Source organism: Lynx rufus, unplaced genomic scaffold (genome assembly GCF_022079265.1).
Source record: "Lynx rufus isolate CCGP_SWC_20201006 ecotype Redwood Valley unplaced genomic scaffold, mLynRuf1.p SCAF_14, whole genome shotgun sequence".
NCBI classification, from domain to species: domain Eukaryota; kingdom Metazoa; phylum Chordata; class Mammalia; order Carnivora; family Felidae; genus Lynx; species Lynx rufus.
Genome location: NW_025814828.1, coordinates 19711613 through 19778867, shown reverse-complemented (window position 1 = coordinate 19778867; position 67255 = coordinate 19711613). Strand labels below are relative to the sequence as shown.

Genomic DNA, 67255 nt, shown 5'->3' with positions numbered 1-67255 from the left:
CCATGCATGCAATAAGGCCCCGAGGATATAAAGATTCTGGGATATGGTCCCTTCTCCCGGAATGTTAACAGTCAAGGAGGTAAACGTTTCTGTTCACACTGTTATGTCAAAAGCATAAAGAAATAAGTAAATCTGAGGCCAAAGAGTGTGGTCAAGTGCTCAGAGAAGGGGCAAGCGTGTGGTAGAGAAGGCACATGCGTGCGGAGTGTGGAGCCACAAACCTGGTTGACAGCCCAGACCTGCACGCCCAGAGTGAATCCAACTTGCTCAACCTCTGTCAGCCTCCGTTTCCTCATCTTTAAAGTGGGCCTGATTCAGTGGTGTGCCGAAGCAGGCTCGAACTCGCTTGGGAGAGCCTCTTGTTAAATATTCAGGAATTTTGCAAGCCAGTTAAAACCATTGGTAGCTTCAAATCAGTCTCGGTGGAAGTATTTACACCATGTTAATCAGCCACTTCTACAAATCAAGGCCCCCACCCCCACCCCCAGCGGGGTTACTAGCACAGGTCTGGAATATGTAGGGGAGTCAAAACTTGATCCTCACGGGGTCTTTGGCTGGGCTTGAGAATTTCATTAACGTAAAACAGATTAACAGGAGAAAAGCATATACATTTATTTAATCTAAATTTTATGTGACATGGGAGCCCTTGTAAGGAAATGAAGATCCAAAGAAATGGTAAAACCCAAGTGCTTTTACACTAGATTGAACGAAGAGAGTTCCAATTGTGGAAGAGTAACTAAAATATCCGGGGAGGCCAAAGGAAGAGAAGGATTATTTTGACGAACTCTGTTTGTACAGAATCCTGGCTTTGACTCCCTAAGGAAGCATGTTTCTTTTCTCCTGGTACGGGTGGGCATCTTTGCACATGGGAGTTTCATCTCCTGTTGTCAGAAAGAAGAGGAGAGATAAGACCGCCCTTCTTGGCATCTGCTGTTTTTCAAGCGCCTTTAGCTCAAAGTAATCCTTATGCCAAAGTGGCATATTTTGGGGTGGCGTATCCTGCCACCCTTCAAATATGCTACACTGATGTCATGAAGATTAATGAAGTCACAGAATCACGGCATCTGGCCCATAGTAAACGCTCCACATAGGTTACGATAAGTCGATCACATAGGATATATTAATAATATACATCCTGCAGTCCATATTCTTAATCTCATTTATGAATAGCAACTGATATGAAGAAAAGCCAGGATCTGATTCAGTTGCCTTTGACTCCAAAGGAGTGTTCTCTGCACCAGACCCAAACTGCCTCTGAAATCACTTTTGTTGTTGTTATCGATTGACTGGATGAAAGAAAGCAGCGTAAGCAACGGGGTGGAAGAAGACAGCCCTGTCCACAGCTGGCAAAAGTCTCTCTGAGCTAAGCCGGAAGTGAATGCCTCCATCCTCAGCCCCTCTTTAAAAGGCTCCCCCTGCTGTGCCCCTGTCACTACCGAAACAGCAGAGAACACACTTGCTCCCAATAAATGTCGCTTCTCTAGGAACCCCTGACGCTCAGAATTTCCTAGCTGTTGATGTCACATCTGGCGCAGAAAATGTACAAGATGCACCTGGGACATCTCAAAAGCGAGGACACTAACAAAACCTTCTGAGGTCATGTCCAAAGGAGCACGAAGCCAACTTGAAGAAGCTCTCCCTGGACAATCAGGGCAATGTGAGCTTCAATATGAAAAAATAAGAACAATGAATTAAGACACAGGAAATGTTTAAAGCCCGTGAGTTAATAATGATACTTGGCGGGGGTGGAGGAGAGCCTAAGTGGAAGATGATGGGGAAGCCAATTCATTGTTTTGAAAAGTAGTAAATAAATGGGAAGAATCCAATATTTATCCCGCCTCTGTTGGGTGAACTGTATTCCATGGCAATGAACTGCAAGATGGGAGAGCGTTCTTCTTATAGAAATATTTTAGCTAATAACTGAAGAAATAGAATATCACCAACAACTAACGAATCAGTGGACCTAGCAGGTGTTGATATTCATGGCTGCCAGCATGACAGAAAGCAACGGCTAGACATTATATGTGTCTTGATGGGAGAAAAAAGTCATCTATGAAATTTTCTTGCCAAAAACTCAAACCTGAATCTGCTCCAGTTGGGGCCCAGTTGGTAAAGTTTTATTTCTGACACCTTTGGCTCTCTTGTTTTTTAGCTGCACAGAGGCAGGCAGTTTTGTATTAAGGTTATGGCAGTGTTTCTCAAGCTTCATACAGACCCCTTTTAGAGGAAAGCATTCTCACAAACCCCCAGTGGTGACTGAAATTACTTATCTTACTTACTATAGACATATAACTAGATGTGAATACTTCATATTCACAGCCCCTATACAACTGTAAAACCAATATACATTTACAAATAAAATCTAAACAAAATGACCAAACAAATAAAATTCAAATGAATGACACTGAATTAATATGAGGGAAGATGTTTTGCTCAAATCGAGTTGTTGCTTGCAAAGGGACACAGTACTGATGGCTGGGGTGGATGTTTTTGGTTTCAGCACTGTATGCACTTGGGTGACACAATTGTGTGGTGATGTCTCTCTAATAACTCTCTAGAAGGCTCTCCTTTATGCTGTGTGCTGGGACTTGGTCTTTGTTAATGACATGGTGTGAAAAGTGAGCAACATGAACACAAACCGAAATGGCTGCACTCACACCGCAACTAGGATTCAGTTACAAGGTGATTGATTATCTAGACCAGTGGCTCTCAGCCCGGGCTTCCCTTTGAAATGCACATGCAAATACAATTAAATTAGGAGTTTTTCAGGGTGGGGCATTAGTATTTCTTAAAAGCTTTCTAGGCCATTCTAAGGTGCAGCCAATACTGAGAACTACTGATTTTGATGCTCTAGAAAATGCTTATACTGATTAATCTTTATAGTCCAAAAGAAACACCAAATTCAATCATTCTTAGAGTATGAGCTGGTTTGAGAGTATGGCGGTGAACCCCCAGGGGTTTGAGAAATTTGGTCTCCGGAGTTTGATCTCCAGGCCTACTTGGGTGGCCTTAGGCAACTTAGCCTCTCAGAGGTTTGGTTTCTCATTAGTAGAAGAAACTATTAATGGTACTTCCCTCTGCAATGTGTTTGTGAGGATTAGATGTACACAGAGTGCTACATGTAATGCCTGGTTCCTGGTGAGTACTTAACTAAAGGTTAGCTCTTATTAACTGATGAGGGAGCAGAAGGCAGGCTGACAGGCCACAAACACCCCCACCCCCAGGTGGGATAAGTGTGATATTCTGGGGCACTCCTGGCTGCCCAAGAACAAAGGAAAGGGGAAAAACAAATGGTTAACTGATGGAGATCATAGTCCTGTGGGACCTGAGTCTCCATCACCCTTCCAAAGTGCTGCGGGGAAACAAAGGCAGAAGGAAATGGCAGATAGAACTAAATTTCCTTATAACCTGCAGCCCATTGACAAATGCTTGAGGCTGGCAGGGTAAAACGTTTCTCCAGGAACTCCCTCCTGTCTTAATGCTAATGCTTTGCTAGAGGGAAAAACAACCTTAGCTTGACAATAGCTAGGCCTCCAGTATCCCGTGAGTCTTTAGCATGTGAAAATCTCACTGGAAACTTCCCCTGGACTTTACCACCCCCAACTCCGTAGTATATAACCAGTGTCTCTTTCTGCCCACGGGTCCTGTCCCCGTGCTTTAATAAAATCACCTTTTTGCATCAAAGACGTCTTCAAGAATTCTTTCTTGGCCGTTGGCTCCGGACCCCACGAACTCCACAATCACCCCAAAAACCTCCTCGTTAATTATGATGTTGATAACCCTCTGGAAACTACTAAAACATTTCTTGGGCAGGTGCAAGCCACAAGAAAGAGGGGATGGGAGAATGGGGTGCTGGGCGAACATTATGAGGAAGGGCATTTGGTGGCGTTAGGTGGGGCAACAAACGCAGTGAGGACGGATGGGATGTTCAGTAAGGGTGTGGGACTGTCAGTGTGAGCTGGGTAACAGCTGATTGGCGTGAAGCCTAGATGGGCAGTACACGGAAAAGGGATGAGAATAATGCACAGGGTCACCCAGAGGTGACAATGCCCAGGAAGAGATGATAAAACAAGAAAACGAAGATGCAGCCAGTGGAGCAAACAACTCTAGGAGCAGACACGGCCACCTGCAGACTCTGAATGGGAGGCCAAGGCTGCCGTAGTCAGGGAGAAAGCCGCTGCTCCCAGCGGGAGACGGTGGCTGCTTTCTCAGAGCTGGGCCAGCCCCATTGGTGGCTGCTGAGCGTTCGCTTGCCTCCAAGAACAGTGGTGTCATCCATTCTAGGCCTCGCAGGAGACCCAGTGGAAAGGAGACTCACAGGATGGGGTAGACTGGGCATAAGGCATTAATGAGTCATTCGGCCTCTTCTGAATTGTTGCTTCTGCCTTTTTGTGGAAAGGACTACTTCCTTTCCCTAGAAAGGCTATTCCCTGGAAGCTAGGCAGCTGATGATCTTGGGCTGTGGTTTGGATAATGACGGACCATGGCTCTACTCTACTTGGGTCAGTAGCAGGATGTCATAAGCCTATAGACGGACAAACCCAGCTACTTCCGCTTTTAATCGTATCAGAAATTTTGATTTTATACGTTTTTAAGGAATGTAATACACTTAGCGCATAGCAGGTTTTTTTTTAATTTTTTTTTAACGTTTATTTATTTTTGAGACAGAGAGAGACAGAGCATGAACGGGGGAGGGTCAGAGAGAGGGAGGCAGGCACAGAATCTGAAACAGGCTCCAGGCTCTGAGCTGTCAGCACAGATCCTGACGCGGGGCTCGAACTCACGGACCGCGAGATCATGAGTTGTTCGCTCAACCGACTGAGCCACCCAGGCGCCCCCTTAGCAGTTGTTTTAAAAAAAAAAACCAACCACACAGAAAAACCCTGAAATATCCTATGTAATATAGTAATTGGCAAGTCCTTAGTCCGAAATACTATTCTCCTCAAGGGATTATGTCAGGCAGAGTGTTTTAGTAAAATAGTAATGTTAAAGTTATCTTTACAGAAAGCTGTCTTTCTCCCCATTTTCCAGGTTTATCATTGTTTATTATTTCCTTTAATAAAATTTCCCAGAACATGTTTTCTTACCTGCCTGGTGATTTCAAATTTTACAGATTGGTTTTAAAGTTTAGTTTTTAAAGAGGTGCCTTTGTAATCGAGTTAAACATTCAGTGGGCTGATGCTGTGGTGTTTCAGCTTTTAATTTTTCTTTAGTTTTATTTTAGCGAGAGAGAGAGGGAGCGTGAGTGGGGGGGAGAGGGACAGAGGGAGACAGAGAGAGAATCCCAAGCAGGCTCTGTGCTGTCCGTGCAGAGCCTGGTAGGGTGCTTGAGTCCAGGAGCCGTGGAGATCATGACACTCAACCAACTGAGCCACCCAGGTGCCCCTCAGCTTCTAAATTTTAAACTTAAGGGATTTCTTTAGAGTGGACACAACCTTCATCAAAGCTTTCGGGTGACAGCGCTGTATTTTTAGGGCTAAACTCTAAGAAGAATGAGAAAACAAAGAGTTATATTGTAACTCGCTTGGTTAATCTAATTTATTCACATATTTAACCACGGTCAGCATGTAGTTGTTTTCCTCAAAGAGGCCCACTTTCCAAAACACTTTTCAAAATGTCTTCTTTTCCCACAAGGCTCTTTGTGTTTAGTTAACCCTTTTTATGCTTGCGAGCTTCTCTCTGCCAGTTAGCATCCTAGCAGGACCCTGGCTGAGAGTGGACTCTGTAAACTTGCTTTCATAGCAAGCTGTCTGCGCCACCAGTAAATCCCGGAGCTCTCCTGTGTTCGGTATAGTGCAGGATCCCATTGTTTATATGGCTGCCTCTTAATTTAGAAGCCAGAACAGACTTAAAACGGGGTGCAGGGCAAAACCCCCCTTTGACTGAGGAGCCCGGGATTTCTTTCCTGGAGCACCCAGAAAGAAGATACAGAGCATTGTTTTTCAGGTTATCGGAGGACTTGGAAAACGTTCATCTTGGAAATCAGCACAGTGGTTCTTATCAACTACCATCTCCATTATTAGGGGACTTGCTGGGTTTAGTTTAGTTCCATGTAATGAGTAATAAAAGGGGGTACTATTTATCTAAGACTGTCTCTTCCTCATGGTTCTTAGTAGTTTCATTTTCATTCCTGGAGAAAGCTTTTGTTTACCACTCCCCCCCTCCAACCACCACCTGTGGTTTTAAGCAAATTGTCCACAAAAAAGCCCTTTGTTCCCACAGTATCATAGACTGGCCCTCCAGATAATTTCCCTGGTTGGTACCTGCATCCACCTCCAGCCTTTTTGTTTGCAGTCCCTGTAAAATTGTTGGTTCCCTCCTGATTAGCAAAGTGATCCCTTTTCCCCTCAGAGTAGCATTTTGTGTGGGAGGAGGTTGCTGCGGGCAATGTGCACGTGTCCCCCTACGCTCCCAGTCCCATCTCCACCTTTCATTTGGGTAACAAAAGGGCTTGCTTGTTGTGGGCTCGCTTTCTAACCTGGTTTCTCAGCTCTTGAAAAATCTGTCAGGTCAAGTGTAGTGTTACCAGTGTAAAGTCATTTTACATGCTGCTGCCTATAAAACCATGAAATTCAACTGGCTTCCTTCCAGACTCTGAGAACAGCTTGTGACCATTTTAAATTGGGTTAAAAACTGTTTTTAAACAACTGTAAAGTTAGGTTTCTTGGCCATTTTTATTTTGCATTCAACAGCAAGAAAAACGTCAAGAGAAAGATTCGTAAAAATGCTTATACCGATTAAATCAAAGGGTAGTTTATTATAAAAGAATCAAAACAGAAACTCTAAGTACCAGTGTGTACATTGTACACATTTAAATGACTCACAAGAATGAAGTTTTTTTCATATACATTAAGATCACACCACCTTGCTGTTTATCAAAAGATGTTCAAGGAGAAATCTGACTCCAAACCACATACAAGACTGCCATCTTAAACAGACCGCATTTCAAACATGCAACAACGCCACTGGTAATAAAGCTTTGGAATGGGTGTTCATTCTATTATTCGACTACAAACAGGACAGAAAGCAAGATCAGTTGAGAATTTAATCTAAAATAGAATGGAAGCTGTCATTTTTCTGCACCAGCACTCCTCACTCCTCTGCTGCCATCTTTAGCAAATACTCCTTGTCGATCTTGAAGAGTCTCCATCCCTCTTCGCTGGACAGATCAGAAGCACCTCTTCTTTTGTAGAAGTTGATAGATGGTTCATTCCATTCGGCTACCAAGAAGTGCATGCTGCTGCAGCGACATTTCATGGCAACCTGTTACAAGAGACAGCAAAACAAACTCAAGTGACATTTCACCTGCTTGCCAAGACCCGAATCGGAATCAGTCCTTAAAAGAATTCAGTAACCCTTACGGACTCAGAAACCAAAACCAACACATACCTGGCTTAGGTTCTTCAGAATTTCTGATCCTATGCCAAAGCCTAAAAGAAAGAGAAGTACCGTTTACAAAGTCATCTTTAGGACGTGAAGCCCTGATTTCTCTTTAGAGTGCCCCCCTCTTAACCGAGCCATACCTCTATAGTCACTCATTACGAAGAAGTCCTCAAGATACAACAGTTTGCCAATCCACGGGTCATAGGTAAAGTAGTACATGGCGAAACCAACAACACTGTGTCCTGTAATAAGAGGATCACATGAGATGTGGACAAAAAGCAACTCATAAAAGCTGTAGCTGCAAAATCAGAAGCCTATCATAGGTTTTTAAAAATATACATGCATGTATTATAGAAATAAGTAGCCACTGAACTGGACTGTTTCCTGATTTTTATGCTAGTGCAGTCCAGGCCACTGTTGGATGATCTCACTGTTCTGAGAACATGTATTTGCAAAAAGCACACATTAGAGCTAGCTGAAGCGAGGCTAAAATCGTGGACTGGCCACTCTGCAATCTGCTGGATCTCACACTCAGGAAGTGAGAATGCTTTCATTACTTGCCAGAGCAACACTGCTATAGTCTTAAAACTAAACACACACATTATTCACATCCTATCGATATATTGGTATGTTGACTTGGGAATAAGTCAGGTTTACACGGCAGTTCAGAATAATAAATATTTGTAGTTTAGAAACTCTGCTTCCTTAAGGTCAGGACATCAGGCCAAAAGCGTAACGTTTAATTTCAGAACTTGCCTTCCAATTCGCACATCTTCAATTTGCTCTCCCCAGTTTTAAGCCAGAAGAAGCAGAGGTACCCAGAAACAGGTATTACGTAACATCCACATACCTCTGAAAAGTACCTCATCCCGTATGTTTTCCGTTCGTTTCTTCTAGCTTGGGGAAGAGACTTCAGAAAAAAACGAAGCACCCACCCAAACAACTTCCCTTTTTAGCTCTGTCTTCTGACCAGTCAACAGGGACCAGCAAAACAAAACAAAACAAAACAAAACAATCTGACTCCCTCTTATAGGGTGTCTGTAATTTCAAATGGAGGCAAAGGTTTCAAATTAAACTTTCTAGCCGTTTTATAGTCCTGAGCAAACACAGGAAGCGAGTACACTGGAGTTTCTGATCTACCGTGTTTTAAGTGTGTGATAATAGGACCTTACCTCATTTATCATGATCATCTACTTTATTGTGTAAAGGATCTTTTAGTTACCTCCCCGCCCATCCATGTACACGGAAGGGCCATGTACATGGCGAAGCTAGAGACTGTAACCTGAAGATTGGGACAAATTAAAGAAAAAAATGTGATTTAACACAATTACAAAAAAAGGTTACGTTAGGGTCAAACAAGAACCATTTATGAAACTGAATTACAACAAACGACATTATACCTAACTCTTCCGGGTCTCCACAGCACTCTGATACTTACTTAGTAACAGCTCAAACTCTTCAGGGTCTCCACAGCACTGATACTTACTTAAACAGCTCTTTCAACCTGCCCTATTATGTGCAGCACATCTACTTTTTTTTCTCAGTAGTTTGGACACTCGCTATTATTTCTGGCCAATTGCTCAGTAAGTATCTTTGGCCTGTGTTGTCAGTGGTTCTACACAACAGACACTATGTTTTTATACAACACTCGGTGTTTGGCTTCTGGAAGGGAAGGGTGGTTACCTTCCGGAGACCGGTGCTCCTTGGGCACTTCTGCAACCAGGCAGTGGTAGAAAGGGTGCTCTCCGAAACCATCCTCTAGTAGATCTGCAAGAAGGGGCAGCAGGGACAGACAGTGATGGCCTTGGTGAAGATGACAAGCACCGGACGCCCTTCCCCCGCCCTGCCACAGTTGCGTTACCTTTTTCAGTTAACATTACTTGCTCTTCCATATATTCGTATTTGGCCAGTTCCTGGGGCGATGCACATAGGAGAAAGGGAGAAGAGAAGAAGAAAACTTTAAGTGAGGCCCCGGCCTAACCAGCTCAGAGGGAACAGGGTGGGCGGGGCGGGGTGGAGATTCACTCCCAGAATCCTGCCCGGAGCAGCCGGGCCAAGGCTGGAAGTGGCTGGCGGACAAAGGGGGACCTGCCTGAGCCGCTCCCCACCTCCCGCCCCTCGCCCCAGGAGGGGCCCGGGCCTCCCGCTACCTTGATTAGCCGCAGGATGTCACTGCAGTCGGCAGCGGTGGCCGGGCGGATCACGAATTTAGCCATTTTCGTCTTTTGCTTTTCTTCCCTTTGCGGACCAGGCCCCTGTACTTGAACAGCAGGAGGAGGTGGTTCCTCATTCGTCTCCCGGGAGCGTCCTTTTCTCAGTCAGGCTGGCACCATGACCCGGCGAACCTTTGCAAGCGACGGAAAAGCTTCCCCGACTGCGACTAGCGCTGCACACTCGAGAGTCCGCTGGGCTCCGCTTTTTAGCGCGGAGAAGCCCCGCCTCCGGCCGTGAGGCGGAGGCCCCTCGTCCAATGAGGCTCCGACCGCCCCCCTCTTCCGGACACCGCCCTCCCTTCCGGACACCGCCCTCTCTTCCGGGCCTCCGTGTGAATCCGGCGGGCGCGGGCGCGGGCGCGGGCGCGGGCGCGGGCGCGGGCGCGGGCGCGGGCGCGGGCGCGGGCGCGGGCGCGGGCGCGGGCGCGGGCGCGGGCGCGGGCGCGGGCGCGGGCGCGGGCGCGGGCAGCGAGGCAAGCCACGGGGTTCTCTAGGGGCGCCCTCTACCGACGCCTCTCGAAACCTTCCCGGAAGCCCGAAATGGGAACTTGCGTGTCCCCCACGCACCTTCGCAAAAGGAAAAGAGGAGATCTTCTTGTGGTCCCTAGCTAGTGACTTTCCAGTTTCTTCCTTCACTGGTCAGGAAAGGAAACTCAGGAGACCCAGCCTTGGGCAACTTGAGGATTAGAGCAGCAGTTCTCAAAGTGTGGTCCTGGGGAACCTGTGGGTTCCAAGATCCCGTCAGAGAGTGTGTCAAAATTGGTTTCATAATAATAGTAAGACGTCATTGGTCTGTTTCATTCTTGTTGAAAATTTCCAGAGGCGACGTGATGTGTGTGTGATGAAGTCACTGCTCTGATGACTAATGGAATGTGTGCTTGTATATTCTATTTTTTATGTTTATTTATTTATTTTTTGAGAGAGAGAGAGAGAGGGAGGCTGAGAATCCCAAGCGGGCTCAGCACTGTCGGCGCAGAGCCAGATGCGAGGCTCGAACTCACGAAACCAGGAGACTGTCACCTGAGCTGAAATCAAGAGTCAGACTGAGCCACCCAGGTGCCCCATGCTTGTATATTCTTAGATTTCCTAGAATTTCCTAAGGTAAACTATTTGGGTTCTTCAGTAATTTTTCCCCTCTATATTTGTAATTTTCAGAATTAACACACTGTTTTCTTTCTTATTTTTTTTCCTTATTCTTTCTTAAATCTCTGACCTTCCTTGTGGACACCCACTTCCCCTGCATGAGGTACACTCTTTACAATTTCCTTTAGTCAAGATCTGCTTTTGAAAATTTTTCTGTTTTGCTTGTCTACATATGTCTTTAATTCATCTTAAAATTCTTGAAGGGTTTATTTCACTGCTTATAGAATTTGAGGTTGAAAGTTATTTTCTTGCAGCATGGTGATATCAGACTATCTTCTGGCTTCTATTGCTGTTGAAAGTTGTTGTAATCCTTACTTGCTGCATCCTCTGTGCTTCTTTTTCCCCTTTGCTTTAACTTTTTATTTTGAAATAATTACAAATTTACAGAATGTGTGATGACGTTGCTCTCGCGACTGGAGGAATGTGTGCTTGTGTATTCTTGTGTTTAATAGAATTTTCAAAGGTAAGCTTTTTGGATTCTTCAGTAATTTTTAAATGTCCCGAGAGCAGAATGTTTGAGAACGGTTGAATGAGAGTATAGCTGTTTCTTGACTGTACCCACCGGAACAAGTATTCAGCCTTTTGCAGGTAGTTTTTCTTTGACATTCCACCTTCCCAGACAGAGCCTCTGAGGGCTTGCTTTGGCTGCCCTACTTGGGTTCCAGGATGAGTCAAAGAGAAAGCAGAGAAGGGTCCCACAGCGCTCTCCGTCTGTAGAATGAAAGGTTGGACTATCACCAAATGACCCCTCAAACATCCAACAAGTGATTCTCTGCCTTTGCTAGCAATACCCTGTATGTAAAAAGGAAAGCAAAAGTAGGTTCTTTGTTACCTTTCCCACCCTCTGGGAATGTTATGCATAGTGAGTCACCTGGGAATTTACCAAATGTCTTTCTCAAAGATCTTTAAAAATAGCATTGATTCTCATCTGCCCGAGCTACTTCAGGTGATGTGTTTCCTGACACCATGACACATGGATGATCATCCATAGGCCCTTCCCTACTCCCCGGTCTTACTCGTGGGAGGATCGAGGAGAGCTAATTGCGTAAGTATGTGTTTACTGATAACGGTAAATTAGACCTCCATGACTAAGCACTAATGATAGCTGTCCTGTTGAAGCAATAGTACGGCTCTTTTCAGTTTGGGTTGCTTAGTTTTTCAGAATAATGCTAGTTTCATTAAAATTTGTTTCATTTTCTATGTATTCTATTTTTTTCCAGTTGAAATTTCATGCTTTTATGCTTCACTTTGCCATTATGGCAAGAGGAGCCCGTTCTTTTTTTTTTTTTTAAAGATTTTATTTTTTAAGTAGTCTCTCCACCCAACATGGGAATTGACCTCACAACCCCGGGATCAAGAGTTGCCAGCTCCACCAACTGAGTGAGTCAGGCACCCCCAAGAAGAGCCTATCCTGAAAAGCAGATGGCTACAGAAAAAAAAAAAAAAACCTCATTGTGATTGTGTTTGTGCAAATGTAGAAGCTTAGAACCCTAAGAAATTTGAATTTTCTTTTGGCGGTGAACCAAGTTAGGCTTTTCCATTGTCAGGAATAGATACAATGGGTGACTAACATTACTCTTGATACTGGAATTTATATTTATTTATTTATTTTTAACGTTTATTTATCTTTATTGTGGGGTTTGAACCCACAAACCGTGGGATCATGATCTGAGCTGAAGTCAGCCACCTAACTGACTGAGCCACCCAGTCAGTTTATGTTTAAAACTGCATAAAGAGGGATTACCTGGAAAATTTTGATTTGGTTAATGAGTCAACAAATCAACAAGACTTACTGTGTCTTGCGCTAGGTACTTGGGAGTTATAAAGGAAGATTCAGTTTTGAAACCAGCCCTCAGGGCATGCAGTTTACTTTTAGAGTTGTGTGTGTGTGTGTAGTTTACTACAGCAGAATTTAAGTTTTGTGAGAAAGAGAATTCCTATAAAACTAAGGAGGTCTTAGTATGGGTAGAGTAGGAGGAAGGGAAACCACCAAGGCGTGTTGTGGGTGTTTTACATTCATTGTCTCATTTGATCTTTACAGTGTGTTGTGAAATGGGTAATGTTAGCTGCATCCATCTTTACAACTGAGAAAACTGGAGGCTCAGAGGGTTACACAGTTGCCAAAACTAGGAAGTGATAGAGCTAGGAATGAAGGAATTATGTTGATTTCCATGCCAGAGTGAATGAAGCTGTCCAACCTGCCCTATTGAACTATTATGGAAAGTGTCATGGTTTTCTTCTGTTTATAGAAGTAGTACACACTGATTAAGAAAATTGGAGAATGGCAGAGTTACAAAAAGTTAATAAAAATCCTGTTCGTAGGTTGGTTTTCTTCCAGTCTTTTTGTCTATGTACATGTACACGCAGGACTGATACTCAGTTGGTATATACAGTGTAGTAGATTTAAAATGGCCGCAAATTCATTTCAGCTCCTCCCGTCAAGAGGTAGAGTCTGTTTCCCCACTCCTTGGATCTGGACTGGCTTTGTGACTTGCCTTGACCAATAGAATGCAGTAGAAGTAGTGATATACAACTTGTAAACAAGACCTCAAAAGGTCCTAAAACTTCTGCTCATGCTCTCCTGGGACACTGCTACTGCCATATGAGGAAGCTTGAGCTAGCTAGCCTCCTTGAGGAGGAAAGACCTCATGAAGACAGGGGTCCAGCTGGTAGCCAGCACCAACTGCAAGATACATAAGTGAGGCCATCTTAGGTCATCTAATCACACTTGAGCTCTCAGGTGATTGTGGTCCTACCAGTGACCCTAGGTGAGACCAACAGAAGAACAGCCTAGCTGATCCCAGGCCATGTTATTAACCTGAAGAGTCATGAGCCAATAAAATGTTTTTTTTTTAAGTCACTAAATATCGGAGTGCTTTGTTATACAGCAAAGGCTAACTGAAACTAGATGGTCGTTTTGGTTCTTTACATCTGGCTTCCATTCTGATTGGTTGTAGTGTCCGTTCTGACTGGTCTGTGCTTTTTTGCTGTACCTTTCAAAATATTAAAAAAATTACTGTGCGTGTGTGTGTGGGGTGTGTGTGTAATAACAACAAATTGGTATCCTATATTTATAATTCCTATCCTTCAGCGTAGTATATTGTCTCCTTAGCTACTACAGCTTTGGAATTCGATTCCCCATCTGTGTGGTCATGTCATTTACTTAACCTGGTTAAGTTACCATTTTGTTTTGTCTGTAATGAGTAAATAATAAGAATATCCTTAATATGGTTAGTTGTTGTGAGAATTAAATGAGGTAATGTATAAAAAGTGCTCAGCATAGCACCTGGACTGTTAGCTTTATTACAATTAACATTTGTAGTATATTTTTCCATCTCATTAAGTATATTTAATTTTTTAAAAAAATATGATGGCTTCTTAGAATTCCATTCTGTGCAGTTTATTTTACCATTCTCTTGTTGAAGATTTAGATTTTTTTCACTCATAAATAATGCATTGATGAACATCTTTCCATCCAGGTTCAGCCCAGCTTTCTGATTGTTTCCTTAGGAAGATTCCTAGAAGTGAAATTACCAACTAAGCAGAGATGTCATTTTGTTGATCTGAAGCCAGACAAACACTCCAAATTCAGGTCCTCATTACATGAAAGTATAATTTGAGATGACTCCGCAGATGGGCTTGCTCTAGCTAAAATTATCTAAATTTTGATAACATCTGACATCTGTATTCCACAGGTTATAATACTTGGGATAGACTAGAGTTTGAGTCTTCTCCAGAGGGGGTTTTCTTGCTACATGTGGGCGAAACTTTATGGGTATGATCAATAAAAACAACTAGCCCCAGGAAAATACCTTGTTTTGGGCCAAGGTTTTCTTTTATTTTTTTATCCTTTTTTTTTAATTTGTGAAATTATCCTTTAGGGCCTGGAAAGCTGTTCCATCTTTAGGGGTGGACCATCAAAAGTGTAAGACTTCTCTTTGTAAATATAAAGTATTACGTTGCTTTAGGCTGCAGTTAAGAGGCTGGTCAGTAATAAGTAAGGTATTAATCAGGACCCTTGTCTGCAAGTACCTGATTCTAACTAGTTTAGGCAAAGGGGAAATTCACTGCTCAGCACAGGGAACACAGATCTGACAGGAACTAGAACCTTGTGGTACAGTCTGAAATATACTGAAAAAGAGGGAAGATCGGTGCTTGTAATGGACATCTATTTGTTTCTCAGAAAATCATTTTTTGCTTTTGAATAATTATTTCCCCCCTAAGCCCCAAAAGATGGTTCTCCTTGGTGAGGGGGGAGGAGGCTCCCAATCAGAGCATGCCATCTGCTTTGTCAATATTGTGATCCAAGTCATGCCAACCAGTGTCTTTTCTCAGTGATGCCAAGCAAGTCCTTCCCTTTCTTCTGGCACATCTGAGAAGATGTGGAGGTCTGAGACAACGACTTTGACCTGCCTGGGAAAGACTGACCCCATTTGAGTTTCTGGCTCTGCATAGCCACAGGTGGAATGGCCTGTATGCTCCCAATCATCTCTGTTGCCTGCTTTTGACCCCCTCACACCCCCACCCCGACCCCCACCCCAGGTACTACTACTTTGCACACTTGTAAGGAAAACGGGAGCCGAATGGTTAGAAAGTCTCCATTCCATTCACTTCAGAAAAAAGTGGGGATAAGAAGCTCCTCGGCCAAAGAGGGGGGGTTGGGAGAGGTAGATACTGTGTGGGAATATGCAGAAATAGGGATGATCATACTTGAAATCCCTGGGGTTGAACTTTAAGACATGTGATATAACTCCTTTTTTTTCCCCTGTCTAGTCATCTTTGTTTTCGTTTTGGTTTTTGTCTGGTGGTCTTTGTGAGAAGGCCAGCGCATTGGCAATTGTGTTAAATCTGCAGAAATTGCCTCTTGGAAACCAGATGTAGAGGCTGAGTGACCTTTAGGCAAAGACTTGGACACATTCCAACTCTCTGAATGTTTATGACTTAAGACTGGTGCTTTTGGCCCAAGGGCCATTGCTGTCCACCATGAACACTTTTTATTTCAAGGTTCCACAATAGCAAGACAGTTATTTGGAAGCAAGTTGTTTTATACCGCCCCTTTTGTATCAGTTATCTATTGCCACATAACAAATGACCACAGACATACTGGTTTATGTTATATACATTTATCATTGCAGTTTCTGTAGGTTGGGAGTCCAGGCGTGGCTTAGCTGGTTCCTTTGATTAAGGCGTCAGCCAGGCTGCATTCTCATGTGGGAGTATGGCCAAAGAAGAATCCACCTGTGAGCTCAGGTTGTAGGCACCGGTAGAATTCATTTCCTTGACTGGGGACTTTGACTTCTTACTGGCTGTCAGTTGAGGCCACCTGTGGTTTCTAGAAGCTGCCTGCAGTTTCTTATCTCGTGAGCTTATCCAGTATGGCTGCTTACTTCATCAAGCCAGAAAGGAGAGTCTATAGAATAGTCTGCTATAAGATAGTGTTTTTAATTGTGAAAAAACCCCCACATAACATCAATTTTATCATCTTAACTATTTTTAATCATTTTTACAGTACAGTAGTGTTAACTATGTGCATATTGTATGACAAACCTCTAGAAATGTTTCCTTTTGCAAAACTGAAACTCTACACCCATTGAACACCTCCTCATTTCCCCCTTCTCCTAGCGCCTGGTAACTACCATTCTGCTTTCTGACTCTATAAGTTTACTTTAGATACCTCATATAAGTGAATCGTACACTGTCTTTTTGTGACTGGCTTATTTCACTTAGCATAATGTCCTCAAGGTTTATCCATGTTGTAGCCAATGATAAAACTTCCTTCTTTTAAAAAGTTGAATGATATTCCATTGTGTGTATATACCACATTTCTTTTTTTATATGCAGAGTTTCACAAATTTTATTTTTTTAAGTTTTTATTTAAATTCCAGTTGACATACAGTGTTCTATTAGTTTCATGGATGCAATATAGTGATTCAGCACTTCCGTACATGACGTGCTGCTCATCACAAGTGCCCTCCTGAATCCCCATCACCTATTTCACCCATCCCCCCACCCACCTCTTCTCTGGTAACCATCAGTTTGTTCTCTATAGTTAAGAGTCTGTTTCTTGGTTTGCCTCTATCTCTCTTTTTCCCCTTTGCTCATTTCTTTTGTTTCTTAAATTCCACATATGAGTGAAATCATATCTTGTACCACATTTCTTGACACTTAGGTTGCTTCCACTTTTTGGCTCTTCTGAAAAATGGCACACTGAGCATAGGTGTGCAAATGTCTTTTCAAGACCCTGTTTTCAACTCTTTACGATCTTTACCCAGAAATGGGATTGCTAGATTATATGGTATTTCTATTTTTAGTTTTTTTTTTTAAATTTTTTATTTTTAACGTTTATTTATTTTTGAGACAGAGAGAGACACAGCATGAACGGGGGAGGGTCAGAGAGAGAGGGAGACAAAGAATCTGAAACAGGCTCCGGGCTCTGAGCTGTCAGCACAGAGCCCGACACGGGGCTCGAACTCACGGACCGCGAGATCATGACCTGAGCTGAAGTCGGACGCTTAACCGACTGAGCCACCCAGGCACCCCTCTATTTTTAGTTTTTGAGGAACCTGTCCATGTTTTCCATAGAGGCTGTACCATTTTACATTCCCACCAACAGTGCACAGCGGTTCTCTTTTCTCCACATCTGCACCAGCGCTTGTTATCTTCTTGCTTTTGTGTTTGTTTGTTTGTTTGTTTGTTTTGGATAGTGCTCATCCTAACAGGTGTGAGCTGATAGCTCTCTGTGGTTTTGATTTGCAGTTCTCTGATGATTAGTGATGTTGGGCATCTTTTTATATGCTTGTGGGCCATCTGTATATTTTCAGTGGAGGAATGTGCATTTAAGTTCTTTGGCCACTTTTAAACCAGGTTATTTTTTTTTCAATTTTTAATTTAAAAAATGTTTATTTTATTTATTTTGAGAGGGAGAGAGAGAGCACGAGAGAATCCCAAGAGGGCTCTGCACTGCTGGCGCGGGGCTTGATCTCGTGAACCATGAGGTCATGACCCCAGTTGAAACTGAGAGTCAGACGTTCAACTAACTGAGCCACCCAGGTGCCCCAGGTTATTTGTTTTTAATTGTTGAGCTGTAGGAGTTCTTTCTGTATTCTGGATATTAACGTTTTATCAAAGATATGATTTGCAGATATTTTCTCCCATTTCTTAGCTTGCCTTTTCACTCTGCTTATTGTTTCCTCTGACATACAGATATTTTTAAGTTTGATGTAGTCCCATTTGTCTATTTTTGCTTTTGTTGCCTGGCAAGAGAGGGTTTTACATAATGTAACATAATCATGGGAGTGACATCTTATCGCCCTAACCACATTCTCTTGATTAAAAGCAAGTCACAGGTCCTAGCAATATACACGTGGAGAGGATCACACGAAGGCATAAACACCAGGAGGCAGGATCATGGGGGCCACCTTAAGGTCTGTCTGCATGCAAAGGTCAGTAAAAGCCTATTTTTTATTTAACATTTAACAAACATTTTTTAAGGTCTGTTTCCTGCCAAGCATTGTGCTTGGGGATTATGAAATAAATGTGGCATGGTCTCTGCTGTCCATGGGCTTACAGTTAAACATTACAGGTTCTAGTTATGGGTGGAAGGGATCCAGCCTCCTAGAGAAAAGTGACAGGAACGATCAGAACTGACGGAGCAGATACACGGTTTGTCGCTTGTCCAGTGTGACCTACCTCCTTGAGGCAGCCCTCCCTCTCTCCCCTTCTGGAGTCCTGTCCAAGGGAAGACGACTGCCCACCACTCAGCTGAGGGGTTGAGGCTCTAACTCCTCATAAATACTTAGGAAACTTGCAAAGTACAGTCAGCCATCCTTAGGCCTCCCAAAGTTTCAGCTCTTTGAATCTAGGTATGGAGGTTACTCAATAAGAAGATCATAGGAAATAATTGCCTGTTAGTGCACAAAGTTTTAGACACCCCCTCTTTTCCCTGTGGCCCCTGGGTACATGTAATAGATTTTATAGTTCAAAATCCAGCTTACCAATCTTTGTACCATTCACAAACTGGCAATTAAATGTTAACTGTGAATCCAGAAAATAGAGGATACTTCAAAGAAGGAAAAGCAAGGGCATGAACTCCACCCAAGCAGCCTCTGTGTGACCTGAGGAGCAAGGAACAGACCCACATTAGAGCCCTGATGTGAGTGGATGTTGGGCATGTTCTGCTGGGGACAACAAAGGTTATTACCTTAGGACTTATTCCGGAGGTGGAGGAGAAGGTGGTGAATCATTCCTTTTGAAGAGATGATGGAGGTAGGAGAAGGGGTGCAAGAAGATCAAAGGGGGACCCAGAACCATAGGATTGGGAGAACTATAATACATTTTAAGGTATCCTTAAAAGATCAATTATAGAAGGGTGCTACAGGAGAGGAAGAAATGAGATCTGCAGCTAGCATTTCTTAGTGCCTATTATGAGTGGCATGCCTGGCTTGGCATTTTACAGATGTGATTTCCTTTAGTCTTTTTTTGTAATGTTTGTTTATTTATTTTGAGAGAGAGAGCATGAGCAGGGGAGGAGCAGAGAGACAGGGAGAGAGAGAATCCCAAGCAGGCTCCGCGCTGTCAATGCAGAGCCAGACGCAGGGGCTCGAACTCACGAACCGTGAGATCATGACCTGAGCCGAAATCAAGAGTTGGACGTTTAACCGAGTGAGCCACCCAGGTGCCTCTGATTTCATTTAGTCTTTTTGTTTTTTATTAAACATTTTTAAATGTACTCTTGAAATCGTTGTTGTACTATATGCTAACTAATTTGGATATAAATTAAAAAAAAGACTAATGAAAATAGAGAACACAAAATATATATATATATATACATATATATATATATATATATATATTGTACACCTGAAACTAATATAACACTATATGTTAACTATACTCAAATTAAAATTGAAATAGGATGAGATCATGCCATTTGAGATAACCTGCATGGACCTAGAAGGTATTTTGCTACATGAAATAAGTGAGACTAAGAAAGACAAATACTATACGATTTCACTCATAAGTGGAATCTAAAAAAACAAACAAACAAAAAGCAGAATTGAACCTATAAATACAAAGAACAAACTGATGGTTGCCAGAAAGGGTGTGGGAGGTTGGGCAAAATGGGTGAAGGGGAATAGAAGATACGGGCTTCCAGTTATGGAATGAGTAAGTCACAGCATAAGGATACAGTGGATGATATTGTAATAGCGATGTAATGGGACAGGTGGTAGCTACGTTGTGGTGAAAATAGCGCCATGTATAAACCTGTCAAATCATTAAGTTGTGCACCTGAAACTAATGTAACATTGTGTGTTAGCTATACTCAAAAAAAAAAATCTTTTAAAAATGTTTATTTATTTTGAGAGAGGCAGAGAGAGCACAAGCAAGGGAGGGGCAGAGAGAGAGGGAGACACAGAATCCAAAGCAGGCTCCAGGCTCCGAGCTGTCAGCACAGAGCCTGATGTGGGGCTGGAACCCACGAACCGCGAGATAATGACCTGAGCTGAAGTTGGACACTTAATCGACTGAGCCACCCAGTCAGGGAAAACTGGGAATGAAATCAGCCTTTTATTTTATTTTATTTTATTTTATTTTATTTTATTTTATTTTATTTTATTTTATTAAAAAAAGCCTTTTTTTAATGTTTATCTGTTTTTGAGAGAGAGAGAGAGAGAGAGAGAGAGAGAGAGCAAGTGGGGGAGGGGCAGAGAGAGAGAGGGAGACACAGAATTCGAAGCAGGCTCCAGGATCTGAGCTGTCAGCACAGAGCCCGACACGGGGCTCAAACTCACGAGCCATGCAATCATGAGCTGAGCTGAAGTTGGACGCTTAACTCACTGAGCCACCCAGATGCCCCTGAAATCAGCCATTTAAATAAAGGTAGCATGGATGAATATAATCTGGAATAGTAAGGGTTAAGAGTTTTTTTTTCTTCAAAGCCCCCCAACCTCTATTGTTGAGATTTCTGTCATCATAGAAGCATAGAATGGTAGTGATTCACTAGTACAAATTTCTCATCTAATAGCTAAGAAAACTGAAGCCCATAGAGGGTGAAGTACTTGTCCAAGGTCACACAGCTAGAAGGTGGCAGAGTCAAAAATACAAGTGAGGTCTTCTGATTCTAAGTCAAGAGATCTTTTACTATACCTCAGAGGTCTTCTGGCAAAAATGGAAAACTTAAAAACAGACAGTATATTAAATACTGTCCTAAGGCTAGAGTCCAGGTAGAAAACTGTAAACATTCCATACATTTGGTCCACTTCTCACAAGTTAATTCACTAGCGCATGCTTTGTTTTAATTATGGCAAAGAATGCTTGGTCTTATTCCAGTCTACTCAGTTTCTTCTTCTTCCTAAGCCTTCTGTCTCTGGTCTCTGCCTTGTGCGCCTCCCCCACCCCAACCCCTGACCATCCCGAGGACTGATAAGTAGGACTCTGCTGTGTGAATCACAAACACCTACAACTGAGACAAGCACACAATCAACTTGCTAGGAGATCCATGCCACTTAAGAGGCTGCAGGCAGCTGCCCCCATCCAGACTTCTTCACGGGAGAATTCCAGAGGCCACAGAACTTCACATTCATGGGGGATTCCCCTCTGAACATCTTGTCAGTGAGTCTGGGGCATCACAGTATCACCATGCTTTCTGAGATCAGCGCTATCCCAGTACTTTGAAAATGGTCATGGGGGAGGGGAAGAAAAAATAAAGAGGTTAGAGAGGGAGGGAGCCAAAATATGAGAGACTCTTAAAAACTGAGAACAAACTGAGGGTTGATGGGGGGTGGAATGGAGGGGGGGGGTGGGTGATGGGCATTGAGGAGGGTACCTGTTGGGATGAGCACTGGGTGTTGTATGGAAACCAATTTGACAATAAATTTCATGTTTTAAAAAAAAAAGAAAATGGTCCATAGCCCTGCATTCATGTTATTCCCTTACAGACAGAGCACACACTCCTAATATGACAGGAGGAGTGGGTTTTCCTATCCAGGCAGGTGACATAGAGAATGCCAGCCTATTGACATGAAGCCAAAGGGCAGTTGGCTCAGTAAGTACTTTTTGGGAGGTGGGGTTGAATGTACTGTGTGGCAGCAAAAGCAGGAAGTTTGAGGCCAGGCAGACCTAGGTGCAAATCCCAGTGCTGCCAGTTACCAGCTGTGTTTTTGGACAAGATTCTTGAATCTCAGTGTGCTTATCTGTAAAATGGAGTTAGATCGTTTTGTCCTCTCACTATTGTAAATATTAAATGCTGTTGTGAGGGGCGCCTGGGTGGCTCAGTCGGTTAAGTGTCCGACTTCAGCTCAGGTCACGATCTCGTGGTCCATGAGTTCAAGCCCCACGTCGGGTTCTGGGCTGATGGCTCAGAGCCTGGAGCCTGCTTCCAATTCTGTGTCTCCCTCTCTCTCTGCCCCTCCCCCGTTCATGCTCTGTCTCTCTCTGTCTCAAAAATAAATAAACGTTAAAAAAAATTAAAAAAAAATAAATGCTGTTGTGAAACCCTTTATAGAGTGCTTAGAATATAGTTGGTACCCTCTAAATGTTTATTCCTTTCTGTCTGGCTGGTAATACAAGGAGTATAACAATTTTTAGATTAGGAAGAATAATTGTGAATGGTCCAATAAGAAGAGGGAAGGATTTATCTCTAAACCTATTTTTATCCTGCCCTTACACAGGATCATTCTCTTATTCATTGACCTTTGTCATGAAGCTTTGACCTTCCTCATGAATAATCACTGTGATGTGATTCAGTTAACATTTGCCAACCAATGAGGCCTTCCCGGTGATCACAGAATCAGGAGTCATCACAGAGGTTGGGTAATCAGTATTGTAATCCCTATTGTACTCTGCCCAGAGCGTTTTATCTGCTTGGCCAGACATCATGTAGACAAGGTCCAGTCCAGAACACATCACCTAAGATAAATTATTTACAACTCCGCCTCACTTTAAAAGTGGACCTCATCCATGACCTGATTAATATTTCGCTATAAACCCCACCTGGAAATTTTTAAAAAAAGAAGCAGCTTGGTGAAAATAGGAGAAAACGTGGAAAAGACCATTATACAGAACATATTCATTCACACAACTTTTTTCCTTTCTCCTTTTTACAGGTATTTTATAGTTATGCCAGATAGAGGGAAATTATGCAGTTACGGTGCTTAGAATCTGGGCAAGACAGCAGACAGAACAATTTCCCAAACTTTCTATTTGGTACCTAGTCTCTGAAACCATGGTTAAAAAGAAAAAGCTGTAAAAGAGCTGTGAATAGTGGTTAAGCACTCTTCCTTTACCTTCAGCAACATGTAACCATGAAACACAATGTACGGTTCTATCATTCTCTTGTTCCACTTCCAGATTAATCCAATTCATTGAAAATTCTCTTCAACATGTCCAAGAATCCCAGTGAACCCCAAGGTGCATAAACACAAACCACACCAAGGCATACACAATCAAATTTCTGAAAAGCAGGGATAAAGACAAAATCTTAAAGATGAGACTAATCACTGGTTTGTCATCAAAAACAATGCAAACCAGAAGATATTGGGAACATCTTTATTTTTTTAAAGTTTATTTATTTATTTTGAGAAAAAGATTGCATGGGAGGAGCAGAGAGCGAGAGAGGGAGAATCCCAAGCAGTCTCTGTACTGTCAGTGCGGAGCCCGACACGGAACTCAAACTCATGAACTGTGAGATCATGACCTGTGCTGAAAGCAAGAGTTGGATGCTTAACTGACTGAGCCACCCAGGTGCCACAGAACAACATCTTTAAAGCATTAAAAGAAAAACACTGTCAACTTCCAATTTTATATCCAGTGAAAATGTTCTTCAAAGATGAAGGCAAAATAAAGACATTTCAGTTAAGCCAAAGCCAAGAGAATGCATCGCTAGTGAATTTGCACTACAAGGAATGCTAAGGGAAGTTCTTCAGGCTGAAGGAAAAGGATACCAGATGGACACAGGAGTTTACACAAAGGAATGAAGAGTAAATATGGTAAATATTTGGGTAATATAAAAGATATTTTTCTTGTTTTTAATATCTTTAAAAGAGAATTAACTGCTTAATGTGAGAATAATAACAGTATATTAGGGGATTTATAATAATTATCGATACAGAATTTATGAACACAACAGCAGAGATAGGATGCAAATATATCATTAAAAGATTCTTACGTTGTATGTTAAATGCTGTAACATTCAAAGGTAGACTGTGGTAAGTTTAAAATGCATATTGTAAAGCTCAGAGCAACGACTAAAAAATGAAAAGGGTGTAGCTCGTTTGTCAGTAGAGGAGATAAAATGGATTCATAAAAAATAATCCAAGGGAAGAGAGGAAAAGAGGGAAAAAGGAACAAAGAACACCTAGGACAAATGGAAATATAGGACTAGTGTCGTTCCTCTGTCAGGTAAGAAACCACCAAAGGAAAAGCCTAAAACATCTGTATTTACCTGTTAAAACAGAGGTGCTATGTTTGGCCAAGATGAGTTGTGATTCTTTGAGGTTGGGCACATTGCAGTCCCAGAATGATATTGGGATTCTGTTAGCAAGGAATTAGAAGGGAATGGCTGTAGGATAGGTAACTAAAGGTGTCTGCTGGGATTGGTCCTGGAAGTATAGAAAAAGAAAAATCTCAGAGGCCAAAATTGACACTACTCAGCTTGGCACTGTACTAGAACAAGAATACCCCAATGAAAGAATTCCAGCAGCTGAATCTTGAGATGGATCTTTGAGTATTGTGGGGATGGATATATCAGTCTCTCCTTATTCATTTATTTAACAGATTTGTATCGTGTCAGGTATTGTTTTTATCTCTGGAATTATAGCAGTAGAAAAACCAGACAAAGATGTCTGCCCCCATGATGCTTACATTCCAGTGAAGGTATCTTAGCTGAATGCAACAGATTCCACGTTCATCAGTCAATTTTCTGATTATAATTGGATTTATTATGGCCCTCGAACTGTCCCACATTTCATTATGAATTAAGAAATTGGTATTTTTATTTCATCGATCAGTCACTTGGTTGATGTGACTCTTATTAGGGACATATATTTCACCTTTAGTGAAATGACAAATTGTGTTTTTGACCTGCTTATCTGAGGGCCAGTACTTGAACCATGGTAAATTCAACAAGGCATTTCAACCCTGTGAGCCACTGTGGGAGGCAGAAAGCCACACAGCTTTCTCTAGTTAATACCTCAATAGTGCATCTTTCTCCCATTTGGAATGTTTAAATTTATTCATTTGTGTGAAAGGGATACCAGAAGGAAATATTAAGTTGCAAGGTTCTAAATATCTCTGAAAAAAAGGAGTGCTGACTTTGAAACACTGTGATTTGTGTGATGTATTAAGAACTAATGGGGTTAAAGTTCCTCCTGCCAGGATTTAAGCTTTAAAAAAGTTTCCTGTTGATGGTCATTGAGATTGTTGCTTTTTTTCCTGCCCTTTCAAACAATGCTCTTATGCACATTCCTGTATATACCCTTGAGTACAAGAGCAATGATAGAGTATGTACCTAGGACTGGAATGCTGTGTCAAAGGGTTTATGCATGTTCAACTTTATGGAATACAGCCAGATTGCTCCTCAGAGTGATTATGCCAATTCATACCTTCTACTAATCCGTGAATGAGAATTCTTGCCTGCCATTCTCTGTCCTCACCAACAATTAATATTTTCAGACTCTTTGGTTTTTGCTTACCTGATAGGTATGAAATGGTATCTTATTATGGTTTGAATTTAATTCATTTGATGTTGATCTTTTCAGATGTTTTTTGGCCATATATTCTTTCTTCTACTTGAATTGCCAATTCATGACCTTGTCCATTTTTTATTGGCGTCTTTACCTTTTTCTTATTCATTTTTAGTAACCCTTTTATATAATTTATTATTCTAACTTCTCACCCCTCCTTTTTGTTATTTTTGCTCCAGACATGTACCACATCTGTGGCTAGGATATTTTTCTTTGTTGATAGTGTCTTTGGTTAAAAAATATAGTGTCTTTGGTTATATGGAAGTGTTTCATTTATCCATCCATTTTGAACTAAGATTATACTACTGTGTATAAGCAAGTTCCAAATTTTAATATTATCATGGCGAATTTTCCCTATTTTCATGTTTGTGGCTCTTTATATTTAGTGGTTTTAAAAATTTAAAGTCCAGGGCTCCTGGGTGGCTCAGTTGGTTAAGCATCTGACTTAGGCTCGGGTCGTGACCTCACAGTTGGTGGGTTTGAGCCCTGCGTTGGGTTGTGTGCTGACAGCTTGGAGCCTAGAGCCTGCTTGGGATTCTCTGTCTCCTCTGCTCTCTGCCCCTCCTCCATTTGCTGTCTCTCTCTCTCAAAAATAGATAAACATTAAAAAAATTAAAGTCCATTTTTATGAAATAAATACAGCAAATGCAACTTTATTTTTGTAAATATTTGCCTGATATGTCCTTTCTCCTAATCTTGACTTTGACCTTAATGTATCTTTATGTTAATGTCATACTGAGAACAGGCCACTGGGCATGGTACACCCTAGTTGCAGAAAATAAGGGCCCTGTGGCCAGTACCAGCTTATATGTTTATTATTCAGGTTTTGAATTTCATGCTTGCTTCTGTCCCTTCATCACTTACTGCTGTCGTGGTGGACAGGACCAGGGGGTGGATAAGGATGATATGTATGCAAGAATCTAGCCAGTAAATGAGACATACTCAGATCCAGTGAAATAGTAATAGGTTCTGAATCTATTTTTGCCAAACACAGTGGAAAGAAGTAGAAATAGAGTTTCCTTATTTCTGGCTTGAGATAGAAAAGAGTCCTAGTTTAGGAAAATTAACATTCAGAGACAGGATTCTGAAATGACAAATTTCAGGACATTTTGTTTGCCATATGTTGGTGGGCCATTTGATGATAACCTAGCAATTAAGCTAGAACCATATGTCATTACTTTATAATTTACCAAAGTAAAAATAACTGTAGAATACCTTTTTTCCACATGGGGAAACTAATCAGAAAGGGAGAAATATTGGCTGAAGGCCTGTATAAATGCTGAATATGCACATCAGAGGGGAATTTGAGGATTATGATTTGAGGCCCCGTGATCTAGGTTTCTAGATGATTTCTCATTTCCCAGTTTGTTCTTATTTCCCAGTCAATTCCCCTGACTCTGCAGAATTGCCTGATTGTAGCAGTGATTGGTGTTATAACATGGTAGGAATCATGAGACTACTTCCCCAGATCTCCCCATATCATGTTTTTCTGGGCAAGTCTGGAGTACAAGACCACGCCCTCTGGTGGAGAAAGATACCACTCACTGCTATTTGGGAAATGCTTGTTAGTCATCATTTGCTACCCATTTTAATTTGGGGGGAAAGATATTTAATATCTCTCAACCCTAATGTCTTTATCTATCAAATGGGAATACTGATCTCCTACAGTTCTTGTGAGGATTAAATAAGATAACTGAGCGATAAGTGCTCAGTAAATAATACTGTCCATGCTAGTATTCCCTCATAGTTGAACAGATATTTATCATGTATTTTATGTATGTTAGGCACCGAGATAAGTAGTCAATACATGGGTGGCTATCATACTGCTAATCCATATTATTATATAATTAAATTACAGTGTATCTGGCACTGTGCCAGGTATAGGAGCCACAGCAGTAAATAAGATCGAACATTTGAGTCTCTGGGTAGGTTTTTCTGGTTCTATTAGTGAGACTCTTTTCTCCCTTATGAGTTCTCTGGACTTCCAAAGAGATCACAGCCAGATGCCTTCCTGCAATGTGGCAGGTTCTGGCTGACTATGGGACAGAAAGGAGGGTAGAAAAACGTGATCGGCCTCTGTCCCTTATAGGCAGGTGGGAAAGAAGCTGCTCACGATGGGGGTCTTTTGCTTTGCTTTACTTTGCCTTCCCTTTCCAGAAGAACCTAGTGTACCATGGGGGATGTTCTGCTGTCACAGGAGAAAAGAATATAGACACAGAGCAACACAGACCAAAATGTTCACTCTGGCCCTTGCACAAGAAAGGACAAGAAAGTAGGGGAGTTGTATTTTCCCAGTCCTTAGGGAAAACTCAGCCTTTTGGACCTCTTCTTCTCCTTAGCAAGTGTCAGTCATCCAGTTCCTTCTGGATGAGACAGGCTAGGAGGGTAGAAAAAGACTGAGGATTTCCTGGGGCTTGAATCAGTAGAAGAGGGAAGAAAAGAAAAAAACCCTTATCATGGTCCTCCCTTAGAGAGGATAAGCTGTAAAAAAAATCAGACCTTCCTCACTGCCAACATTCTTGTGCTCTCAGGGACTATAATGCTACAAAGAGTTGCTTTCTTTTTCCCTACTAAGTGTCCTCTTCTGCTAATCAAGCTTTCATAGGAGGCACCAGACTCCAGGAATAGGGGTGGGGATGGAGGGGGGGGGGAGTAGAAAATAACCCTTTACAGTAATAAGAAAAAAAAGTTATTTTTAATTTAAAAAGCATCTTGAAGGGTTTAGATTATGCATAGATAATTGATTAAATTTATAATCCTGGGGAGGGTAGCTCTTGAGGTTGACATTTATCTTGAGGTTGACATTGTTCTCTCCTACAATAAATCATCCTTTCTTTCAGTGTGATGGACCCAATCTTTAATTTGAACTCTGAATATGATCTATAATGTGGATCTTTTTGTTCTTATGTTATACTCATATGGAAGATTCTGAAAGCTCAGTCTAGCTGGTTGTTTAAAGCCTGGGTTAGGACTAAACTAGCCTTTGAAGGTGTGAACATTGCTTAGAGTTCCTCTCCCTCCATGACTAACCCCCTCAAGAGCTGCTTTCCATCTTCCAATCAATAAATCTTAACTAGACCTTGAGAATGAACTGTGTGCCCAGACTCGAGATTTAAAAGATGACTCCTGCCTTTACAAAGCTTACTGTATCATTGGAGTACCATGATGGACACTTCAAAGTCATCAAAGAAAGAATACAAACAAAGTATAATTAAGTGATAAATTGTCAGATACAGACTTAGTGAAATAGAAGTTTAGAACAATGAAAAGTTCATGATGGCTACAGGAGTCGGGAAATCCTTTTAGAAGAAGTAGGACTTCAGTTAGGTTCTGCCAATCCATAAAGAGAGGAAAGTACTCACTTTCACCAATGGCCAAATTACGGAAAGAGCCTAAATGTCCATTAACTGATGAATGGAGAAAGAAGTTGTGGTTTATATACACAACGGAATACTACTTGGTAATGAGAAAGAATGAAATCTGGCCTTTTGTAGCAACGTGGATGGAACTGGAGAGTGTGATGCTAAGTGAAATGAGTCATACAGAGAAAGACAGATACCATATGTTTTCACTCTTATGTGGATCCTGAGAAACTTAACAGAAGACCATGGGGGAGGGGAAGGGGAAAAAAAAGTTAGAGAGGGAGGGATGCAAACTTTAAGAGACTCTTAAAAACTGAGAATAAACTGAAGGTTGATAGGGAGTGGGAGGGTGGGGAGGGGGGATGATGGGTATTGAGGAGGGCACCTGTTGGGATGAGCACTGGGTGTTGTATGGAAACCAATTTGACAATAAATTTCATATATTGAAAAAATAAAAAAAAAGCAGCTTTCAGCTTTAATTTCTTGGAAAACTTTCTTAGCCTTTTTATAAAGTGTTTAGTTATGAAACTGGAAAATTCAATTTGAATAATTTAGTGTCTTTTTCTCTAAGGGAAGAACTCTCTCACATGTCATTTCCTCTCTGTGGCTTTCCAGGCCACTATCCTGTCACCTTACCAAAACTCCTTCAATATTCCGTTTCAGCAGAATGCATTACTTACTGCTTCCTCTGAGACCTTATGGGGCATTATTCACTGGAGCAATTATCACAGTGCATTTGATTACACTTATGTTTTTTCTTTCTGGGCAGTGAATTCCTTGAGGTCAGGAACCCTACCTATTTGATCTTTGTAGCCTTAGCACCCAGCACAGCACTTGGCATATAGGAGTTGCTCAATAAATGCATTAGATTAATATATTGGCTCTATTGATTATTTTGTATTTAAACTTTTTTGTAATTAAAAATTTTTTTAATGTTTACTTATTTTTGAGAGAGAGAGAGAGGCAGAGTGTGAGTGGGGGAGGGGCAGAGAAAGAGAGGGAGTCACAGAAACTGAAAAAAGCTCCAGGCTCTGAGCTGTCAGCACAAGCCGATGTGGGGCTTGAACTCAGGAATGGCAACATCACGACCTAGGCCGAAGTCGGCTGCCCAACCAAATGAGCCACCCAGGCTCCCCTTTAAAAAATTGTTTTTTAATGTTTATTTATTTTTGAGAGAGAGAGAGAGAGACGCAGAGCATGAGCAGGGGAGGGGCAGAGAGAGAGGGAGACACAGAATCCCAAGCAGGTTCCAGGCTCTGAGCTGTCAGCACAGAGCCCGACGCAGGGCTTGAACTCATGAACCGTGAGATCATGTTCTGAGCCAAGTCGGATGCTCAACCAACTGAACAACCCAGGCACCCTGAGATTCTCTTTTTAAATGTTTATTTGTTTTTGAAAGAGAGAGGGGTAGAGAGAGAAAGGGCGAGAGAGAATCCCAAGCAGGCTCTGCACTGTCAGCGTGGAGCCTGACATGGGGCTCCAACTCACGAATTGTGAGATCATGACCTGAGCTGAAATCAAGAGTCAGACACGATCCACTGACTGAGCCACCCCGGTGCCCCGTAAGAGACTCTTAACGATAGAGCACAAACTGAGGGTTGATGGAGGGAGGTGGATGAGGGATGGCTATATGGGTGATGGGTGTTAAGGAGGGCACTTGTTATGATGAGCTCTGGGTGTTGTATGTAAGTGCTGAACCACTGAATTGTATTGAAATCAATATAGCACTGTATGTTAACTAACTAGAATTTAAATAAAAATTTGAAGGAAAAAAGGTCACACTAAAAAATTATTCTATTGCTGAGTAACAGATTACCACAAGCGTGGTAGCTTACACAACAGACATTTATTATCTCAAAATTTCTGTGGTGAAGAGTTTGGTCATGGCTTAGCATGCCTGCACTCAAGGTGTCAGCCAGGGCTGGGGTCTCATCTGAGGTTCTGGGTCCTCTTCTAAGCTCAAGTGGTTGTTTGTAGAATTCATTTTCTTGCAGATGTAGAACTCATGGTATCTTGCTTCTTCAAGGCCAGTGGGAGACTCTCTATCACCGAGGAAGGCTGGGTTCCTCTTTTAAGGACTAACTTGATTAGGCCAGGATACTCTTCTTTTTGATTAACCGAGAGTCACACTGATTGGGACCTTAATTAAATCTGCAAAATGCCTTTATGTTCACTTTATACCATAACCCAATCATGAGACATCCCATAACCCAATATGATGACATCCATCGTATTCACAGGTCCCACCCACACTGAAGAAAATGACATGGATACAAGACATAGATATCAGGGAGTGGGAATCTTGGGATTCTGCCTACTGCAAGCCCTGAATGAGAGGCCTCTGAATGGCTCTGTGCCTCTCTTAGGGAAAATAGGTAAGTCTGAAAGCCAAAGGCTAGAAGCAGGAGTGACCTCAATTACTATTACCTCTAATGACCTATTGGGGGAATTTATGCTTCCTGAATCTGCAACTCTGGGCTCTGTGGAGTTTGAGGTTCTGTTCCACATAGGGTCACGCTCTTGCCAATGGGTACAGCAAGGGGCCCATTGAACTATAAGTATGGCTGCTGCCAGGGCTCTGGATTCCTGTGGCCAAGGAGTCACCATCTTGGCAGGGGTAATCGCCCTTAATTAGCAGGAGGATGTAAGGTTGCTGCTACACAATGCGGTGGGGAGGAATGTATGTGGAACTCAGGTGTGTGTGTGTGTGTGTGTGTGTGTGTGTGTGTGTGTGTGTTTATATTATTTATATTTATATTGGTTTTTTTTTTTCGTGAGTGCAATAGGCAGAATCAAGTCCTCCCAAAAATGTCCCCAGCCAACTTCCCAGAATGTGTTAATATCTTAGGTTACATGGCAAAGAAGAATTAAGGCTGCAGATGGAAGTAAAATTGCTAATCAGCTGACATTAAGATAGGGAGATTATCTGGGACACCTGGGTGGCTCACTCGATTAAGCGTCCACCTTTGGCTCAGGTCACGATCTCATGGTTTGTGGGTTCGAGCCCTGCATCGGGCTCTATGCTGACAGTGAGGAGCCTGGAGCCTGCTTCAAATTCTGTGTCCCCCTCTCTCTCTGCCCGTGCCCCACTCACACCCTGTCTCTCTCTCTCTCTCTTTCTCTAAAAAAATAAACATTAAAAAAAGATAGGAAGATTATCTTGGACTATCCTGGTGGGCCCAATGTAATCACATGGGTCATTAAAGGTGGAAGAGAGAGTGTCAGAAGGTGATGTGACTCGAAGAAAGGCACAGAGAGATGCATTGTTGCTGGCTTCAAATAGGGTGGAAAGGGGCCATGGGCCGAGCGGTAGAAGTGGCCTCCAGAAGCTGAGAGGAACAAGAAAATGGATTCTCTTTTAGAGCCTCCAGGAATAGCCCAGTGAAACCTGTGTCAGACTTCTGACTTTCAGAACTATAAGAGAATAAATTTGTGTTGTTTTAAGCCACTAAGTTTCTGGTAAATTTGTTATAGCAGCCATAGGAAACTAATATCGTGGGTGAGTAAAAACCGTCCAGAAGTAATTCACTCTTGTTGTATCAGGAGTACTTTGCATCCTGGTCCAGGACTGTGCCTTATTCGTGTCTGTATTGTTAGTCTCTTAAATGTCAGTGAATCTCTACGGGTGTCTGTGGTGTTGAAGGAGGAAGTGGGGAGGCACGAGGGGAGGAGACGAAATGGTGGCGGTGACAGTATTAGAGAGGAGGCAGGAAGCCCAAGAGTTGGTGGGGACTGAATCTAATGTCGGTTCTCTGCAGTGTGGGCTGGCTTTTTGGAATGCAGAGAATTTGCAGGTCAGTGGCAGGCATGGGGAGGCAGTGCCCCAAGCAACTTGGTCTTGGTGGAGCTCTTGGTCCAGGAATGATTCAACAGTATTCTGAGCTTCCTGGATATGCCCCATCAACAGAGAACCCTTCTCTAATTCCCTCTCATCCACTCCCTCACCTGCCACCCAGAGTGTTTCTCAACCTTTATAGTCCCAGACAGGAAGCCACAGACTTCAGTTAGAGACGGAGCAGCTCTGATCACTGAACTCTTTAATTTGAGCTTCCTGTGAGCGACACTGTTTCTCTAAGGTCCCAACACTAAATCTCGGTACTGTTGGGCACCCCGAATATGCCCTCTAACAGCAGCCTTGGCCGGAGGCATTTACTCTAGTACTTTAGAGCAGAGTGCTCTCAGTGTGTGTGTGTGTGTGTGTGTGTGTGTGTGTGTATGTGTGTGTGTATCTATCTCTACTTTGTATCTGTCTGTCTGTATCTGTATCTGTATCTGTATCTGTATCTGTATCTGTATCTGTATCTGTATCTGTATCTCTGTCTCTATCTCTATCTATCTCTATGTCTGTCTGTCACTATGTATCCCCTCAGGGAAGTATTGTGAGTACTGCCAGGGCCAGGGTGAGGGAGATAGAGCAGCCTGAGCAATACATGGGGAGTGAGGAATTGTGGGTAATAGTAGGACCTAGAGGAGGAAATGGCAACTTTGAAGAGACTTTTAGGAGTAAAATAATTCTTTCCTCCCTCCACAGATGAGGCCAAACAGAAGCCGTATGTGGTGACCTGTGCGATGCGTTAGTTACTTATATAAACTGAATGAAGCAGTCTAACAATCCTGTAAATATCACACATAAAGATGAACCAGCTAGTGTCATGTTGGTATTTCTAAAGATAAAGTAAATCAGAACTACTGGCACCATCCGGTTTTTGTGTGGTCCCATCTCCAAAAAGCACGAAATACAAATTTATACCCAAAAGCGTGTTTTATGAATTCAAATCACCAGCATGATTTTAGCATGTATGAAATGTACAAATCCGTATTGTAAAGTAAGTTTTGAAAGCTTGCATGTACTGTGAAGCATGAGCTTTTATAAAGAGAGTGAAATATGTTTACGGCTTTGTTGCCTTCATGGTTACGTATCCCGGTGCAGATATAATTGTGTCACAGGTACTTGTTGCCTTTCCTTGCCCCAGGAGCAGCAGAATTAGCTTCTACACTGGCCCGGCTAAACAGGCTACCCTGAGGACTAACAGGAGGCTCTATTTCCCAGCTGGGATGGTAGCCCCTGAGGTGGGGTTAAGGTGGGTGGGCAAGAGAATGGAGGGAAATAGGGTGCAGAGTGAGGAATAAATGGAAGAGAACTGAGTCTTTTGGTGCAAGTGGATTAAATGGCAGAGAGGGTGGGCATGACAGGGTGAAGAATGAACAGAAGGTTAGGTATTGGTAGGAGAGACACCATTGAAATTGTACTGTTTAAGCCCTCTTTTATTGAAAGAGGCACTTTTATTGAAGATGATACCCTGAAATGAAGACGTCCTATCCTAAGGAGGCCCTTTGATCCCATGTCACTAATAGTATGACATATTTTAAATATTTGCTATTTAAAAAAAAGTTTATTTATTTGAGAGAGAGAGAGAGAGAGAGAGAGAGAGAGAGAGAGAGAGAGAGAATCCTAAGTAGGTTGTGCACTGCCAGCACAGAGCCTGACATGGAGCTCCAACCCACAAACTGTGAGATCATGACCTGAGCTGGAATCAAGAGTCAGATGCTTAACCAACTGAGCCCCCCAGGTGCCCCAAATATTAAGCAAGAGGAAATTTGTTAGAGGAAAAGGAGAGCATTAAAGACAAGAAAGTTTCAACACTTGTTTTTTTTTTTTTTAATGCTTATTTATTTTTGAGACAATGTGAGAGACAGAGTGCAAGCAGTGGAGGGGCAGACAGAGGAAGACCCAGAATCCAAAGCAGGCTCCAGGCTCCGAGCTGTCAGCCCAGAGCCCGACACGGGGCTCGAACTCACGAACCGTGAGATCATGACCTGAGCCAAAGTCGGACATTTAACCGACTGAGCCACTCAGGCACCGCTCAACACTTGGATTTGATGAGCAGTCATAAAAGTGGAGCTGAGGAAAGGTAGGGAAATTGATAAAAATCACTGTTCCAAAATCGCCTAGCCTGAGTTTTGCTTCCCTTGGCACAAGCAGGTCTATTACTAAGCACTTTCATGTAACAGCTCTCTAGTCTTTCCGGGTTTTTCTTTAGGGTTTGTGAGGGAAACCCCTTTCCATTGTTTCCTCCTCTGCCTCCCAATTTTGGATCCTTTTGTGTAATCTCTCTCTCTCTCTCTCTCTCTCTCTCTCTCTGTATATATAAGGAACTAAACTAATTTTTAAAAAGTAATTTCTGGGGCGCCTGGGTGGCGCAGTCAGTTAAGCGTCCGACTTCAGCCAGGTCACGATCTCGCGGTCCGTGAGTTCGAGCCCCGCGTCGGGCTCTGGGCTGATGGCTCAGAGCCTGGAGCCTGTTTCCGATTCTGTGTCTCCCTCTCTCTCTGCCCCTCCCCCGTTCATGCTCTGTCTCTCTCTGTCCCAAAAATAAATAAACGTTGAAAAAAAAAATTAAAAAAAAAAGTAATTTCTGGATCCTAATTGAAATTGTAGCAAGAATCAGTGTTGGAAAGTTAATGACATAGTTTTCCAAAAACATATTCTACCTAAATTAGTCATCTAAAAGTTTATATGGTTTAATAGTCCAAGGAAAGATGGTTACTAGATACTTTTCACTCATTACTTGATGGAGAAGACGTTTAATTTTTTTAATGTTTATTTACTTATTTTGGGGGGGGGAGGGGCAGAGAGAAATCCAAGCAGGCTCTGCACTGCCAGCACAGAGCCTGACATGGGGCTTGATCTCACAAACCGTGAGATCATAACCTGAACTGAAATCAAGAGTCGGTCCCTTTGCCGACAGAGCCGCCCAGGTGCCCTGAGCAGACAACGTTTTAAGTTTTTTTTTACCTGATTTTATTCTTCTACTTGCAATAATGACCTTACTAATATCTTATGTATCTGTCAATGCCTTTTATTTTAATGATACATTTGATACTATATCTGTTACCCTGATACCAAATCAAAATAGAACTAATGGGACACAACAGGAAACAAAAAGGTGGGGTGGAGAATCTGTTACTTAAGGACAGTGATCTCACCACTATACAACTGTTGCGTGTTTCCTGGTCTGATTTTTGACCACTTCGCCTTCTATTCCTGCCACCCCAAATTTGGTACAACATATATGCTTTACAACAATACACATACAGAAATCAGGGTTGCTAAGCTGTTTTAAGATTTTTATTCATCAGCCATGTGAGAAAATTGTAGACATGTGAATGAATGCTGGGTGGGCTGGGTTTAGCAGGAGTTCTGTCAGGTCAGAATTGAGGTAAGTGGGTTAAGTGATGGGATCATTTTTTTCTTGTTTAAGTTATATCTGTAGTGGGCATCTGTGGGTTTGGTTGCTCAGTACTCCTTTTCTAAGAAGTGCTCCATTTCCTTATCTATGTGGTTACTGTTGGAAATAGCCATGTTAGTAGATTGTGATCTAGCACTTGGCCGTGGGTCTCAGTGAGGGGATTCCTGGTGAGCCACATGGGCCAATCATATGATCTTGCCCGGCTGCCACAGTTGACCTGTTCAGGGGTGTGTACCTGATCCCACTTGGGCCAGTGAATCTCTTCTCAGGACCTTTTTCTAAATTGAAGTATAACTGACATAAAATGTTATATTGGTTTCAGATGTATGACGTATTGATTCAGCAATCCTGTACATTTCTCAAATGTTCAGCATGGTAAGTGTAGTCCACCATCTGTCACCATACGAAGTTATTAAACTAGAATTGACTATATTTCTTATGCTGTGCTTTTTCATCTCCATGACATACTTATTTTATAACTGGAAGTTTATACCTCTCAATCCCCTTTCTTCTCAGGAATTTTTGTACTTGGGATGCAGAAATTTGGGTCAGTCTCCATGTGGCTATGGTTATAAGATGTAAAGTTCAGGAATTTCTTTTGCTATGTGGAGAAAGGCATTATACAGAGAAAAAAGAATGAGGCCAGTGTGCAAAGGAAAGCTAAGATAGAGATCAAGAGAAGGCATCTTCATGGCATCGAGTCCCTGGTTTCAGCTGTTCTGGTTCAAATCAACACCATTTATATGCTGATGAGAATGTGTCTGGCTGGAAGGTGATGTGACTGCACAAAAATCATGAGCTGTCCCTATCCATTGTTATACCATGTTTGTAACCTGAAAAATTCTCTTGAATTTAATTTTTCTCTCCGAGCCTGACATTGCATTAACGGAAAGTTCAAGTAAAAAGAAGACAAAATAGTGCAATTCAATAAAATATTTATTGTACTATGTTAGGTGTGGTAAGAGTGTTAAAAAGTATAGGTGACACAAATCATAACAACACCAAAAGGTATTATCACTGAAAAGGTACAGACACTATGAACAAAAATGAAGGAGATCCCTGCAGGCTGAAAAGAGAGTCTTCTGGATGTGAGGCTGATAAAAGGGACAGGTAGGTAGAGAGGAAAGACAAAGCCAAAGACCATGTTCCATTTGTAATTTATAACGTGATTTTTTTTGAAAAGCCAGCTTAATAAAAATCGACACATTTTTACTAAGCATGGTGTACCATAAAAGCATACAATATGGACCTTGCCTCCTAGGAAATAAACACCTTCAGGGGCAATGCAAGGCTTTTGTATATTTTGGAAAGATCCTCTCTCATTACCTTGTTTTGTTTCTTTAGACTGCTTTATCACGTTTAAAATTATGTTATTTGCTAACTTGCTGACTTATTTTCCTTCAAAGCTAAGCTCCCTAAGGGCAGGGATTTTTGTCTATTTTGTGGCATACCCAGCATCTACAACAGCGTCTGGCGCACTGCAAACGGTTTAATAAAAATTCCTTGAATGAAATGGAGAATCAGGTCGTAGGGTAAAATCATGAAAACTCTGGCTTTAAATATTTCTGGGCCAGCCAAAATCTCCAACTTTCAAACACTAGGGGGCAGGCTAAGATTAGAATAGGAATGTTTTTCCATTTAGGTCAGAGGTTCCTAACTTTGCTTATGTAAAGCATCACCTCAGGGCGCCTTTAGACGTTCTAAAGATCCTGTCGGACCCCTAACTAAATAGGAATCCCCAGAGGGTGGGGCTCAGGGATCACTATTCCCTAAGGCTGCCCAGAAGATTCCGACGTGCAGCTAAGCGCAAGAACCACAGACTGGGAGCCGAGGCGTGGGGGTCAAGGTGGCGCGGCCTTCGGCGAAGCGTGATAACGGAGACAAGCTCCGAGGATCCCTCGCCTCCACGCCGCTCCCTGGCCGTGCTGTGTGGGGCCTTTAATCAACAATGGCGGGGATAGGCCTGTCCTGTGGGCAGCAACACGCCCGGCGCTGCCGATCCAGTGGGAAACTCCGCAGAGACAGGCTCCCGGCCAATGAGCGAGGCTGCAGGCGCCCGGAGCCCACCCCGCTCCGCAGAGAGCCCTCGCCCCCGGGCAGCAAGGCCCCGCCTCTGGGCTGGAAGGCCCCGCCCCTGGGCGGCTGCCCCCGCGAGAGTGCGGTCGTGAAGAGCGAGGTCTGGTCCCGCGCTCGCGCTCGCCTTACTCTCGACTTCCCTTCGCCACTGTCTCGCGTGGCCCGGGTCTCTGGTCGCGCGCGCGGCCTCAGGGCAAGATGAGGCAGGCGGCGCTGCGGTAAGTAGCAGGGGTCCGGCGTGGCCCTTTCGGGAGGGTCGCCGGCGCCCGCCCTCCGCGCTGCTAGCGGGTCCGGGCGCTAGGAACCGGCCGCCGGCTGGCGAGACTGATGCAGTGGTTTGGGGGGGAAGAAAGTGGGGCCGGGTGGGAAGGGGCGCCCGCCTTCCGCTACGACGCCTGGACGCGTGCCCTCTGCCCCCGAGTGAAGCACCGCGACCCCCACTCCTGGAGCGGAGTTTGATATTAAAAGCGAAGCGGCACTTTGAGGGAGGAAGTTGGGTGTTCCCTGAAATTCCTTTCTCTTTGCTCATCACGGGTGTGGTTTGGGGGTAGCCGCTTGTGAGAGAGCTGGCGTTTAGCACTCCACCTTACTTCACAGCTCTTTGCCCTCCTTGGGAGAGCACTTTTAGGGTTAAGTGCTTGACCCACTTGGACTCCGGGTTAAGTGTGTTGTAATGTGGGGAGAGATTGCCGGGCACCTCTTGGGCTGCCGGGACCTCAGTCAGGACTGTGCGCCTAGGTGCCGGAGTCCAGCTCCAGCAGGTCCAGGGATTCCCGAAGGATGAACGGCGTGGGCGAAAAAGTGAAAATAGAACAAAACTAAAATAAAAACCAAAAATAAAAATGGACACAGACAACCGCAGTGTGTTGAACTGGCCGATTTATTGTAGCAAACGTGGTATTATATATGCGAGTGATTTCCTTGTAACATACGTCGTCTATGTTTTTTAACATTACCTAATTTTGAAAATGTTCCTATGTGTCATCAACCTTTAAGAAAGAACATGGCGATTTTCCCCTAATTTTCCCGCATACCCTTTGATTATTGATTGATTTCTTACATTATTCCATTATGCATCTGCATTTGTCTATAATTATCTACAGTCTATAAAGCATTTGCTTTGCCGTTCTCATGAAAGGCCCTCCATTTCTCAACACCTCAAGTGGAACAGTTACAGGGACATGACCTCCTAACCACATGAGACCGAGGCAAGGTGCACCACCTTGGTCCAAGGTGCCAGGAAGGGGCCAAAAACGCCTTAGAAACCCTTGCCTCACACATTCTCAGACGGTGCACCTAGGAATTAATTAACCATTCTGTAGCTTAACCGACTAGGTTCAGTCATCATCTGGAATGCCTCCGGGGGGCCAGGTGGGCCTAGGGGTTGAAGTCACCCGTGCCCAGAGATACGCTCCTTAGTTGCCGGAGTGAGGCTTTCAAATCCATATGTCTCTCCTTTGCTGGCCGCCTTTGCTGGCAAATGCATGAGGCTATCCTTCCTGTAAGTAGAGGAGTCTCCATGGGGGATGGCAAGGGCTAAACGTAAGGCCGCACAATTTCTGGCGGAACCTTATTTTCTTTCCTAATGGTTTTTTCCCCAGAGGGCCTGTCGAGGGTCATTACCCAGCAGACACTACCCCAGGTAGTTTTAAGGCCGAATTACCTAAAAGTGGGAGGACAAGAAGCTTCGCTGTCGGCGGGCCGCCTTGCAGTCACCAATCCGTCCACAGCCCGGGCCCTGCCATTCAGGCTGGGTAGCTCGGCTTCCAGCACCTAGGACTTTTGGTGCTGGTTTGAACTTTACCTTGAATGAGCAGCAAGGCCCTGTAAGGTGAGGTGGGGGGTTGATTAGGCTACTTGGACAAGGAGGATGCCTTTTTCTGTGTGTCACCTCCCAGCTTGCCCAGTTAAGGCCTCGGGACTTAGACTCTAGGACAAGTCTGGCTCTCCCCCAAACCTTTTCAGCCGAGCACTCCAGCTGTCTCCAGCTTCTTTCTGCCTGGCTGGGCCCCCAGGGGCCTCACCCCTGTTCCAGCTTCTGGAATCATGCTACAGGTGCGCCATCTCTCCTTGTGTGCCCATACTGGTTCTGAATGACTGATCTCCGTCATTTGTCTTAGGGGTCCTGGATCTCCCTCACTATTCCTGTGGATCTTGCTATCAGTTGAAAAAGGTTCTCTGTCTCTCTCTTGTGTATAGCACTTAAAAATAAAAGCTTTATTAGCACTGTTTAGACAGAGTGAAAGTCATTATGGGAAGGGTCACAGTTGACTTTAGCTTACATTGGACATGATGTGAAGGGCCTTCTACAAAGCTCCATGATCTTGCCATGTGCCTTTTCCCAGGAAAAGTTTCTTGATCTCCTCTCCCCCAGTTTGGAAGTCTTTTTCTTTGCACTAATAACTCTTATAAACCTGCTTTCCTTTCTTGTGAGTCCTGTTGAACCTTAAGCAGGTACTCTGTTAGTTGTTTAGTGAGGCAAAGAGTTCATAAATGAATACAGACTGTTCAAGATGATTAGGTTATTTGACTAGTGTGCAGTCTTTGTAGCTTATTTTTCCAGACTCAGGAAAGAGTCACTGAATTCGTTTAGTTTCTAAATTGAGGCATTTCCCCGGGATGGAGGGCCTATGAATGGCGTTGCCTGCTACTGTACTGGAAACTCTTCCCAGACACCTACCCTAAGCTTGGGACCCAGAACAGAGCTAAGACCCTTCTTTTCACACCTTAGGTGACTTCTGTGACTTCTTAGGCAAGCCATGAAGAGATTGGGCTCTTTGGTCTCCTTTCATTGGAAAGTTTTAATCATGGAGTCCTACGGCCTGAGTGTCCCAAAGCCTCTTGACGGTTTCTTCTAAAGGCCTAGGGATTTTGCTGTAAAGCTCCCTAGGTCTTATCAGGGAATAAGCCAGTAACCCTGTGGTACTGAGGTGTTGGGTAGTGATTAAACCATTCTTCCTCTCCCTCCACCTAAGCGCTGTATATGTAAAAGGGAAGTAGCCTGAGATTGTGAAAAGAGCAGCTTGCCTGCAGATGTGTTCGTGTGTGCATGTGTGAATGTGAACTTCTTTATCCTTATGACAGTCCCTTAGGATAGGTACTATAATTACCCCATTTTAGAGATGAAGAAAGTTTTGGTGGGGAGGGGGGGGGGTGGGCGGCATAGTGGAGTTAGTCCTCGCTTGTCCTGGCATGAGGTAGTAAGAATTTACTAATAACTTGAACTAGAATGAGTAATAGTATCTGGAGTTCTTGACCTTGTCAATGCCTTGCCTTCTTCAGCTGTGCATTCAGATTACTTTGTCAATTTCTGATATTATATATGTGTTATCCATGATATGATGGTGGTTAGGAGTCAACACTTAAACAGTGAACCAAAACCAACTTAAACAACTTGTTTTGGCAGACTAGGTTAGGTGCATTTGGGTAAATCGTTTTTATTTTGTTTGGGGGTTAGGAAATTTCTGCCCACAATAAATACTCTGAGTCTGGAAAGGGTTAATTCTCTTTTCAAAGTTTATTAACTTATAATTGGATTTAGCTTATTTATTGAGGAAATATGGTGTGATAATAAAGAACAAAATAAATGTTCATAATTAATTTACTCAGCTGTTTACCAAATTGATTCAGGGCTCTGAAGCTAATAAAAAAGCAAGAATAAATCCATTAAGCCTGGTTGATATCTTTTATTTATTTTGTAGATTGTTAGCTAGTTGGTCTCTTCTCTCATGAAATGTTTACTCTAGTTAGATGATTTATGGAGTAGCCTCATATGCAAATATACAGACCCTGGAGAAACAAGTACAGATCCTTACAAGAAAGTGTATACTGAGGGTGTGGAATGGTTAAGTGTTTTGGGAGGAGGGGCTGGTTTTGGGCGTTGCTGGGACCCCATAGAACCTACTCGAGTGTTTTTTATCTTGTTTTGTAGGCTTTGTACCACCTTGGGCAAGGGGCTGCGTGCTCCTGGCAGAGGACTCACTCAAGGATCCGAGAATCCCGAGAAACAGAGAGTCCTCCACATGCATGAAGGCAAGCATGGGTGTTTGTGTTTTAGGTCCACGTGGTGAAAAACCCTGTCTTATTTGGGAGGCATACAGATAGGTACTTTAGGGCGGATGAGACATACTAAACGTAGATTTTTCCATAAACTTCTCATTTATAAGATGGTCAGAATAACTTTGGGTAGAGACCACATTCAGAATTTGAGCTTTGGTTCCTAGGAGCCTGGGAGACAGCTCTTTTAATTAAATGGCTTCCACTTTCTGCGTGTTGGTACTGAAGGGGAAAGCAGAGAAAAAAGAGACCTGTTGCATAAGAGATGGACCCTTCAGTTGCAGCAACTAAATGCTCCTGATCTATAGTTTTGTTAGAGGGACAGTTAATCCATGCTCCGTTGAAGTTAATTTCAATTTCTAGTCTGATATGCAAACTATGGCTGTCTATATCAGTTTGGGAGTATTCATTATGAACAAAATTGTGGCTTCTTCAAAAGGTACAAATTATATATATACGTACACATGTATATACATATGCATATACATATATATAATTAAAATTTCTTTCAAAATTTTTTATGTTTATTTATTTTTGACAGAGAGAGAGAGAGGGGCAGGCAGAGCATGAGTGGGGAGGGGCTGAGAGAGAGGGAGACACAGAATCTGAAGCAGGCTCCAGGCTCAGAGCCTGTTTTGGCGCTCCAATTCACGAACCATGAAATCATGACCTGAGCCGAAGCCGGATACTTTAGCCAACTGAGCCACCCAGGTGCCCCAAATATTTAATTAAAATTTCTACTTCTTGGGGCGCCTGGGTGGCGCAGTCGGTTAAGCGTCCGACTTCAGCCAGGTCACGATCTCGCGGTCTGTGAGTTCGAGCCCCGCGTCGGGCTCTGGGCTGATGGCTCGGAGCCTGGAGCCTGTTTCCGATTCTGTGTCTCCCTCTCTCTCTGCCCCTCCCCCGTTCATGCTCTGTCTCTCTCTCTCCCAAAAATAAATAAACGTTGAAAAAAAAAATTTAAAAAAAAAAAAAAATTTCTACTTCTTGGCCCTCACTACCCCCTTTATTCATATGCTGACTAAACTAGTAATAATCATTATATGTCAGTGAGCATCGGTAGTCTGTGTACTACTTGGCATACTTCCTGTCCATTCTTTTATTCAAGGAACTCAGGAGGGAAAAAAGTCAGAAATAAGACACATTTACTAGTGGTTACAGGCATACCTTGGAGATATTGCAGGTTTGGTTCTAGACCCCTGCAATAAAGTGAATACAGTGAGTGAAATCAATTTTTTTGTTTCCCTGTGCATTTAAAAGTTAGGCTTACACTACACCGTAGTCTATTAAACGTGCAATAGGACTATGTCTAAAAACACAGTGTACGTATCAAAACAGTTTAAATAGTACCACCAAAGCTCACTGATCACGGATCACCTTAACAAATATAATAATAACGAAAGAGTTTGAAATATTGTAAGAATTACCAAAATGTGACACAGAGACATGAAGTGAGCAAATGCTGTTGGAAAATGGCGGTGATGCAGTGTGGCCACAACCTTCCAATTTGTACAAAACATACTTTCATGGAGCACAGTGAATACAATAAAATGAGGTATGCCCATATATTCTGCAGTTCTCTCTGATTTAGTTGTAATTAGAGTTTGTACCAAATTTATGGTGTATAACAATTATTTGATAGAAAAATCAACTATTTTTTCGTTAAAGTTTAAGTGCATGTTATCTAACCATATTTGGTTTTGATCACTTAGCCATTGAAGGACCAAGTAGTGCTACGGTTAATTTCCCATAACTGGAATATATACTTTTAAGTCCTATATAAATGCTAGGAAAAAAACATATGACATCAACATGTGAAATCCTATAGACTTATTTTTTAGTCTTGAATTTCTACTGCTTGTCTAATTTATTTTCCTTTTATCCATATAGCATGTTCACCTATACATGTGAATCACGGTGTGTGTGGTAATTAGTATCGACTTTTTCTTTAAGTGCTTAAGCTTCTTTGCATTAATTCATTCTTGCACTTTTTGGGCATTAACTAACATTAAATTACATTCTTTGCTTTTCCTTGATTTACATCTTTGCTTCACTTTTGTGGCTTAAACTTTTCTAACAATTAGGATAGTATAAAAATATGAAAGATCAGTTAGAATGAGACTCCTATTTGAGTATCACTGTCAGTCACTGCACTAATCAATCTGCTCTACCAACTGCCTATAAGAAGCTAGGTGAGGATTTTGGTCATAATATCTCCATCGTAAAGGGTCTCCTACTGACACTGATATTACCCCACCCGATGAATAATTGGAGTTACCCTGTTTTGTTTGTGTATGTAAATCCCAGTGATTGGCACAGAGTATTCTTTTTCTCACTAAGGAGACAGTTAGTTGTTTCACGTTTTTGGGAAGCACAGGCTTGATCCCTTCCTTGAGCTGTTTGTTGTGGCATTAAATGGAAATTAATGGATCTTTAAAGCTTTTGAGTGCATGGGTCGCTTTTTATAGTTCTTCAACTCATATCCATAATCCAATTCTAGTATTTTTGTTTCCTGGAATGACCTCTTTATTTTTGTTTCAGTTCGTGATAAGTTGCGGGAGATAGTAGGAGTCTCCACAAACTGGAGGTAAGCACGCTTGTGCTCATTCATCCTTTCACCTTTAAAGTGGTATGCTAGGCTGTATTTAGGCTCAGCTGATGGTCTCATTGTAGGGGTGGAGGGAACCCTGTGTTTGGAAATGGGTTGAGAGGGTTTTTTTTACTTGGGGGGAAGACCAACATTCCAACATACTCATCACTTGATGCATTCTTGTCATAAAATAAAGTCATTTACCTGTACTCTACATTTTTCAAAGTGCATTCAAGTATATTACCTCAGTGATTCTCTACAAAACTTGTGACATGCTTATGGCATATGTTACTATCCCTTTTTTACATATGATGAAACTGAAACTCAGAGAGAGAATGAATGAATTAAGGATCAGGGTTTGGGAATTAAAACTCAGGTTTCTTGGTTTTTCTATTTGATGCAGCCTGGCTCCTTTATTACTTTTTGTCACTTCACAATTAACCGGATCTCTCAGTATTTCCCTGCTGTGAAATAGGATAATAATCCTCTTGGTGCACAGAATTTTGAGACTAAAATGAGATAAAAAGAAAAAGCAATCACTAGACATACAATAATCTATTGTTGGTATAGAAATTATCTAATGACTTATTTTTTAGCTATTTATATGAAAAATTTCAATGTTTTGAAAAATAGAAAAGATGAATACCTCTGTCCCTACTATCTTGATTGGTACTTACATTTTTCCAGATTTGCCAATATGCATATGTTGGCTGAATTGTAATTCACTTATTCATATAAGTGAATTATAGGTATCATGACACTTCATACATCTCCAATAAATAAATATGTTCTCTTGTGTAACAAAGTCAGCAATCGTGTGTATCTCCAACAAACAAGATATTCTCTTACTTGATGAAATATACAGTAATTCCCTCATAGTATATTACTCATCCGCACAGAATTTCTCAACTGTTCCCAAAATGTCGTTTATAGCTTAAAAAAATATCAAGATCCAATAAAGAATTGTATATTGCATTAGTGGTTATGACTCTTTGGTTGCTCCTAGTCTAGAATAATAGACAATTATTCTCCCTCCTGTTTTTTTTTTTAAATTTTTTTTTCAACGTTTATTTATTTTTGGGACAGAGAGAGACAGCGCATGAACGGGGGAGGGGCAGAGAGAGAGGGAGACACAGAATTGGAAACAGGCTCCAGGCTCTGAGCCATCAGCCCAGAGCCTGACGCGGGGCTCGAACTCCCAGACCGCGAGATCGTGACCTGGCTGAAGTCGGACGTTTAACCGACTGCGCCACCCAGGCGCCCCTTCCCTCCTGTTTTTTGTGTATGAGCTTGACTTTAAAGTTTTTTTAAAAAAATGTTTATTTAGTTAGTTTTTTGAGAGAGAGAGAGGGAGAGAGAGATGGACACACATGGAATGTGAGCAGGGGAGAAGCAGAGAGAGTAGGATACACAGAATCTGAAGCAGGCTCTAGGCTCTGAGCTGTCCACACAGAGACCACTGTGGGGCTTGAAGCTACAAACTGCAAGATCATGACCTGAGCCAAAGTCAGGTGCTTAACCGACTGAGCCACCCAGGCACCTCTATGAGCTTGACTTTAAAGAGACCAAGCCATTTGTTGTGTAGAACGTTCCATGTTCAGGATTTCCCTGGTGCTGTTTAACTTGTTTCTTTATTTCTTATACTTTTGGTAGGCTAAACCTTTCTGGCGATACTACTTCATAAGTGAAGCTTATCTTAATTAATGACATTGTCAGCATTTTAGTTTCCTATCCCCTTGGTGCTCTGTCTCTTCTTTTCCACTTTAATCATTTCTTTGTCTTCCCTTCCCATCTCCTTTTCATGTACTTTTCCTCTTTACCTTTTGCTTTGCCTTTCATACTTCATTTAGATATAGTTCATTTTTCTTCCTCTGTCTTTGTTTCCTGAAATCGAAGGCAGAGATAGAGATAAACATAGACATAGACATAGAGAAAGAGAGAGAGAGTGAGTGAGTTGGGGGCACAGAGAATGTGAGAATTGTCAAGGTGAGAAATGGGGATATGGGATTCAGTGGCCACTTTGTTCTTTAGCCCATATATGTATTTGTGCCCATCCCTCTATTTTTAATTTTGATTTGAAATATTCTATTTTTTGAATACACCTTTTGATGAGGGTGAATATGTGGTTTGTTTAAGTATATTTATATCACTCACAAGTATGTATTACCTTTTTTATCTATAAGCCCAAGACATTTTAACAGAAAGTTTTTAATTTCACTGAGTGCCAAGTGGGGATGGAGGGAAGGAAGAGAAGGTGAGCAGGTCCAGACCTTTTTCCTTCTTTGATAGGGTCTGACCAGCCTGAATGTCAATGGCATGTGGGATCGCACTGCCCCCTGTGTTTCATGTAGTTTGCCTCCTTTCTTCTCAGAGACCATGTGAAAGCAATGGAGGAAAGAAAATTACTTCAGAGTTTTTTGGCTCAGTCACAGAAAGGACTGCCACCCAGGAGAATGAAAGACAGTTATATCGAGGTTCTCTTGCCTTTGGGTAGTCAGCCTGAATTACGAGAGAAATACTTGACTGTTCAAAACACCATCAGGTAAAACGGCACTCTTTTTATTTATGTCATTTATTTGTTTTTATTTCTTTTGTTACTAAAACTTTGAGATGTAATTTACACACCATACTGTCCACCTATGTAAAGTGTGCAGTTGTGTGGTTTTAGTATATTTGCAGAGTCGTGCGGCCATCGCCGCAATTTTAGAACCTTTCATCCACCCAGACTGTGTTATTCATTTTTTAAGGGGCGATCATCATGATTTTCATTTAATCACAGTTTTCTTTGTTTCACAGATTTGGCAGGATTCTTGAGGATCTTGACAGCCTAGGAGGTACTGGTATTATTTTAGTATTTCTAAATAGATAGTTATAGCTATATATTGAATCATTTGGCTGGAAAGGGCCTTTTTAATTCTTTAACTTGCCCAGATGAGGACATTCTAAAAGAGCAGTAAAAGAAGGGCAACTATTGCCTCTGAATTGTCATAATTTTTTTCCTGAAAATGTAGATTCCTGCTGAACAGTTATAATCCGAGTAGTCCTTCTTTCTAATAACTTTTCAAAAAGTCTTAAGTTTTTGGAAAAGTTCTTTGTACAGTACAAAGAATTCTTTTTCTTTGAATCATGTGAGAGAACAGTATTTCCTACAAACCAGGACATTCTCCTACCTAACCACAATACAACTGTCAACATTGGGAAGTTAACCCTGATACATTAGACTGTTTGATTCTTGGACGCAACTCAGCCTTCACCAGTGGTCCTTTGTAGCAGAAGGGATCCATTTCTTTTCTTTTTTTTTTTTTAATGTTTATTTATTTTTGAGAGAGAGACAAACACAAAGAGTGTGAGCAGGGGAGGGGCAGAGAGAGAGGGAGACACAGAATCTGAAGCAGGCTCCAGGCTCTGAGCTGTCAGCACAGAGCCCAACACGGGGCTCGAACCCACGAGCTGTGAGATCATGACCTGAGCCGAAGTCGGACACCCAACTGACTGAGCCACCCAGGCGCCCCAGAAGGGATCCATTTCTTAATCACATGTTGCATTTAATTGTTGTGTCAGGAATAGCTCCTCAGTATTTCTCTGACTTTCATGACCTTAATACTTTTGAAGGTTATAGGCCAGTTCTTTTGTACAATTTCTTTCAATTTGGATTTATTTTATGCTTCCCCAAGATGGGATTTGAGACATGCACCTTTGGCAGGAACATCACAGAAGGGATGATGTGTTCTTATTGCATCTCATCAACTGGTGCATAATTCTCATTTGTCCCATTACTGGGATGTTAACTTTGGTTCTCTGATGAAGGCAGTGTATGTCAGGGTTCTTCACTGTAAAGTTACTCTTTGCGCCTTTGTAATTAATAAGTACCTGGTTGGCAGGTAATTTCAGATCTTATAAACATTCCATTCCTTCTCAGACTTCCAATGTATTATTTTAAAATCAGTATGGACTCAAGGATTCCTATTTTATTGAATGGATTGTAATATGTCGCTGTCATCTCTTGTGGTGCTCAAATTGTGCCGGGACTGTCCCAGTCCCTTCAAGCTGACTTCTGTGTTTTTTTTAATGTGTCCCCATCATTCTTTGAGCACTTCTTTACTTTCTGGCACAATAAGACCTCCTAGGCTCATTTGTACTTTCCCTGCCTCAGTCCTGGAATCAGCCAAATCTCCAAGGAGCTCTGGTTCTTTTTGATGGGGAATGGTAATTAGAAACCAAGATAGGGGTACTGGGAGTGGTCACTGCTGCTGGGGTGTCACTGCTCCCATGTTCTTTCAGTGGACAAGCTGGAGAATATTTGCACATGCACATAAATTTATATCTATGTCTATTTATCCATCTCTGAAGACCATGGGCTCACACTGGCAGTTGCAATTCTGGATCAGCACCACAGTTTCATTCATTTCCCCCTTTTCATGTTTGTAATTCCTCTTTCCAGCTGGCTCCATTATTCTAAATCTATTTACTTATTTGGTAAGGTCCCCCTGTATGTAGCTCATTTCTTATCTCTGCCACCCCTAGCCTCTCATGGATGCTCCCCTCACCTCACTGGGATTCATACCAGGTCCTGTTCTGCTGGGTCACCCTCCTCATTGTGCTCAAGCTGCAACATGCTGGGCCATCGCTTTTGTTGCCTTCTCTCTTTATGTCCTCTGGCCCTGTTTGGGCTTTAGCATCTTACTCTGGGCTACCTTGCTTGCTCTCACTAATGACCTTTGGACTGAACTGTTGGGAATGGGTTTAAAGAAAGGGTCTAATGACTTCTACAATATAGAAATGAGTCCATTGTTAGGCTTATACCTAGCTGCATGTTTCTTCAGTTTAAATAAATTCAGTTAAACATTCTTATTGGCGTTTTAACAAAAACTACACACGCGCGCGTGCGCGCACACACACACACACACACACACACTCTTGACTTTGGTTTACTTAGGTGTCCCTAAATACACAAACTCCCTTGGCATTAACCTGTTTTTTCCTCATTGCCTCCTGTTGATGGCCATTCTTTTCACCTCTCCACTTGATTCTGTTCCTTCAAGTTCTTTAAAGAACTTGCCTTATCACCTAATCTTTCTCTCTCATATCGCAAGCCGTTTCTCAGCTTCACATTCCCTCACCTTCTAAACATATTCAAGGCTCTTCCATCTTATAATGGAAAGTAGGTAAAATCTCCTTCCCTTAGAACACTGTCAAACTATCTTTCTCTTTCACTTCAGAGCTAACTTTATGGAAAGAGTTGGAAAAAGTCATTTGCTCTTACTGCCTCTGTATCTTGACTTCCTGTTTATTTCTCATTCTCACACTTGCTGGCTTCTGTTCCTCAGAGCCATTGAACTGCTCTTGCCAAGCTCTCCATTTTCCCCCTTATTTTGTGATCTAATGGGTGCTTTTCAAGGTTTACCTGACCCTATTGTGGTTCCTGATAAATATTGTTGAGCTCATCCTTGGGCTTTGTGACACTTCTACCTCTCTGGCTGTTCCTTTCCTATCTCCCTTGTAGGTTCCTCTTTTCCTAGTGATCTTTTGAATGTTGGTTATCCCCAGGGTTTTGTCTTCTCCCCCTTTTTTTTGCTTATCTGTACACTCCCAGAGCTTCACTTGTTATCAGTATGTGGAATACTTAGGAACCTACATTTCCTGCCCTGCTTTTCTGAGTTCCAGATCACTTTGCCCTGTCGCCTACTGGACATCTCCATTTGGATATGCCCTAGGCTTCTCATATTTAACATGTTGAAAATAGTCCATTTTATTCTTCCTCTATTCTCTTTTTCAGTGAATGGTGTACCATCTTCAGTCAGGCAAGCTAGAGACCTGAGATTATTAACATATTGAAGAGATTATTAAAATATTCTCTTCTTTTCCATCGATACTGACATAGGCCAGCCACATATGATTTATTCTATGGGTGCCACAGAGGCTTTAAGTGGACTTTCTTGCCTTTAGCCTCTTGTTCCCCCAGTGCATCTGTTAGGAGGTGCATGGATGGAAGGATTTTTTTGTCACTTAACAAATATTTATTGGGTGCAGACCCATGTCCTGAGGGCTGAAGATACAAATTTGAATGAATCATGGGGGAAGCAGGGAGGCCACTAAACATGGGAGTATAATACAACTTTAAATGCACAGAAGCATGCTTAGCTTATTAAAATATGGCAAGTATACAGATAGTCTCAAGGTGGTGTAGGAGTCAAAGGTGTTAGGAGGAAGGAGGAATAACTCTAAGTGAAATGGTTGCTTCATGATAAGGAGTCAGAGGGAAAATAGATAGTTGAGTCCTTGTGATTTGTTTCTTTTTTATGAAGATGTTTGATGCTGTTGGACTCATGTGCTGGGTTCTTTTTCTAATTGAGGCAGTGTGTCTCTGTGGAGTGGTGATGGGTCACCTGCTGGGCTTGGGCTTTAGACTTCGGCTTCTTGACCAAATCTAAAATTGAGTGGGTAGTCAGGTTAGAAGATCCCCAAATCTCTTCAATGTGTAGAAGTCTCTGGACCTAGGATAAGGCTGCTAGTGGGATATGGGGGGTTGGGTCTTCAAAACAAGATAAGACTTTTTATGGATTCAGGGATTCAGTTGTAAATGTTGAGCAATAATCTTGCTTTTCCTTTCTTTGGTTCTCTTCTTTTTTCTTACAGTTCTCATTTGCTACATGCACACCAAGATTCATTCAGCTAAGGCATCTCCTCTGTCTATAGTTACAGCCCTGGTGGACAAGATTGGTAAGCAATATTATTTTCTGTGGATACTTAGAATTCTTAGTAATCACAAGAGATTATTGAAATTAGAGGAAATATTTTCGTTTTAAGGAAAAATTTTTATGTATATATGCGTATGAAAATGTCTCATGGTATATACTAAAATACATATTTATTAAAATGATCTTGGCGTGGAAGGGTTTTGCATAATTGCAGTTTTATTTTTTTTAGTTTTAAAAATGTTTATTTATTTTCACGATGTTTATTTATTTTTGAGAGGGAGAGTGCAAGTGGGGAAAAGGCAGAGAGAGGGGGAGACAGAGGATCCAAAGCAGACCCTGTGCCATCAGTAGAGAGCCCAGTGTGGGACCTGAACCCACCAACTGCAAGACCATGAACTGAGCTGAAGTCAGATGCTTAACCGAGTGAGCTACTCAGGCGCCCCTCCAGTTTTAGTTTTTATATTCTTTGCATTGTCTACATTTTTCAAAAAGGTATACAGTTCTCTTTTGTATGTCAAAAACGTTCTTTTTAATTTTGAAGACTAAAAAAAAAGAAAAAAGGAAAAGTGGTGGAATTTGCCAGAATATAAAATGAAATTTTCCTTTTGTAATACGGAAAATTTGGGGTGTGGTTTGAACTCAGATTGACTTTCTGTTTCGCAGATATGTGTAAGACGAGCTTAAGTCCAGAACAGGACATCAAGTTCAGTGGCCATGTCAGCTGGGTTGGGAAGACATCCATGGAAGTGAAGATGCAAATGTTTCAGGTATGTATTCGTCTAAAGGTTGCTGGCTTGTTCCAATACAACCAGCTAGTCCAGTGAAAGAAAAGCATATTTACCTATGCTTTTTACCTATGCTATACCTATGACAGGTATATAGCTCACCAGTTCTAGAAAAAGAATTGAAAATTCATGTCATGCAGATGGTGGGTTATTAATGTGTTCTTCCTGGACAAAGACTGACACTTTGTTTGGTGTCTCGGTTCATTGTTTATTACTTTCAAATCATATATGGCTACATGTCAAGGTGCTTATTTCTGGTTTTGCCCCAGAGAATTTCACAAAAGTCTGAGTTACATCAGGCACGAATGGTACTTACTGGTCACTGTGTTAGTTTCCTCGGGCTGCTGGAACAAAGTACCACAAACTGGGTGGCTAAAAATAACAAATTAATTATCTCACAGTTTGGCAGCCAGAAGTCCAGAATCAAGGCTTCAGCATGACCATGCTCCCTCTACAGTTTGTAGGGGGAGAATCCTTCTTTGCTTCTTCCTATCTTCTCATGGTTTGGTGGCAGTCCTTGGTATCCCTTGGCTTGCAGCTTGAACGCTTTGATCTCGGCTTCCATTGCCACGTGCTCTTTCGCCCTTGGGTGTCTGTGTCTTTGCGTCTCTCCTCTTCTTCTTCTTTTTTATTAAATAATCTGTGTGCCCAGCATGGGGCTGAGACTCATGACCCCAAGATCGAGAGTTGCATGCCCTACCGACTGAGCCAGCCAGGTGCCCCTCTTCTCTTCTTATAAGGACATCAGTAATATGGGATTAAGGGCCCACCCTACTGCAATATGACCTTATCTTAACTGATTATATCTGAAACGGCCCTATTTCTAAGTAAAGGTATGTTCAGAGGTACCAAGGGGTAGGACTTCATATATTTTTGGAGGACACAAGTCAGCCCATAACAGTCACTTAGACTAAAGGTAGCAGTTAGGAACAGCCCCACTAAGGAGCAGAACTCTGAGTAGCTGTTATAAAGAAATGAAGAAATTTGACAAGAAACAAGTACCTCAAAGAGGATAATAGCACAGAAATCAGATAATTCAGAGTATGTCCCACGTTTCATTGTGAAAATTTATTTAAGAATGACTCATTCTGGGTGCACCTGGGTGGCTCGGGTAAGCTGCCAGCTTTGGTTCAGATCATGATCTTGCGGTTGAGTTTGAGCTCTGCCTTGGGCTCCATGCTGACAGTGCAAAGCCTGCGTGGAATTCTCTCTCTCTCTCTCTCTCTCTCTCAAAAAAAAAAAAAAAAAGAATGACTCATTCTGGTGAGCACAGCATAACGTATAAACTTGTTGAATCACTGTGTTGTACACCTGAAACTAATGTGACCTTGCCAACTATGCTCAAATAAAAAAAATAAGGAAAAAAAAAGAATGACTTCTTCAGTTACGCCGGAGTATTTAGTAGGCTCATTATTCAGATAGACTTTTTCTCTTCTGGAATTATGAAGTACTTCACCTTTTGGAAAAAGTCTAAAGCTTGTTCTGCAGTAACTAAAGTTTTTGTCAAAATAGTTAAGTAGTTTTTTATTTGGGGCTCTCTGTAAGCAGTTGGATTTTTTAAGTTCCATGTTGTCATAGCTGACAGTAATACTGCTGTTAGAACAAAACACACTAAGCATGATGGGGATGCTGCTATGATTAGTCCACACTGTTTTTTTTTTTAAGTTTATTTGTTTTGAGGGGTGGAGAGGGGCAGAGAGGAGGAGGAGGACGAGGAGGAGGAGGAAGAGGAGGAGGGAGAGGAGGCAGAGGGAGATGGAGGGAGGGAGAGAGAGAATGAGAATGAATATCTCAAGCAGGCTCCATGCCCAGTAAGGAGCACAACTCGGGGCTTGATGCAACCACCCTGGGATCATGACCTGATCTGAAGTCAAGAGTTGGACATTTAACTGACTGGGTTGCCCAGGCGGCCCCTGTCTGCATTTAAAAAAATTTTTTTTTTCAACGTTTATTTATTTTTGGGACAGAGAGAGACAGAGCATGAACGGGGGAGGGGCAGAGAGAGAGGGAGACACAGAATCGGAAACAGGCTCCAGGCTCTGAGCCATCAGCCCAGAGCCCGACGCGGGGCTCGAACTCACGGACCGCGAGATCGTGACCTGGCTGAAGTCGGACGCTTAACCGACTGCGCCACCCAGGCACCCCTGCATTTTTTAATCTTCATGGTTGATTCCTAGACTGCTCAGATTCCTGCCATAGGAATCAAGGTAATTTGAATCTGGGCCAAATAGGTTGAAAAGAGTTACAGGAGTTATTGTGGGGAGAGGGCCAATGAAAATCACTGTCAGACAAGTACAAACTTCTGTTTTAAGTTTGTATTTCTCATTGACCATTTTGACTAGTAACTCAAGACTTGAGTGATCCTTTCTATTCCAGATAGGAAGCTTGGCGGTAGGTGCTTTGCCTCTGGTTTAGGTACATGTAGGTTCAAATCCCAACTCTGCTGCTTATCAGCCATGTGAATGTGGGTAAATTACTTACCTTCTCTGAGTTTGCATTTTCTCAAGTGTAACGTGGAAACAGTAATAGTACCATGTTTTTTTGTGTGGTAAGCATGAAATGAAAAAACAACCTAACCATAGGAATTAGTTGGTACATTGCCTGTCACACAGTAACCACTAATCAAATGTTGACAGTAATGTTCATTTATTATCATTACTATGGAGGTGGTCCCAAATATTTTCTGGGCTTGACCTTCAGACTCATCTTTCTGCACGCCTGTTTTATCTTTCCTCCTACACGTGCTCTTGCTACCTTAAATCAGGTGTGTGACAAACTGAGTACCTCAGCTTCCTTCCCAATCCTGATCCTCCTCCATTTCCCCTTTGCTGCCCTGGGTCCAAACCTTTGTCATATCTTTAAATTCGTCCTTTCCTATACAGCCTTTTGCCAAGTCTTGCAAATTCATCACCCATAGCAACCCACCAGAGAGTTCTTTCTTCCCTTTCCTCTCGGCCTCTGTGTTTCATTCAAGGCCTCACTGCCTCCTTTGTGAGTACCTTAACTGTCTTTTAATAGTCTACCTGCCTCTAGTCTTTGCTCTCTCTGTTAATTGTACAGATTTTTATGAGTTTAGATCTTATAAAGGCAATCTTAAGTCACATTGCTTTCCTTCTCCAAATCCTTCAGTGACCATTATCTGTGGATTAAAGTCTGAACTCTTTTGACTAGTTAGGATCTAAGGTGCTCCACAAACTAGCTCCCACCTGCCTAAATTTACAACTGTAGTCCCTCTGACTTATCATTCCTATACCTTCTTAGAGCTTGCTGCTGGACATTTTGAGCATTCAAAGAATAGGGAGTTACTCATTTTTGCATTCTTTTTTTAATGTTTGTTTATTTTTGAGAGAGAGAGAGAGAGAGAGAGCGAGCGAGCGAGGGGGAGGGACAGAAAGAGAGGGAGGCCAGAATCTGAAGCAGGCTCCAGGCTCTGAGCTGTCAGCACAGAGCCCGATGTGGGGCTCAAAAGCACAAACTGAGAGATCATGACCTGCCCTGAAGTTGGACGCTTAACCGACTGAGCCACCCAGGGGCCCCTCAATTTTGCATTCTTGATGCTTGGCACTAGTAGGTGTTCATTATAATAAACCATAATGTAAACAGTGAGTGAGTAGGATGAGTATCATTGCTTATTCTTTTTTCTTGCCTGAAATCCTCATGTTCTGGCTCCACACATTCGTATTCTACCTCTGCTTCCAGGCCACCTTATGCTCAATCCTTCCCCGATCCTTCCAGCTCATAGCGCCTGTTCCTTCCCCATGACTTCTGATTCTTTCTCCTGGTACCTGCTCTTCTCCTCCGCAAAGCAGCATATGAACACATCTTTTCTCTTCGACTACACTGTAGGCTCCTTGACATAAGCAGCATCTGGGTCTGAGTCACCTAGCCCACTTCCTCGTGTCCATTCATTTAACATTCACTTAGCAGTTTATCGAATGCGTGTTCTGTGCTCAGTGTATAGCAGTGAGCTAAACAACGTTTCATTCTCTTACAGTTTACATTCTAGCAGTGCTTGATAATTTTCTGCCTCAACTCATATACATCATCAATCATTGATTATCTTCTATCTGCCAGTCTTTGTGCTAAGTGCTAGGCATACAAATGTGAGTAAAAATGGTCTTTGTCCTCAAGGAAAGCGTGCTGCAATCGGTGATTATGATATACAGATGGTCCCTGACTTAGGGTGGTTTGACTTCCTATTTTTTGGCTTTATGATGGTGTGAAAGAGTGTTCAGTAGAAAGTGTACTTTAAAGTTTGGATTTTGATCTTTTTCTGGGCTGGTGATATGTGGTGCTGGGCAGTGGCAGTGAGTTGAAGTTCCTGGTCAGCCACGCCATCAGGAGGGTAGAGGACTGACGCACTTGCAACCTGCCTGTCCCCATATGGCTTTTCTGTTTTATACTCTCTGAACAGTATTAAATAAGTTCCCTGACATATTCAACACATTGTTATTAACGAGGCTTTATGTTAGATGCTTTTGCCCAATTGCAGGCTAATATAAGTGTTCTGAGCGTGTTTAAGGTAGGCTAGGTAAGCTGTGATGTTCTGTAGTTTATGTGTATTAAATGCATTCTTGACTTAAGATATTTTCAATTTATGATGGATTTGTGGGGATGTGACCTCGCTGTAAGTCGAGGAGGATCTGTAGTATATTAAGTATCATGCAGCTTTTCTCAACAGAGGCACTACTGGCATTGGATGTAGGAAAAATTCTTAGTTATGCAGGACAGTCCCCCGCACTGTGAGGTGTTTAGCAACTTGGTTACCCCTGCCCGGCTAGTGATGTCCCTCAAGCCGTGTGACAACCAAAACCAGTTCTGCACATTTCCAAGTGTTTCCCGTGGGAGTAGTATCCATCTCTGTTACATTGAGTACCACTTTCAGGGAGGACTTTGTTTCCACTCTGGTGGCAAACCAAGGAAGGGATGATGACCTCTGCCTGGGGAGGGGCCAGGGGTGGGGAGAAGTGTCTTGAGGAAGGTGGCTGTGAGGAAGGCCCAGGCTCAGGCATGGATGGGAGGAGTTCAACAGCACAGTACATTCCAGACCTCCAAGTTGTCAGGTGTGCTTAGGGAAAGGTTGCACGTGTGAGGGGCGTGTTTGGTGAGCAGAGAGGAATCTGGACTCTGTTGTGGAGAGCTTTATATATATTGCCAGCAAGCTTAGAGCAGATGTGGGAAGAAGGTTGAGGGGGAAGGTGATGTGGGCCTGAACAGACAGCAGCGAGGAGGACTAGTGAGGAGGTTTGTTGAAGAGTGAGCCTAGTATGCCCTCAGCTTATGATAGGACTTTATGATATAACTTCCCTGGAAGTACTGATTCCTAGAGGATGAAGAAATACCTCAAAGCCTCAAAGGCTTGTACATTGTAACTATTTCACTCATTACGTGGAATGACCAGTGATCCTTACCCCTTCTTGGGAGCCCCCTACGCTCAGCTAAGGGGGCACAAACGTGTGCTGGTAGCTGGCATACTGAAGTTACCTGAATATTCTAATGTCCATGAGAGCGGTGGGCACTTCACCTGGCTTTGTGTGCCATTGTGAGGATAAGTAGGCCTCAAGAAAGCCAGAACTTTGCATAATGCAGGACAGTTAAGTGACGGTGATGCAGAGGGTCCCTCTGTGACCCTTGCCCTTGAGTCTCAGTCACGCACACTTCCAAAGCCTGTAGGTCATGTCCATCCCAGCCCTTCTCGCATGGTGTACTGTTTGAATTTTGGGGTGTCTTTCTCCTTTTCCAAGACCATAGCCTTCATGGTCTTGCTCCATTCCCACCCAGAGCTTAGTTCTGTGTCTGGCAACTCAGCAGATGGTGGTTAATGATGCACTTTTCTTTTTCTTTTCTTTTCTTTTTTTAAATTTTTTTAATGTTTATTTATTTTTGAGACAGAGGGAGACAGAACATGAGTTGGGGAGGGGCATAGAGAGAGGGAGACACAGAATCTGACACAGGCTCCAGGCCCTGAGCTGTCAGCACAGAGCCCGATGCGGGGCTCGAACCCACGAACCGTGAGATCATGACCCGAGCCGAAGTCGGACACTTAACCTGCTGAGCCACCCAGGTGCCCCAGCACTTTTCTTTTTCTAATTGCAGCCCTTTCCAAAGCATGTGTGACATCTGTTAGAATTGTCATAGGTCTTCTTGTTAAATGTATTTCTTATGTCTGTATTTTCTTTCCACTGTTCTTTAGTTACACGGCAATGAATTTTGTCCTGTTTTGGATGCAACCTTTGTAATGGTGGCTCGTGATTCTGAAAATCAAGGGTAATTGCTGTTTTTTCCTAATTCTTTATTTTGGAAGACTTCAAAGAAACACAAAACTGGAGAGAAGACTATAATGAAATTTCCATATACTCATCACCTAGACTTAGAAGTTTTAACACTTTTGCCGTATTTGCTTCATCTCTTTATTAAAATTGTATTATTTTCTTTATTATATTTTATTTTTTTAAATGTTTTTTTTTTTGAGAGAGAGAGAGCGAGAGACAGAGTGAGCAGGGGAGGGGCAGAGAGAGAGGGAGACACAGAATGTGAAGCAGGCTCCAGGCTCCGAACTGTCAGCACAGAGCCCGATGCGGGGCTTAAACTCACAGACCGTGAGATCATGACTTGAGCCAAAGTCGGACACTTAACTGACTGAGCCCCCCCCCCCCAGGCGCCCCAATGAATTCATGGATTTTAATAGTAAATGTATTTCAGTAAATTGCAGCCATTGTTCATGATGCTCAGAGCGTACTGTGTTTGGGCAGTGGGAGCTCCTGTAAGCTGGCTCTTGGAGTAAACTTGTTTCACATTTCCCCACCAGTCTTCCTGTTCTCTGGTATGGTGGGATATCTTGGGCTCACTTTACACATTTTCTTCCTCAGGCCCAGAATCGGCCATTTCTCTGAGGAGTCTTGGGGTTCCTCTTAGTGAGTACTGGTATTTAGAGACCAGAATCTGGGCACTAGAACTATATTTTCTACTCATTTGTCATTATTTCTAAGCCTTTTCAGTGGACAGAGTTAGGATGTATATTAAAAAGCAACAAATATCGGACCTCGTGAGTTAATCTACCATCAATTCCAAGTCAGATTGAACTTTACAGATTTTTAACTTATTTGGCTTCATACTTTTTTCCCCTTAAGTTGAATTCTTGGTTCCTAACAGCAGTCACCCGGAAGGCATTCGAACGGGGGGGAAAACTGTTGAACTGTGGGGGGTGGGTTCTGGGCTGGGAGGAAATAGTACAGGATTGCTCTTGGTATAGGACAGAGTCTGGGGGCCTGTGGGAATCTAATTTGTATTAGAAACTTGAGGTAGGGGTCCTCATTGAGAAATCTTTGCTGCATCATGAAAAACTGCCTTGGAAGAGTGAGTTAAGGTCAAACAGTGTGTAGAATGTACACACTGAGTGTAGAATGCTACAAACAGAGTGTAGAATGCTACTCTTCACTTTCCCACTGGGCTGGGCAGGCCTGTGGGTCCTAGGGGCTGGCCCTGGTTGGGGGACTCCTTTCCGGCCCTGTGGCATTATTTAAAATTTCTCTCCCATTGTTTCCATTGTTGTTTCATCAAATCTTTGGATTCTACCACAGTGAAAGCACCCCCCCCCTTTATCTGTTTTCTCTTTTGAGAAATTTGCCACCTTCAGAAAAGTAGAATGATGCAGTGAGCACCCAGAGAGCCCTCACCTTCAATTCACCAGTTGATATTTTGTCTTACCCTCTCTCTATAAATACACACATGTACACACTCTTTCCCTGAATCATTTGAAAGTAAGTTTGAGACTACTTCACCCCTGGATAGTCCAGCATCTGTCTCCTAATAATAAGGTTATTCTGTTACACAGCCTCGATGCCTTTATTATATCCAAGAAATTTAAGTGAGACAGTTATATTATCTAATATACAATCCATATTCAAACTTTGCCATTTGTCCCTAAAATATCTTTTATAGCTCTTTCCCCTGGGTCAGGATCTGATCGAAGATCATGTGTGGCATGTAGTTATTATGTTGTTTTTTTTTTAAAGTGTCCCCCTGCCATTTTCTATCTCTGAAGACGTTGACATTTTTGGAAGGGTCCAGGCCAGTTGTCCTGTAGAATATTCTACAGCATATTTTTGACTGTTTCCTCATTATGACAATCAGGGGAAACTTTTTGGTGAGAGGCAGTGTTCTTTTTATAATGGGAACTTTCTAGTATACAGCTTACTCTGTAACTAGAGGGCTCCTTACTTGTTCCTGGGTTATTATATGAAACAGTGAGTAAGCATTACCTAAAACAAACAGCAGAGACTTGGAAACCAGTGGGTAAATTGTTCACCTTCCACCTTTCCTGGGGAAAACTGTATTTATAAGCCTCTTAAACTGTATTCTTTTCTTTTCTTCTCTTTAGGCCGGCGTTTGTAAATCCACTCATCCTTGAAAGCCCAGAGGAAGAAGAACTCTTTAGACAAGGAGAATGTATATTAATTTGTTTATAATAAGATACAGTTCTGCAAAGCACACTAGCTGTACTGCAGAAGAGGTTATTTAGGAGCATGTATGGACTGTTCATACCAGTCAAGTAGTCTTACTCATGCTGAGAATTTATTGAAATTAAAAATACCTTATTTTTGGTTCCAGAATCCATAGTTTAACAGTTTTCCTGATTAGACAATATTTGTTAAGTGCAAAAATTTGTTTTCTCATTTTTAGTAAAATGGGAAATGTATCCTAGTGAAATAACTGCTGGTCAGGGCTCTGGTTCAGGATGGTCTTTTTAAAAACTTTTTAAAATGTTTATTTTATTTTAGAGAGAGGCAGAGAGAGAGGGAGACAGAGGATCTGAAGTGGGCTCCACACTGACAGCGCAGAGCCCAATGGGGGACTCAAACTCAAGGACCGTGAGATCATGACCTGAGCTGAAGTTGGACATTTAACCAGCCGAGCCACCCAGGCGCCCTGGATGGTCTAAGTGTGGTCTTTAAGTGGTCTCACACTGAGCCAGTGTAGTTTCCGTGTGAAAGCAGGGAGTCGCTGGACACTTTATGTAGCCTCAGCAGCCTTCTTTGGGATATATGTACAATTTCCGGTGGGCTTTTTGAAGTCAGGAGATACTACCTTTGTAGGGTCTGAGGCAGCCAAGGTCAGGAACCGCAGTGCTGCAGTGGGACCCTCCTGATCGTAGCTCCTTGTCGTCCTGTGTTCCAGTGAACAAGGGGAGAAGGGTTGCCTTCAGCTCCACGTCATTACTGAAAATGGCTCCCAGTGCTGAGGAGAGGACAACCATACATGAGATGTTTCTTAGCACGCTCGATCCAAAGTAAGTTAGGATGGTGAGATTCCAGGTTGGGAAAGCATTTAAACCTTGGCCTTCTCCAGAGCCACTTGGGCCTCAACATCTTGGGAGTTGTTTGCATATATTTTACTTTTCATCAGTAAAATCATGGCATTAAGAGGGTTTCCTGAATCTCCTTTTGTACAGGACTATAAGTTTTCAAAGTCGAGTTTTACCCCCTCATGCAGTGTGGATGGAGGATTCAAAACTGAAGAGCTTGGAAATTTGCCACCCTCAGGTATTGTAAGCCAATGAAAAATTTTCTAAAGAGGATAACTTGCTTTGGTGATTCTCATCTAAAATTTGATCCGCCTTCAAACTGACCTCTGTTCTGTGGCATTGTTAATTCCTTTGTTCTGTATATGAGGGTGGTCATGACCTTGTATTTGTTAATAATTATTTTATGCCCTATAGGAGCGGAACATTTTCAATCGGATCTTTGGCGGTTTCCTTATGAGGAAAGCGTATGAACTTGGATGGGCTACTGCTTGTAACTTTGGGTGAGTTTGGCAGTGTGGCGCCAGTAAAAGTATTCAACTTCTGAGAGACAGTTTGCAGTACTCCGTTGAAATGAACCATTTTAGGCCAGTCTGGATGTGTTGGGGTATGTGCTTTGTTTTTCAGTCAATTTCACACTGATACCACCTCCACTTGGTCTTCATTTTCAAAGGCTGTTGCTCTGACTTTGTCAGTTAGTGCATTAAAGACCTACTGAGAAAAGGTGATGACAATGCAGAAAGGAAAAGATAGAGTGGTGATCTCGTCACATTGGCATCCCTTACCATTTCTCACCAGTATGATTATTTGCCCCTTCCCTAGGTTTATTCTCTTATCATTCACATTTTGCTTCAGCTGATTGTTAGGGGAGAAATAGACATCATCTGAATTTTGTGGTTGACCCAAATTCTGCCTTTGTCTGTTAGTGGTTCCCGACCGTTTGTAGTAGCAGTGGATGATATCATGTTTCAGAAACCCGTTGAGGTTGGATCACTGCTGTTTCTTTCTTCGCAGGTAGGTGTGCGATGAGGGATGAAATAAATTTTTTATCACTTGGGCCCAGAAGAGAAGGTTTTTTTTTTTTTTAATTCTAAAGCCACTGTTTCTCTTACGACTGGCTTTTCTCCCCTTCCTAATGCACTTGACTAACTATCAGGTCTAACTCTCTTAGGTTTGCTTTACTCGGGACAATTACATTCAAGTCAGAGTGCACAGTGAGGTGGCCTCTCTTGCGAATAAAGAGCATATGACCACCAATGTCTTCCATTTCACGTTCATGTCAGAAAAAGAAGTGCCCTTGGTTTTCCCCAGAACCTACGGAGGTAAGCAGCAATGTCTGTCCTTAGTGAATGGAAGAACGTATAAAGAAATTTTTCGGGGCACCTGGGTGGCGCAGTCGGTTAAGCGTCCGACTTCAGCCAGGTCACGATCTCGCGGTCCGTGAGTTCGAGCCCCGCGTCGGGCTCTGGGCTGATGGCTCAGAGCCTGGAGCCTGTTTCCGATTCTGTGTCTGCCTCTCTCTCTGCCCCTCCCCCGTTCATGCTCTGTCTCTCTCTGTCCCAAAAATAAATAAATGTTGAAAAAAAAAATTAAAAAAAAAAAAAAAAGAAATTTTTCTTCTTTTAAATTGTTGTAGGAAGCATAGAGACGCCTCTTAGCTCCAAGAACGTATCTCTAGGAGATAGCGCTTTCGAGGGTCTGCAGCCCTGACGGCCAGGATGCCTCATGGCCTGCAGGCTGCCGTTGCTGCTCTGCCTGACCTGGCTACCGTGTGAAGGGTCAGTCCAGCTGTAAGTGGCCACTGGTGGTCAGAGACTGGTGCAGCCACAGGAAAGGGGCACGAGTCGAGGCTCACCCCTCAGGATCCTTGCACACCCCCAGCCCGACAGGGCCTGCCTAGAGCCATTTTTGCACGCTCCTTGTTGCCCTCGTGTTCCCAAGTAGCCTAGCTGTCCGTACAATGATTTTGTAAGGTGCCATGGGCTTCTCCATGGTTCTCTCTTTTGTGTTTCAGAGTCCATGTTGTATTTAGATGGGCAGCGGCATTTCAACTCCATGAGTGTACCGGCGAACTTGAGAAAGGACTACCTTGTGGAGCCCTAGGAAAACCATGCTTGTTTAAGAGCAGCCCTCCACGGTGGCATAGTGCCCGGTGAAAGCCCGATCAAGTGTTTTGGTTTCAGTCTTTATTCTCATCCTCTGTTGAGAAGAAGAATGTCTTCAACCTTTAGGATGATCAGCAAAGCAGAACAAGAGAGTGGCTGGGTGGGGTGGAGGAAGAGGGAGTTATTAAACAATAAACACTCTCAAGACAATTTAAATTAGAAACCTACCATGTCACCTCCTGTGTGGTAAAGAAATGAGGGCAGTATGCCTTTATATGCAGTTGGAAACGTTTCTTTTCTTAAGCTTATCACAAGCTATCCGTATGTGCAGTTTCCTGCCAAGGTATTTGGAGGGCATCCCTTAAGCCTGACGCTGCAGTTCCCCTGTATTGTCTAAATCCCATCAACCCTACATGAGTCCTCTGTGTTTTGCCTGCCTCTCCTTCCCAGCTTTGGTTGTTGGCAGGAGGCAGATGAAAAGTCGGGGTGAAGGGAGCGAACAAAAGGTAAGGCATTTGGAAGGATTTGTGGGAAGCTTTAAGCCTAAAGCCATACCAAGAGGAGGTGTTCAGAGATGATCTGTATGAGGACACACAGGACCATGTGTTCATTCTTTCATTCACCAGATAGCTTTTCACACTCTACTCGGAGCTGGCCAGGATATATGTGATTCAAAAACAGGAACAGTGACAATAATGGCTGCTTATGCTTGCTGAACACTTGCCATGTGCTAAGGCACTGTCCTGAGCACTTGACATGTATTAGCTCATGTATTTCTTCCACCACCACTAGAGGTAGGTTCTCTAACCCTCTCAGGTTAGGTCACTCAAGCACAGACAGGTTAAGTGACCTGCTCATGGTCTCACAGATAGTAAGTGGTGGTGCTGGCATTCAGAGGCAGGCAGTGGTGCTGGCATTCAGAGGCGTGTGGCGCCAGGGCACACTTGACCAGTACATGGGACTGCTTTCTGTGTCCAGGATCACAGTGTCACCTAGGAACCCAAAGGGAGGTATTCTCATGAGTCTAGCCAAGACAAAGTTCCTTTCTTGATGGGATGGGAGGTCGATTGAGTCCGGGAGAGACAAAAACCAGGCTTTTGGGAAGAAAAGAGTCCTCTCTGGCAAGGTGTTTCCCCACACTGTACTTGCACCATCCTGAGCTTCTCTGGGCCCTTCAGTACAGCATTTTGCAGATTTACCTGTGACTCGGTGGGGACTCTGGGAGTTGTGTGAATGTGTTAAGGGCAGTTCAATGAAGAGACCTACTGTCTGCTGTCGTACAGATTATATGTCATACATTTAAACATTTTTTGCTTCTTCACTGAGATTCTTTCTAGAACTTTTCTTGCTATTCTAAGCATGGTTCCAGTAAATATCCTAAATAGCTAAAATATTTAACCTTTAAATGATTTCCTTAGGAAAATTGCAGAGAAGTGATACCTAGGTCAGAATAGTGTGCACACATTGAAGGCTTTGAATATGCATTTCACATAACCTTCTAGAACAGTTGGAGACCTTTATTTACTCATCGATTTCCCTGAAGTTTGCCAAGTTTTATTCTTTTTAAACATCTTTGCCATTTTGATAGGCGAAAAAGGATATTTGTTAATGGGCTGTCTTTGAATTTTGCCGAGATTGAACTTTAAAAAATTGCTTATTGTGTTTTTAGTTAAATTACTAGTTCAGGTATGGATATCAGAATCTTAACTCAGAACCTGTTCCCTCCCATTAAAGATATGATAAGAACAACAGGTTTTGATTTTTATTAAAACAATTTTTTTAGGGTTTCATTTTTAATACAGGACTTGGAGAAGATGAGATGAAGTGAAATATGAAGGACATACAGTAGGCTCTAGATATTTAGTGTTCTGTCCCTCTTTAAAGATAGTGAGTGTTTGGTCCTAGCACCATTACGTGTTGAGCATGGAATTTCCTAATGTGGGTTGGACATGGTTTTGTACTGAGTTGTCCATCCCGAGACATCCTAATTTTACTTCAGGCATTTATTACCAAGTTCTTTGTTTTTTGCTTAGACATTTCTTCAGTTGGTCTTCGAGGATGGTGTCTTTAACACTGGTTTTTTAGAAGAATTGACACTGGTATGTTGTGCACTATGTTGTGTGTGCCTTTGTGATGCCGTGGATCCATTTCTTGTGGAACCTGAATACTCTGCACATTCCCTTTGCTACCCGCGTTCTCTGTGACGATCTGCTTTCTCTCATCTCTTAGAGCCCAGAGCTTGATGGCTGAAGAATGGAAGTCTCCCCTCCCACCCCACACCCGTCACCCCAGGGAATTCAACATTTTAGTTTTCTTTTTGATAAGCTTGTGCAGAGAGAAAGACCCTTTATCTTCCTAAAGGCATATTTGAGTCTGTGGGATGGCCAGGCCCACCCGGGGAGTTCTTGTCCCTGTGGCCTTGGCTGCAGTCACCTAGGCAGCTGTAGGCAGCTGTGTGCAGCGGGGGGCGTGTCTGGGGCCGGAACATCTGGCACCTCAGCTGGGGTGGCTGGAATCGGGTGGGGGTTGGCCAGACCTCTTAACAGGCTGGTTGGATTTTTTAAATGGTGTCTTGAGGGCTCCAAGAGCAGCCAGCCAGAGTTTTAGATCCTAACTACACCCTCCTGCCTCTCAAAGCCATTTTCGTGCCGGGAACAATCAGTGATGTCCTGGAAGTTGACAAAGAAGGTACCTCGGATACTAGTGCTAATGAAATAGTCTTGTATAAACATTTGTTAACAAGTAACACTGGGAAACACTACATAGGATACCCCTCCTCTGGTAGTTTTTAAAGCATGTTAAGTCACAAAAGACTCTGAAAAGTAGGTCCGTAAGAACACCTGTTTAACTTTGTTCAATCAGTTTTTGTGAAACTTACTTGGCCATGGTCCTTTTTTCTTATTAATACCTATTAATAAATTGCACACATGAGAAGAGGGAGGCAAAAGGAAGTGCATTAGAGGATGGTGAAGGGTAGTTTATATTTGCTTCCATTTTGATACGGAGAAGACAAGTTTGTTACCAATTTCTGTTTCTCGCCAGAGCCTCAAGCTCAAATTCAGTGTTTTATGCTTTACAACAAAAACATTTGAGAGGAGTTAGGGATTCTTTATTTGGTTCCAGAACCCCATGACAACTTGTATGTTGGTGAAGTGCTGCAATAATCAGTGAGAAGGTGTAATCATCATAAAAAAGGAACTTTTATGTATGACTAACATATTGGAGTCTTAGTATGTGTCAGGCAATATGCTAATGACATTCAGATGTATTTGCTCATTTAATCCTTACAGCCACCTTTGGAGGTCAATAGCATTGTTACCCACATTTTGCAGAGAGAGGTGAGGCTGCAAAAGGGACAGGGACTATATATGTAATCTCAGGATACAGTTAGGTCTCTAACCATGAGAGATGATGGTGAAATAGTTTTGGGATTTTAGTTCCCTTATAGAATAGATTTTCACTGCATTTGTGATTGACTCTCTGAATCGACTTGTGAATGGTCCCCACCCCTTTCCTGGGCTACAAATAATGCATTACTGTAAAATAGGTAAC

At 42.6% G+C, this 67255-nt stretch overlaps 2 protein-coding genes across 8 annotated transcripts; one reads left to right on the top strand and one right to left on the bottom strand.

Moving 5' to 3' along the window:
• Window positions 1–6731: 6731 nt before the first annotated feature.
• On the bottom strand, window positions 6732–9778 carry SAT1 (spermidine/spermine N1-acetyltransferase 1). Its single transcript, XM_047076010.1, has 6 exons — window positions 9534–9778; window positions 9245–9296; window positions 9067–9150; window positions 7524–7625; window positions 7390–7430; window positions 6732–7263 (listed from the first exon to the last, which is right to left on the bottom strand). The coding sequence occupies exons 1-6, from the start codon at window positions 9597–9599 to the stop codon at window positions 7093–7095; spliced, it is 516 nt and encodes a 171-aa protein (XP_046931966.1). The 5' UTR covers window positions 9600–9778; the 3' UTR covers window positions 6732–7092.
• Window positions 9779–10621: 843 nt separating this feature from the next.
• Window positions 10622–63977, top strand: ACOT9 (acyl-CoA thioesterase 9). 7 transcript variants are annotated; one of them, XM_047076007.1, is made up of 19 exons: window positions 23518–23725; window positions 31083–31217; window positions 36415–36467; window positions 36609–38386; window positions 42100–42200; window positions 44115–44141; window positions 44766–44811; window positions 47186–47356; window positions 47611–47648; window positions 51451–51534; window positions 52176–52279; window positions 58491–58564; window positions 60678–60745; window positions 61475–61586; window positions 61749–61839; window positions 62016–62101; window positions 62525–62612; window positions 62770–62920; window positions 63613–63977. In XM_047076007.1, the coding sequence occupies exons 4-19, from the start codon at window positions 38367–38369 to the stop codon at window positions 63699–63701; spliced, it is 1350 nt and encodes a 449-aa protein (XP_046931963.1). In that variant the 5' UTR covers window positions 23518–23725; window positions 31083–31217; window positions 36415–36467; window positions 36609–38366; the 3' UTR covers window positions 63702–63977. The 7 variants fall into 7 exon arrangements, with proteins under 7 accessions (XP_046931961.1, XP_046931963.1, XP_046931959.1 ...); XM_047076003.1 differs by lacking the exon at window positions 36609–38386; XM_047076005.1 differs by lacking the exons at window positions 23518–23725; window positions 31083–31217; window positions 36609–38386 and adding an exon at window positions 10622–11784.
• The last annotated feature ends 3278 nt before the right edge of the window (window positions 63978–67255 follow it).

Bases quoted from the DNA above. Each gene is read 5' to 3' on its own strand.
- SAT1 (XM_047076010.1), bottom strand. From the start codon at position 9,599: ATGGCTAAATTCGTGATCCGCCCGGCCACCGCTGCCGACTGCAGTGAC. The intron at 9,151-9,244 runs GTAACGCAACTG...CCCTTCTTGCAG, and splicing joins AGTAATGTTAACTGAAAAAG to ATCTACTAGAGGATGGTTTC. The intron at 7,626-9,066 runs GTAACCACCCTT...CTCTTATTACAG, and splicing joins GGAGCACCGGTCTCCGGAAG to GACACAGTGTTGTTGGTTTC.
- ACOT9 (XM_047076002.1), top strand. The intron at 60,746-61,474 runs GTATATTAATTT...CCTGTGTTCCAG, and splicing joins ACTCTTTAGACAAGGAGAAT to TGAACAAGGGGAGAAGGGTT. The intron at 61,587-61,748 runs GTAAGTTAGGAT...CCTTTTGTACAG, and splicing joins CTTAGCACGCTCGATCCAAA to GACTATAAGTTTTCAAAGTC.